Raw genomic sequence first — 72,089 nt, 5'->3', positions numbered from 1 at the left:
CATAAGAGACTAAAATACCCACCATGTATTTCTGAAGTGGCGGTGAGAAGAATTCCAGCCAAAGCGGCTACGAGGATCCATTGTAAAGCCATAGTCACCGCATACAAGGCATTCAATCCAATGGGGCAGAACTTAAATGCAGAATCTTTCTAGTTCAAAACTAATCGATTCTCAGATATCATTATTGATTTTCCGATGTTTCAGATAAACGACAACACTGGGCAAAGCCAGCCAGAAGAATGTTTGACTGGGCTGGAGAATAGTTCAGAAGTTGCACGTAAAGACAGCAGGTAGGAACGGGGACCCCCTCTCTCTCTAGCTCTCTCACTAACTCTGAAAAACGCTGCAGGTCTGGACTCCAGAGCGAAGGAATGCAGTCCCAACTGTTCGCGATCGGCGAAACTTCAAGACAAAAACGCAGGTGTCATCGACCGTATATTTAAAAGCTGTACAGCATGACGACGTATGAAAATCCGTTTCCAGTCCGTATAATTATAGACTAAAATCCGCTCGCTCACTTGCAATGGTCGCGCTGTGCAAGAACTGAGGCGACGCTATAAAGTGCCCTGCTATGCAGGGTTTCTTTTCCCTCTCTCTCCAAGCACACTCCAAACCGTAGGACGTCCCCCAGCACACCACCCGGACGATTGAATGCAGTCTAGGGATAGAAACGTATGATGTGCGGTCTGCTCTAAATGAATAAAATATAGGGCTTTGCTCTGCAACAACAGCTATGTGACATCTTTCTCATTCCTCTAATCATGCTTGAACAGGCCCAATATGCTACCAGGTTGTTATGCGTTCTGGGGCCAATATGCTACCAGGTTGTTATGCGTTCTGGGGCCAATATGCTACCAGGTTGTTATACGTTCTGGGGCCAATATTCTACCAGGTTGTTATGCGTTCTGGGGCCAATATGCTACCAGGTTGTTATGCGTTCTGGGGCCAATATGCTACCAGGTTGTTATGCGTTCTGGGGCCAATATGCTACCAGGTTGTTATGCGTTCTGGGGCCAATATGCTACCAGGTTGTTATGCGTTCTGGGGCCAATATGCTACCAGGTTGTTATGCGTTCTGGGGCCAATATGCTACCAGGTTGTTATGAGTTCCGTCTGAACGGTCCCAACAATATACTACCAGGTTGTTATGGGTTCTGTTTGAACGGTCCCAACAATATATTACCAGGTTGTTATGGGTTCTGTTTGAACAGGTTCAATATGCCCAATATGCTACCAGGTTGTTATGAATTCCGTCTGAACGGGCCCAACAATATTCTACCAGGTTGTTATGGGTTCTGTTTGAACAGGCTAAATAAGCTACCAGGTTGTTATGGGTTCTTTCTGAACGGGCCCAACAATATACTACCAGGTTGTTATGGGTTCTGTTTGAACGGTCCCAACAATATGCTACCAGGTTGTTATGGGTTCTGTCTGAACGGGCCCAACAATATACTACCAGGTTGTTATGGGTTCTGTTTGAACAGGCCCAATATGCTACCAGGTTGTTATGGGTTCTGTTTGAACGGTCCCAACAATATGCTACCAGGTTGTTATGGGTTCTGTCTGAACAGGCCCAATATGCTACCAGGTTGTTATGGGTTCTGTTTGAACGGTCCCAACAATATGCTACCAGGTTGTTATGGGTTCTGTCTGAACAGGCCCAATATGCTACCAGGTTGTTATGGGTTCTGTTTGAACAGGCTCAATATACCCAATATACTACCAGGTTGTTATGGGTTCTGTTTGAACAGGCCCAATATGCTACCAGGTTGTTATGAGTTCTGTTTGAACAGGCTCAATATACCCAATATACTACCAGGTTGTTATGGGTTCTGTTTGAACAGGCTCAATATACCCAATATACTACCAGGTTGTTATGGGTTCTGTTTGAACAGGCCCAATATGCTACCAGGTTGTTATGAGTTCTGTTTGAACAGGCCCAATATGCTACCAGGTTGTTATGGGTTCTGTTTGAACAGGCCCAATATACCCAATATGCTACCAGGTTGTTATGGGTTCTGTTTGAACAGGCCCAATATGCTACCAGGTTGTTGTGAGTTCTGTTTGAACAGGCCCAATATGCTACCAGGTTGTTATGAGTTCTGTTTGAACAGGCTCAATATACCCAATATGCTACCAGGTTGTTATGGGTTCTGTTTGAACGGGCCCAACAATATGCTACCAGGTTGTTATGGGTTCTGTTTGAACGGTCCCAATATACTACCAGGTTGTTATGGGTTCTGTTTGTACAGGCCCAATATGCTACCAGGTTGTTATGAGTTCTGTTTGAACAGGCCCAATATGCTACCAGGTTGTTATGAGTTCTGTTTGAACAGGCTCAATATACCCAATATGCTACCAGGTTGTTATGGGTTCTGTTTGAACGGTCCCAATATACTACCAGGTTGTTATGGGTTCTGTTTGTACAGGCCCAATATGCTACCAGGTTGTTATGAGTTCTGTTTGAACAGGCCCAATATGCTACCAGGTTGTTATGAGTTCTGTTTGAACAGGCCCAATATGCTACCAGGTTGTTATGAGTTCTGTTTGAACAGGCTCAATATACCCAATATGCTACCAGGTTGTTATGAGTTCTGTTTGTACAGGCCCAATATGCTACCAGGTTGTTATGAGTTCTGTTTGAACAGGCCCAATATGCTACCAGGTTGTTATGAGTTCTGTTTGAACAGGCCCAATATGCTACCAGGTTGTTATGAGTTCTGTTTGTACAGGCCCAATATGCTACCAGGTTGTTATGAGTTCTGTTTGAACAGGCCCAATATGCTACCAGGTTGTTATGAGTTCTGTTTGTACAGGCCCAATATGCTACCAGGTTGTTATGAGTTCTGTTTGAACAGTCCCAATATGCTACCAGGTTGTTATGAGTTCTGTTTGAACAGGCCCAATATGCTACCAGGTTGTTATGAGTTCTGTTTGTACAGGCCCAATATGCTACCAGGTTGTTATGAGTTCTGTTTGAACAGGCTCAATATACCCAATATGCTACCAGGTTGTTATGAGTTCTGTTTGTACAGGCCCAATATGCTACCAGGTTGTTATGAGTTCTGTTTGAACAGGCCCAATATGCTACCAGGTTGTTATGAGTTCTGTTTGAACAGGCCCAATATGCTACCAGGTTGTTATGAGTTCTGTTTGAACAGGCTCAATATACCCAATATGCTACCAGGTTGTTATGGGTTCTGTTTGAACGGTCCCAATATACTACCAGGTTGTTATGGGTTCTGTTTGAACAGGCCCAATATGCTACCAGGTTGTTATGAGTTCTGTTTGAACAGGCTCAATATACCCAATATGCTACCAGGTTGTTATGGGTTCTGTTTGAACGGGCCCAACAATATGCTACCAGGTTGTTATGGGTTCTGTTTGAACGGTCCCAATATGCTACCAGGTTGTTATGGGTTCTGTTTGAACGGGCCCAACAATATGCTACCAGGTTGTTATGGGTTCTGTTTGAACAGGCCCAATAAGCTACCAGGTTGTTATGGGTTCTGTTTGAACGGTCCCAATATGCTACCAGGTTGTTATGGGTTCTGTTTGAACAGGCCCAATAAGCTACCAGGTTGTTATGGGTTCTGTTTGAACGGTCCCAATATGCTACCAGGTTGTTATGGGTTCTGTTTGAACGGGCCCAACAATATGCTACCAGGTTGTTATGGGTTCTGTTTGAACGGTCCCAATATGCTACCAGGTTGTTATGGGTTCTGTTTGAACGGTCCCAATATGCTACCAGGTTGTTATGGGTTCTGTTTGAACAGGCCCAATATACCCAATATGCTACCAGGTTGTTATGGGTTCTGTTTGAACAGGCCCAATATACCCAATATGCTACCAGGTTGTAATGGGTTCTGTTTGAACGGGCCCAACAATATGCTACCAGGTTGTAATGGGTTCTGTTTGAACGGGCCCAACAATATGCTACCAGGTTGTAATGGGTTCTGTTTGAACGGGCCCAACAATATGCTACCAGGTTGTAATGGGTTCTGTTTGAACGGGCCCAACAATATGCTACCAGGTTGTAATGGGTTCTGTTTGAACGGTCCCAAGATGCTACCAGGTTGTTATGGGTTCTGTTTGAACGGTCCCAAGATGCTACCAGGTTGTTATGGGTTCTGTTTGAACAGGCCCAATATACTACCAGGTTGTTATGGGTTCTGTTTGAACAGGCCCAATATACTACCAGGTTGTTATGGGTTCTGTCTGAACGGTCCCAATATACTACCAGGTTGTTATGGGTTCTGTTTGAACGGGCCCAACAATATGCTACCAGGTTGTTATGGGTTCTGTTTGAACGGTCCCAATATGCTACCAGGTTGTTATGGGTTCTGTTTGAACGGTCCCAATATGCTACCAGGTTGTTATGGGTTCTGTTTGAACAGGCCCAATATACCCAATATGCTACCAGGTTGTTATGGGTTCTGTTTGAACAGGCCCAATATACCCAATATGCTACCAGGTTGTAATGGGTTCTGTTTGAACTATGCTACCAGGTTGTAATGGGTTCTGTTTGAACGGGCCCAACAATATGCTACCAGGTTGTAATGGGTTCTGTTTGAACGGGCCCAACAATATGCTACCAGGTTGTAATGGGTTCTGTTTGAACGGGCCCAACAATATGCTACCAGGTTGTAATGGGTTCTGTTTGAACGGTCCCAAGATGCTACCAGGTTGTTATGGGTTCTGTTTGAACAGGCCCAATATACTACCAGGTTGTTATGGGTTCTGTTTGAACGGTCCCAATATACTACCAGGTTGTTATGGGTTCTGTTTGAACGGTCCCAATATACTACCAGGTTGTTATGGGTTCTGTTTGAACGGTCCCAATATACTACCAGGTTGTTATGGGTTCTGTTTGAACGGTCCCAATATGCTACCAGGTTGTAATGGGTTCTGTTTGAACGGTCCCAAGATGCTACCAGGTTGTTATGGGTTCTGTTTGAACAGGCCCAATATACTACCAGGTTGTTATGGGTTCTGTTTGAACGGTCCCAATATACTACCAGGTTGTTATGGGTTCTGTTTGAACGGTCCCAATATGCTACCAGGTTGTTATGGGTTCTGTTTGTAGTAGCAATTGCATATTATAGTGTTATGAAACAATCCATTATTGCTGGCCTATAAACATACTCAAGTTTGGAAGAACTGACAATTAAATAAACAATTCATTCAGCAAGCACGTTGGAAGAAGAGCTGACATTCCTCTAGGTCACACAGGAGCAACCTAATCTTCAGTCAATGGCAAATGCTTTTGTCCCCGGCTGAGAAGAGCCATCAGACAGACTCCTGGCCTTTAGAAAACAACAGTTGCCACTGCTGTCCCACGCATGAGTGAGTTCCTCAGCTTTCCCGCCAAGTAGAGTTGGCTATGTGCAATGGACGTTTACAAAATAAATAAACAAGGTAGCAATTTAGATTGGGATAACCTACCATCCAAATATAATCACCCTAAAAAGCTATATTGTTTATAATGCGGTCATAGTGAATCCCCTGTTGTTGGCACCTGATTATTTATCCCCCTGTTTGTTTGTATGTTTATTCCCAATGGTGAAATGTGACTCCATAATTTACAGTAGTAAACGGGTTGAGGCCTCCAACTACAGAACATATTGACAAATCTTTGGCCCAGCGATACAGAATAAACACAACGTCTCAGTGATAACATCCAGATAGACAGTGGTTTTAATTGAACCTGTAACTCCTGGGAAAACAATAAGAATCGTTGTACATGTTGTTACTGCCATCTGGTGTTGAAGAGTGGAATAGCCCAGTGGACGGATCTTTCTCTGGCCTACTCAATATTGTATTAAATAGCAGCTACATGTACATTCTAGTTCTAACCAGTAGCTTCGGATCGACCATCCTTTTCTCGTGAGATCATACTCCATTTCTCTAAACATGGTCAGTCGGACTCACCAGGCGGCTTATTCAGAGCGACTTAACAGTCAATTCTAAATATGCTCAATGTTCACAAGACGAGTCAGTAAATCCATAATATCTTCATACTTTATTTTGATAAATTATTCACATTAACATATAAAATCACAAGCGTCATAAATCGTCCTTTTTCACTGTCACTTTCTGTACGAGTTCTTCCCTCTGACAGCTGACGATCGCTCGCTCTAATGACACGTCCTGTGGAGACAAGGGAAGAGGTGTCAGAGACATTGAAACAGTGCCAGGGTCTAGTCTAGTAGTAATGCTGCCGTCCCTAAACCAGAACCCTGGTGGCGTGGGTTCAATCCCTGTTCAGACCCCTATGCCTTACTTTACCGTTCTCCTCCTTTCCATTTCATCCCTCACAACATTCATCAGAAGTTAGTGAAGTATGGAACTCCACATGGACATTAGGACAGGAGAAGCAGGATGTTATGAAAGTACACACCTGAACAGAGTTACTCAGACACACGTCTGATGCGATATGACAAATCTACTGTTTTCTTTTCAGACCAATTGTCAAGAAGATTTCCGTTACATTCTAGAATCCTCTCCCCGAGGGTATTTGTGTTACCTGCCTGCCTCTCTCCCTCCCCCTGCCTGCCTCTCTCTCACTCTCCCCTGCCTGCCTCTCTCTCCCCCTGCCCGCCTCTCTCTCTCCCTGCCTGCCTGCCTCTCTCTCTCTCCCTGCCTGCCTCTCTCTCTCTCCCTGCCTGCCTGCCTCTCTCTCTCCACCCTGCCTGCCTCTCTCTCCCCCTGCCTGCCTCTCCCTCTCCCCCTGCCTGCCTCTCTCTCTTTCTCTCCCCCTGCCTGCCTGCCTCTCTCTCCCCCAGCCTGCCTCTCTCTCTCTCACCCCTGCCTGCCTCTCCCTTTTTCTCTCCCCCTGCCTGCCTGCCTGCCTGCCTCTCTCTCCCCCTGCCTGCCTGCCTCTCTCTCCCCCTGCCCGCCTCTCTCTCTCCCTGCCTGCCTGCCTCTCTCTCTCTCCCTGCCTGCCTCTCTCTCTCTCCCTGCCTGCCTGCCTCTCTCTCTCCACCCTGCCTGCCTCTCTCTCCCCCCTGCCTGCCTCTCCCTCTCCCCCTGCCTGCCTCTCTCTCTTTCTCTCCCCCTGCCTGCCTGCCTCTCTCTCCCCCAGCCTGCCTCTCTCTCTCTCACCCCTGCCTGCCTCTCCCTTTTTCTCTCCCCCTGCCTGCCTGCCTGCCTGCCTCTCTCTCCCCCTGCCTGCCTGCCTCTCTCCCCCCTGCCCGCCTCTCTCTCTCCCTGCCTGCCTGCCTCTCTCTCTCTCCCTGCCTGCCTCTCTCTCTCTCCCTGCCTGCCTGCCTCTCTCTCTCCACCCTGCCTGCCTCTCTCTCCCCCCTGCCTGCCTCTCCCTCTTCCCCCTGCCTGCCTCTCTCTCTTTCTCTCCCCCTGCCTGCCTGCCTCTCTCTCCCCCAGCCTGCCTCTCTCTCTCTCACCCCTGCCTGCCTCTCCCTTTTTCTCTCCCCCTGCCTGCCTGCCTGCCTGCCTCTCTCTCCCCCTGCCTGCCTGCCTCTCTCTCTCTCCCCCCTGCTTGCCTGCCTCTCTCTCTCTCCCCCAGCCTGCCTGCCTCTCTCTCCCCCTGCCTGCCTGCCTCACTCTCTCTCTCCCCCTACTTGCCTGCCTCTCTCACTCTCTCCCCCTGCCTGCCTCTCTCCCTCTCCCCCTGTCTGCCTCTATCTCTTTCTCTCCCCCTGCCTGCCTGCCTCTCTCTCCCCCAGCCTGCCTCTCTCTCTCTCACCCCTGCCTGCCTCTCTCTCTCTCCCCCTGCTTGCCTGCCTCTCTCTCTCTCCCCCTGCCTGCCTGCCTGCCTGCCTCTCTCTCTCTCCCCCTGCTTGCCTGCCTGCCTCTCTCTCTCCCCCCCTGCCTGCCTGCCTCTCTCTCTCTCTCCCCCCCTGCCTGCCTGCCTCTCTCTCTCCCCCCTGCCTGCCTCTCTCTCTCCCCCCCTGCTTGCCTGCCTGCCTCTCTCTCTCTCTCCCCCTGCCTGCCTCTCTCTCTCCCCCCTGCCTGCCTGCCTGCTCTCTCTCTCCCCCCTGCTTGCCTGCCTGCCTCTCTCTCTCTCCCCCTGCCTGCCTGCCTGCCTCTCTCTCTCTCCCCCTGCCTGCCTGCCTGCCTCTCTCTCCCCCTGCCTGCCTGCCTCTCTCTCTCTCCCCCCTGCCTGCCTGCCTGCCTCTCTCTCTCTCCCCCTGCCTGCCTGCCTCTCTCTCTCTCCCCTGCCTGCCTGCCTCTCTCTCTCTCCCCCTGCCTGCCTCTCTCTCTCTCCCCCTGCCTGCCTGCCTCTCTCTCTCTCTCCCCCTGCTTGCCTGCCTCTCTCTCTCTCCCCCTGCCTGCCTCTCTCCCTCTCCCCCTGCCTGCCTCTCTCTCTTTCTCTCCCCCTGCCTGCCTGCCTCTCTCTCCCCCAGCCTGCCTCTCTCTCTCTCACCCCTGCCTGCCTCTCTCTCTCTCTCTCCCCCTGCTTGCCTGCCTGCCTCTCTCTCTCTCCCCCTGCTTGCCTGCCTGTCTGCCTCTCTCTCCCCCTGCTTGCCTGCCTCTCTCTCTCTCCCCCTGCCTGCCTCTCTCTCTCTCCCCCTGCCTGCCTCTCTCTCCCCCTGCCTGCCTGCCTGCCTCTCTCTCTCTCCCCCTGCCTGCCTCTCTCTCTCTCTCTCTCTCTCCCCCCTGCCTGCCTCTCTCTCTCTCCCCCTGCCTGCCTCTCTCTCTCTCCCCCTGCCTGCCTCTCTCTCTCTCCCCCTGCTTGCCTGCCTCTCTCTCTCTCCCCCTGCCTGCCTGCCTGCCTCTCTCTCTCTCCCCTGCTTGCCTGCCTGCCTCTCTCTCTCTCCCCCTGCCTGCCTGCCTCTCTCTCTCTCTCCCCCTGCCTGCCTGCCTCTCTCTCTCCCCCTGCTTGCCTGCCTGCCTCTCTCTCTCTCTCCCCCTGCCTGCCTCTCTCTCCCCCCTGCCTGCCTGCCTCTCTCTCTCTCCCCCTGCTTGCCTGCCTGCCTCTCTCTCTCTCCCCCCTGCCTGCCTGCCTGCCTCTCTCTCTCCCCCTGCCTGCCTGCCTGCCTCTCTCTCCCCTGCCTGCCTGCCTCTCTCTCTCTCCCCCCTGCCTGCCTGCCTGCCTCTCTCTCTCTCCCCCTGCCTGCCTGCCTCTCTCTCTCTCCCCCTGCCTGCCTGCCTCTCTCTCTCTCCCCCTGCCTGCCTCTCTCTCTCTCCCCCTGCCTGCCTGCCTCTCTCTCTCTCTCCCCCTGCTTGCCTGCCTCTCTCTCTCCCCCTGCCTGCCTCTCTCCCTCTCCCCCTGCCTGCCTCTCTCTCTTTCTCTCCCCCTGCCTGCCTGCCTCTCTCTCCCCCAGCCTGCCTCTCTCTCTCACCCCTGCCTGCCTCTCTCTCTCTCTCTCCCCCTGCTTGCCTGCCTGCCTCTCTCTCTCTCCCCCCTGCTTGCCTGCCTGTCTGCCTCTCTCTCCCCCTGCTTGCCTGCCTCTCTCTCTCTCCCCCTGCCTGCCTCTCTCTCTCCCCCCTGCCTGCCTCTCTCTCCCCCTGCCTGCCTGCCTGCCTCTCTCTCTCTCCCCCCTGCCTCTCTCTCTCTCTCTCTCTCCCCCCTGCCTGCCTCTCTCTCTCTCCCCCTGCCTGCCTCTCTCTCTCTCCCCTGCCTGCCTCTCTCTCTCTCTCTCTCTCCCCCCCCCCGCCTGCCTCTCTCTCTCCCCTGCCTGCCTCTCTCTCTCTCTCTCTCCCCCCTGCCTGCCTCTCTCTCTCTCCCCCTGCCTGCCTCTCTCTCTCTCTCTCCCCCTGCCTGCCTCTCTCTCTCTCCCCCTGCCTGCCTCTCTCTCTCTCCCCCTGCCTGCCTCTCTCTCTCTCCCCCTGCCTGCCTCTCTCTCTCCCCCCTGCCTGCCTCTCTCTCTCTCTCTCCCCCTGCCTGCCTGCCTCTCTCTCCCCCTGCCTGCCTCTCTCTCTCCCCCTGCCTGCCTCTCTCTCTCCCCCCTGCCTGCCTGCCTGCCTCTCTCTCTCTCTCTCTCCCCCTGCCTGCCTGCCTGCCTCTCTCTCTCTCCCCCTGCTTGCCTGCCTGTCTCTCTCTCTCCCCCTGCCTGCCTCTCTCTCTCCCCCTGCCTGACTCTCTCTCTCCCCCCTGCTTGCCTGCCTGCCTCTCTCTCTCTCTCTCCCCCCCTGCCTGCCTCTCTCTCTCTCTCCCCCTGCTTGCCTGCCTGCCTCTCTCTCTCTCCCCCTGCTTGCCTGCCTCTCTCTCTCTCCCCCTGCCTGCCTGCCTGCCTCTCTCTCCCCCTGCCTGCCTGCCTCTCTCTCTCTCCCCCTGCCTGCCTCTCTCTCTTTCTCTCTCCCCCTGCCTGCCTGCCTGTCACTCTCTCCCCTGCCTGGCTCTCTCTCTCTCCCCCTGCTTGCCTGCCTGCCTCTCTCTCTCTCCCCCTGCCTGCCTCTCTCTCTCTCTCCCCCTGCCTGCCTGTCTGTCACTCTCTCCCCCTGCCTGCCTCTCTCCCTGACTCGCTTTCTCCCTGCCTGCCTGGGAGAGGCAAACCCCTGGCTTGGTTTTTGCTCTGAATTGCACTGGCAACTGTGGGACCTTATATAGACAGGCGTGTGCCTTTCCAAATCATGTCCAATCAATTTAATTTACCACAGGTTGACTCCAATCAAGTTGGAGAAACATCTCAAGGATGATCAATGGAAACAGGATGCACCTGAGCGCAATTGTCAAGGGGTCTGAATACTTTCCGAATGCACTAGTATGAGTTCTGGTCTTGTACTGTAGATCCTTTACTATAGTTATCCCTTGATACACACAAATCCCTATTGGTTTGCTTTGTTTGTAGGCAGAAATTACACACCTATCTAGCACACAATATTGCATTGGAAGGCTTGGTATTAAAGTCCATGGGATATGTAGTTCAATAGCTATAATGAGGAATCATGGAGTGGGATATGTAGTTCAATAACTAGAATGAGGAATCATGGAGTGGGATATGTAGTTCAATAATGAGGAATCATGGACTGGGATATGTAGTTCAATAGCTACAATGAGGAATCATGGAGTGGGATATGTAGTTCAATAGCTATAATGAGGAATCATGGAGTGGGATATGTAGTTCAATAGCTATAATGAGGAATCATGGAGTGGGATATGTAGTTCAATAACTAGAATGAGGAATCATGGAGTGGGATAAGTAGTTCAATAATGAGGAATCATGGAGTGGGATATGTAGTTCAATAATGAGGAATCATGGAGTGGGATATGTAGTTAAATAATGAGGAATCATGGAGTGGGATATGTAGTTCAATAATGAGGAATCATGGAGTGGGATATGTAGTTAAATAATGAGGAATCATGGAGTGGGATATGTAGTTCAATAACTAGAATGAGGAATCATGGAGTGGGATATGTAGTTCAATAACTAGAATGAGGAATCATGGAGTGGGATAAGTAGTTCAATAGCTATAATGAGGAATCATGGAGTGGGATATGTAGTTCAATAATGAGGAATCATGGAGTGGGATATGTAGTTCAATAATGAGGAATCATGGAGTGGGATATGTAGTTCAATAATGAGGAATCATGGAGTGGGATAAGTAGTTCAATAGCTATAATGAGGAATCATGGAGTGGGATAAGTAGTTCAATAGCTATAATGAGGAATCATTGAGTGGGATAAGTAGTTCAATAGCTATAATGAGGAATCATGGAGTGGGATATGTAGTTCAATAGCTATAATGAGGAATCATGGAGTGGGATATGTAGTTCAATAACTAGAATGAGGAATCATGGAGTGGGATATGTAGTTCAATAACTAGAATGAGGAATCATGGAGTGGGATATGTAGTTAAATAATGAGGAATCATGGAGTGGGATATGTAGTTCAATAACTATAATGAGGAATCATGGAGTGGGATATGTAGTTAAATAACTAGAATGAGGAATCATGGAGTGGGATATGTAGTTCAATAACTAGAATGAGAAATCACGGCGTGGCGCGTATGATAGCATGTAGCACTGCCTTGAAGTCTCACTGCCAAATAAGTCCCAGAGAGCCTTGGAACGGTCATGTTGTCAAGGAGGGGATCCAGGTATGTATTGTTGTAGTCACATGACCGAGGCTCCTCTATACGTGTGTTAACCCTCTAAAGCCCAATGTGACATACATGTCATATACACCGAGTGTACAAAACATTAAGAACACCTTCCCAATATTGAGTTGCACCTCCCTTTTGCCCTCAGAACAGCCTCAATTCATCGGGGCGTGGATTCTACAAGGTGTCCAAAGCGTTCCACAAGGACACTGGCCCATGTTGACTCCAATGTGTCACACGGTTGTGTCGAGGTGACTAAATGTCCTTTGGGTGGTGGACTGTTCTTGATACACGGGAAAACTGTTGAGTGTTAAAAACACAGCAGCGTTGCAGTTCTTGACACATTCAAACTGGTGCGCCCAGCACCTTCTACTAGCTGCTGTTTGGGCATGTCCAGCTGTGGGAAGGAAAACTGCATTGAACAGTTTCTTTAGTCTGTCAAGACTTGACTTTAATTTCAGACATAATAATATATAATAATATAATATATAATAATATAATAATATATGCCATTTAGCAGACGCTTTTATCCAAAGCGACTTACAGTCATGTGTGCATACATTCTACGTATGGGTGGTCCCGGGGATCGAACCCACTACCCTGGCGTTACAAGCGCCATGCTCTACCTACATACAGGGCATTCGGGAAGTATTCAGACCCCTTGACTTTTTCTACAGTTTGTTGTGTTACAGCCTTATTCTAAAATTGATCAAATACATTTTTTCCCTCATCAATCTACACACAACACCCCATAATGACATCACAATACCCCACAATGACATCACAATACCCCATAATGACATCACAATACCCCATAATGACATCTCAATACCCCATAATGGCATCACAATACCCCACAATGACATCACAACACCCCATAAAGAAAAACACAGACATTTTTTTAAAGCAAAAAATAAACTCATTTACATAAGTATTCAGACCTTTTGCTATGAGACTCGAAATTGAGCTCCGGTACATCCTGTTTCCATTGAGCTCCGGTACATCCTGTTTCCATTGAACTCCGGTACATCCTGTTTCCATTGAGCTCCGGTACATCCTGTTTCCATTGAGCTCCGTTATATCCTGTTTCCATTGAGCTCTGGTGCATCCTGTTTCCATTGATCGTTTCTACAACTTGGAGTCCACCTGTGGTAAATTCAATGAATTGGACATGATTTAGAAAGGCACACACCTGTCTATATAAGGTCACACAGTTGACAGTGCACGTCAGAGCTAAAACCAATCATGCAGTCAAAGGAATTGTCTGTAGAGCTCCGAGACAGGATTGTGTCGAGGCACAGATCTGTGGAAGGGAACCAAAAATATTTTGCAGCATTGAAGGTCCCCAAGAACACAGTGGCCTCCATCATTCATAAATGGGAGAAGTTTGGAACCAACAAGACTCTTCCTAGAGCTGTCCGCCCGGCCAAACTGAGCAATCATAGAAGGGCCTTGGTCAGGGAGGTGACCAAGAACCCTATGGTTACTCTGACATAGCTCCAGAGTTCCTCTGTGGAGATGAGAGAACCTTCCAGAAGGACAACCATCTCTGCCGCACTCCACCGATCAGGCCTTTATGGTAGAGTGGCCAGATGGTGGCTACACTTCAGTAAAAGGCACATGACAGTCCGCTTGGAGTTTGCCAAAAGGCACCTAGACTCTCAGACCATGAGAAACAAGATTCTCTGGTCTGATGAAACCAAGATTGAACTCTTTGTCACGTGTGGAGGATACCTGACATCATCCCTACGGTGAAGCATGGTGGTGGCAGCATCATGCTTTGGGGATGTTTTTCAGCGGCAGGGACTGGGAGACTAGTCATAAATACAACCCACATTTTAACGTCTGTGTTCTGATTTCAACGTGATATCGATATGAAAATAAAATAAAACTAGTGTTGCGCTTACCTTTCCGCATTGAAACAAAATGCAACAATCCAACATCTTCCCCAAGTTGTCTTGTACCAGTGATATTACATAGTACATATTATTATACATATTATTCCCAGTCTGGAACTTTGGTGTGACTCCGCCCCCTCTCGTTCTATTGATTTCAACATATGTATATATTATGGATCCCCATTAGTTCCTGCCAAGGCAGCAGCTACTCTTCCTGGGGTTTATTATGGATCCCCATTAGTTCCTGCCAAGGCAGCAGCTACTCTTGCTGGGGTTTATTATGGATCCCCATGAGTTCCTGCCAAGGCAGCAGCTACTCTTCCTGGGGTTTATTAAGGATCCCCATTAGTTCCTGCCAAGGCAGCAGCTACTCTTCCTGGGGTTTATTATGGATCCCCATGAGTTCCTGCCAAGGCAGCAACTACTCTTCCTGGGGTTTATTATGGATCCCCATGAGTTCCTGCCAAGGCAGCAACTACTCTTCCTGGGGTTTATTATGGATCCCCATTAGTTCCTGCCAAGGCAGCAACTACTCTTCCTGGGGTTTATTATGGATCCCCATTAGTTCCTGCCAAGGCAGCAGCTACTCTTCCTGGGGTTTATTATGGATCCCCATGAGTTCCTGCCAAGGCAGCACTACTCTTCCTGGGGTTTATTATGGATCCCCATTAGTTCCTGCCAAGGCAGCAACTACTCTTCCTGGGGTTTATTATGGATCCCCATTAGTTCCTGCCAAGGCAGCAACTACTCTTCCTGGGGTTTATTATGGATCCCCATTAGTTCCTGCCAAGGCAGCAGCTACTCTTCCTGGGGTTTATTATGGATCCCCATGAGTTCCTGCCAAGGCAGCACTACTCTTCCTGGGGTTTATTAAGGATCCCCATGAGTTCCTGCCAGGGCAGCACTACTCTTCCTGGGGTACAGCAAAATTAAGGCAGTTCTATAATTCTAAAAACATTACAACACATTCACCACAGAATTCACAACACATTAAGTGTGTGCCCTCAGGCTACTACTGTACTACCACATATCTACAATACAAAATACATGTGTTTGTATTTTGTATCTGTGTTTGAAGAAAATGAATGTGGATATGAGTGATGGACAAACAAGTGTTGTGTTTCTCTTTCCGTCTTGGCGAATCAAAACACATCACTCCACAATGTGACCGTACGCCACAAATCAAAACACATCACTCCACAATGTGACCCACTGTCTTCAGCGGGTTGTCCTCTGACCAGTGATGTGAACAGTTTATGTTTTCAATATATCACAAACTGTTTCTCTGCATATGAATGATTGATTTGGACACTTCAAAAAAATGGTGTTTTGACATCTGTCTATTTTGCAAAAAAAGTTATTGTCAACAGGAAGCAGCGACAGCATCATTTTCAACTCATGTTTTATGAATATAACATTAAATTACAACATTAAAATTGCCAATAGTATTCTACTAAAATGAGGTAAAAACTGCTGAATTAGTCCTGAAACGTGTTGTGATTGATGTACACCAGAAATCATCTGAAACAGGTTTGTCCTGCTTACGTACAGTTTCTCCAACTCCATAACTGCTGGCATAAAAATGTTAAATTATGCACGACTATTGTATTGGCGATTCCCTAATGAACTGCCATTGGCAGTTAGGAGAGAGGAGAGAGCTTTCCATAACACGGCCACAATAAATCAGCTTTCCAAACATCATTCTTTTTGAGTGAAGTTCCCATTTATTGCGCATATAAAATTAGCTCCAAAACACATATTCCTGTAGAAAAAGGTGCAGAGAGATGCATTCTATCAGCTGTATCTGTGATAAGGTAACAACTGTATGTCCTCTCCTCTCACCTGTGCTACACCCCCCCCCCCCCCCCAATCGCCCACACACACACACACACACACACACACACACACACACACACACACACACACACACACACACGTGAACAGTGACCCATGACCCCAACATATAGTGCCCTCTAGTGTACAAAACAAGTAGAGAAATAACCCTTGAAGGAGAACATTACCACAACTCATAAAACAGGCCAAAATGGCTCCTACAACTATGTTCTATTGCTACCATCAGTTCATAAATAAATTACACCGTAGTTACTCTAGTATAGGTACATGTCATGTTACGAACAACGATGCGCTGGGCGGTACTTGGATAATAAATATTTCAGATTTCAGATTCTTCAAATAGCCACCCTTTGCCTTGATGGCAGCTTTGCTCACTCTTGGCCTTCTCTTAACCTTGGATTCATTCTCTTAACGTTGGATAATCTGACAGACATTTGTGAGGATTACAAGTATGCTTTAACGTTGTGGTGATTATACTGTAGGTCGTTCCGTAATGCCTTCATACTTACCGTTGCTACCCTAGTGATGACAGCGTTCCTTCAGACTTACCGTTCCTACCCTAGTGATGACAGCGTTCCTTCAGACTTACCGTTCCTACCGTAGTGATGACAGCGTTCCTTCATACTTACCGTTTCTACCCTAGTGATGACAGCGTTCCTTCATACTTACCGTTCCTACCCTTGTGATGACAGCGTTCCTTCATACTTACCGTTCCTACCCTAGTGATGACAGCGTTCCTACCCTAGTGATGACAGCGTTCCTACCCTAGTGATGACAGCGTTCCTTCATACTTACCATTCCTACCCTAGTGATGACAGCGTTCCTTCAGACTTACCGTTCCTACCGTAGTGATGACAGCGTTCCTTCATACTTACCGTTCCTACCCTAGTGATGACAGCGTTCCTTCATACTTACCGTTCCTACCCTAGTGATGACAGCGTTCCTTCAGACTTACCGTTCCTACCCTTGTGATGACAGCGTTCCTTCATACTTACCGTTTCTACCCTAGTGATGACAGCGTTCCTTCATACTTACCGTTCCTACCCTAGTGATGACAGCGTTCCTACCCTAGTGATGACAGCGTTCCTACCCTAGTGATGACAGCGTTCCTTCATACTTACCGTTCCTACCCTAGTGATGACAGCGTTCCTACCCTAGTGATGACAGCGTTCCTACCCTAGTGATGACAGCGTTCCTTCATACTTACCATTCCTACCCTAGTGATGACAGCGTTCCTTCAGACTTACCGTTCCTACCGTAGTGATGACAGCGTTCCTTCATACTTACCGTTCCTACCCTAGTGATGACAGCGTTCCTTCATACTTACCGTTCCTACCCTAGTGATGACAGCGTTCCTTCAGACTTACCGTTCCTACCCTTGTGATGACAGCGTTCCTTCATACTTACCGTTTCTACCCTAGTGATGACAGCGTTCCTTCATACTTACCGTTCCTACCCTAGTGATGACAGCGTTCCTACCCTAGTGATGACAGCGTTCCTACCCTAGTGATGACAGCGTTCCTTCATACTTACCGTTCCTACCCTTGTGATGACAGCGTTCCTTCATACTTACCGTTTCTACCCTAGTGATGACAGCGTTCCTTCATACTTACCGTTCCTACCCTTGTGATGACAGCGTTCCTTCATACTTACCGTTCCTACCCTAGTGATGACAGCATTCCTTCTCCACTATATACTCATGGCCAGTCTGGAACAACTCCAGCATCTTGGGAATGTCGACTTTAACCGACCCTGAAACAGCCAGAGAGAAACACGGTTAGGTCATGAGTTTTCCCAACCAGGGTTTTAAAACTAACCTTTTCCACTGGTGGCACTGCGACTACTAATTTATTCAGTTGGTGATTTATTCACATGATTTGGTTGCACACATTTTTTTCTGACCCATGTCCCATAGTGTACCTGTCCTCCATCCAGAACCAGGCTAATAAATAAACTAGCCCTCTTTTAAATTAGCATGCCCTTGCAGAGTTTGACAGTCAGGTAAATTTGCCAGCGGCACACAACCGAAAACTACTGGCCTATAATGAAGAGAATACTGGCCTGGGAAAGCGGATGATGCATTATTTAAAATGTTACCTGTAATTTGCGGGTTAAGTATGTAGCCTATAATAACCTAGCCTCCATATACAAATAATTACATTTTTTCATTGATTGTTTTGGAGGGAGAAAATAAAACCTTTGTTCATTCTGAAAAAGGGTGTTATTGTTTTGGTCACTCTACAGTTGTAGGACCCTTTAAAATCAGTTCTCTTTTGGCAAATTTCAATTTCCCGGTTTTATTTTTTCCCGGTTTCAGAGTTTCCCCAAATTCACTCTCAAAAACCAGTTTTCAATTAGAAAAACTACACAAATTTGATGCTTTAAGCTTAAAAATCAAATCACAAGACCACTTTGGAGGTCTGGGAACAATTCTTTGGCAGGTGTAGTTGCCCTTCCATTAAATTGCACACCTGGCTAGTAGACCGCTGTGTTTGGCTAGCGGTGTGTTTGTCCTGTACAATGTACCAGGTTGGCTACATGTGATGGCAGAGTTAGAAACAAGAAAAAAAAAGCACCATGATCGATACAAATGATCAAGGTAAGCGTTGGGGCGGCAGGGTAACCTAGTGGTTAGAGTGTTGGACTAGTAACCGAAAGGTTGCAAGTTCAAATCCCCGAGCTGACAAGGTACAAATCTGTCGTTCTGCCCCTGAACAGGCAGTTAACTCCACTGTTCCTAGGCCGACATTGAAAATAAGAATTTGTTCTTAACTGACTTGCCTAGTTAAATAAAGGTCAAATAAAAATTCTGCCAAGTAGGCCTGCTTTGCAGTCAACCTTTAATTGGTAAGGTTTTTGGGGGAAGCCTTCAGAATGTTCCTTTAAACAATGCATGGGAGGATCCTCTCAAGGTTTTGTTCCTAGGTTTTTTTTTTTGGGGGGGGGGGGGGGGTCAAAAGCATTTTGACAAATGTAAAAAAAAAAGGACGATGTAAATTTGATTGATTGATAACGGGAGTGTTGCCCACCTCTCTTGTTCTTGGGGAACCTCTTTGCTTAGTTCGTTCTTCAGAGGCAGTAGTTTGGAGATGATATCTAGTGCCACAACGTAGAAGTGCACATCATCATCCAAGATCTACTGAGCTCCTTCTGTAGCTCAGTTGGTAGAGCATGGCGCTTGTAACGCCAGGGTAGTGGGTTCGATCCCCGGGACCACCCATACGTAGAATGTATGCACACATGACTGTAAGTCGCTTTGGATAAAAGCGTCTGCTAAATGGCATATATTATTATATTATATTATTATATTATTATATTATTATTATATTAAGATCTACATTACAAAGAACAGAGAACACAGGAAATATTAACAAAAAGTGTGTGAGTGATGTGTGTGGATGGGGGGGGGGGGGGGGGTGAGAGAGACAGAAACAGAAGGGGGAAAGATTGAATTTCCCTCAGAAAGAGAAAGAACTTTGTGACACTCACTCTCTGCACAAGGTCGGCTCCTCCCACAAACGCTGCTCCGTTCTCCTGGGCTACTTTGACTTGATCAGGATTCTGACAAGAACAGACAGTAGCTTTCATTTATATTTACTACAGTATGAACACAAGGCAGAGCAACATGGGACCTATCCTGACATGGGCTGCATTTACACAGGCAGCCCAATTCTGATCTTTAGCCCAACTATTGGCAAAAGTGTTGATCTGATTGACCAAAAGACCTATCGGAGGTAAAATAACAGAATAGGGCTGTGAACGTAACTCACAATGACATCAACTCCAGTCTTATGGTGTGGTACAGTGTAGTAGGTGTGTTTACTGGAACTAAGAATTCCCCGATTGCCAAATATAATATGCGCCACTTGGCTGAACCTTTGATTCAAAGCGGCATACAAAACAATATATGCACTCACTGTAATGTAAAGTGTATTGTGTTTGATCCCTACAGGAACTGAACCACGCGACCTCGATGTCTCTTGCTAACTGGGGCAATAACAGAACGATGTTCATATACAGATGATATATATATATATACTTACAATATACAGTACCAGTCAAAAGTTTGGACAAACCTACTAATTCAAGGGATTTTTAAAAAACATTTTAAAACAATTTTCTACATTGTAGAATAATAGTAAAGACATCAACACTATGAAATAACACATATGGAATCATGTAGCAACCAAAAAAGTGTTAAAACATTTTTTTTCTCTAAATACATTTTATATTTGAGATTCTACAAATAGCTACCCTTGGCCTTAATGACAGCTTTGCACACCCGTGGCATTCTCTCAGCATTCTCTCAACCAGCTTCATGAGTTAGTCACTACTTTTCTACAATGTAAATAATTGTAAAATAAAAACCCTTGAATGAGTAGGTTTGTCCAAACTTTTGACTGGTACTGTACATCACTGCCAGTTCTAGTTGCCATACAGATTATACACAGTGCATTCGGAAAGTATTCAGACCCCTTGACTAATATTTTGTTACATTACAGCCTTATTCTTAAATTAAAAATACATAAAAAATTAAACTCAATCTACCCCATAATAACAAAGACAAATATTGTTGCAAACGTATAAATACAAAAAAACAGAAATATCACATTTACATAAGCATTTACATAAGTATTCAGTGATGACAGCGTTCCTTTACTCAGTACTTTGTTGAAGCACCTTTGGCAGTGATTACAGGCTTGAGTCTTCTTGGGTATGGCGCTACAAGCTTGGCACACCTGTATTTTGGGAGTTTCTCCCATTCTCCTCTACAGATCCTCTCAAGCTGTCAGGTTGGATGGGGAGCGTCGCTGCACAGCTATTTTCAAGTCTCTCCAGAGATGTTAGATCGGGCTCTAGCTGGGCTTCTCAAGGACATTCAGAGACTTGACCATTCTACCATGTAGGCCTGATTGGTAGAGTGCTGCAGAGAAGGTTGTCCTTCTGGAAGGTTCTCCCATCTCCACAGAGGAACTCTAGAGCTCTGTCAGAGTGACCATCAGGTTCTTGGTCACCTCCCTGACCAAGGCCCTTCTCCCTCGATTGATCAGTTTGGCCCGGGCACCATAGCTCTAGGAAGAGTCTTGGTGGTTCCAAACTTCTTCCATTTAAGAATGATAGAGGCCACTGTGTTCTTGGAGACCTTCAATGCTGCAGAATGATAGAGGCCACTGTGTTCTTGGAGACCTTCAATGCTGCAGAATGATAAGAGGCCACTGTGTTCTTGGGGACCTTCAATGCTGCAGAATGATGGAGGCCACTGTGTTCTTGGGGACCTTCAATGCTGCAGACATGTTTTGGTACCATTCCCCGGATCTGTGCCTCGACACAATCCTGTCTCTGAGCTCTACAGACAATTCCTTCCATCTCATGGCTTGGATTTTTTCTCTGACATGCACTGTCAACTCTGGGACCTTATATAGACAGGTGTGTGTCTTTCAAAATCTTGTCCAATAAATTGAATTTATCACAGATGGACTCCAAACAAGTTGAAGTTGAATTAACAATGGAAACAGGATGCACCTGAGCTCAATTTCGAGTCTCATAGTAAAGGTTCTGAATACTAGTGGTTAGAGAGTTGGGCCAGCAACCAAAAGGTTACTGGATCAAATCCCCGAGCTGACAAGGTAAACATCTTTCGTTCTGCCCCCTGACCAAGGCAGTTAACCCACTGTTACCGGGGCGCCGAAGACGTGGATGTTGATTATGACAGCCCCCTGCACCTCTCTGATTCAGAGGGGAAGACGTGGATGTTGATTATGACAGCCCCCAGCACCTCTCTGATTCAGAGGGGAAGACGTGGATGTTGATTATGACAGCCCCCAGCACCTCTCTGATTCAGAGGGGAAGACGTGGATGTTGATTAAGGCAGCCCCCTGCACCTCTTTGATTCAGAGGGGAAGACGTGGATGTTGATTCAGAGGGGAAGACGTGGATGTTGATTATGACAGCCCCCAGCACCTCTCTGATTCAGAGGGGAAGACGTGGATGTTGATTAAGGCAGCCCCCTGCACCTCTCTGATTCAGAGGGGAAGACGTGGATGTTGATTAAGGCAGCCCCCAGCACCTCTCTGATTCAGAGGGGAAGACGTGGATGTTGATTATGACAGCCCCCTGCACCTCTTTGATTCAGAGGGGAGGACGTGGATGTTGATTCAGAGGGGAAGACGTGGATGTTGATTCAGAGGGGAAGACGTGGATGTTGATTATGACAGCCCCCAGCACCTCTCTGATTCAGAGGGGAAGACGTGGATGTTGATTATATCAGCCCCCAGCACCTCTCTGATTCAGAGGGGAAGACGTGGATGTTGATTCAGAGGGGAAGACGTGGATGTTGATTATGACAGCCCCCTGCACCTCTCTGATTCAGAGGGGAAGACGTGGATGTTGATTCAGAGGGGAAGACGTGGATGTTGATTATATCAGCCCCCTGCACCTCTCTGATTCAGAGGGGAAGACGTGGATGTTGATTATGACAGCCCCCAGCACCTCTCTGATTCAGAGGGGAAGACGTGGATGTTGATTATGACAGCCCCCAGCACCTCTCTGATTCAGAGGGGTTTGGTTAAATGCGGAAGACATTTCAGTTGAATGCATTCCGTTGTACAACTGACTAGGTATCACCCCTTTCCCCTTTTGTAAATAAGGTAATTCAGTTTTATACTTATTTTGCAAACATTTCTAAAAGCCTGTTTTCGCTTTGTCATTATGGGGTGTTGTGTGTAGATTGATGAGGGAAAAAGTTGATTTAATCAATTTTAGAGTAAGGCTGTAACGTAAGAAAAATGTGGAAAAAGTCAAGAGGTCTGAATCATTTCCAAATGTACTGTATTTCCATGTACACATCACTGTCAGATCAACAAGGGATTTCAATAGAATGACTGATTAACATGTAAATGACTTAAGGACTCGGTCCATCAAGAAAGACATTACATAAATCAAACAAATAAATTAGCTATTGATGTTGGAAACAGCACACAGGAGATTTTGGGCAGTGTGACACAGTTACACAGGCAGCATAATTCTGATATTTTTTTTCTCACTATTTGTTCTTTTGACCAATCCGATCTGTGAAAGATCTGATCACAGATCGGATTGGTCAAAAGAACAATTAGTGAAAAAAAAATATCAGAATTATGCTGCCTGTGTAACACTGGCCAACATTACTGGACAGGTAAGCTTCATTAACAAGATATCTAGCTAGAGAATTGCCTGGAAACCCGATGTTGCATTGAATTGTATGTCAGGCAGAAATGAGCATTTGAATCAGTAAAGTTTCCTCTAACGACCTCTACAAGTCAGAATGTTGAAAACAATTCTATTTTAAAGTACTGTACTGGTTGTCTGTGCGGTTGGTCCTTTTGGTGGTAGGAATGTGAGACAATATATCCACAGGAAAGTAGAATTACAAGAACCTTTCAAAGCACTGGTAGAGCGTTCAGGTTTCCATCACCTGAAGCATGCGGACAAGATAAGAACACATGTAAACCTGCCGAGCAGCTGCATGTGTTTACATGGTTCTGGGCGAGTTGTGAACTTCAACAACTACGCAGAGGGTAATCCAATAGTATTAGCAGAACGCCACCCAGGACACAAACACTTTGGTGGAAAGTGCTTTGAAAGGCTGGTCATGGCTCACAACACCACTGTCCCAGAGACCCTAGACCCACTTCAATTTGCATACAACCCCAAAGGATCCACAGATGATGCAATCTCTATTAGAGGTCGACCGATTAATCGTAATGGCCGATTAATTCGGGCCGATTTCAAGTTTTCACAACAATCGGAAATCATTATTTTGCAGATTTCTTTTTTTTTACACCTTTAATTAATCTTTATTTAACCAGGCAAGTCAGTTAAGAACACATTCTTATTTTCAATGAGGGCCTAGGAACAGTGGGTTAACTGCCTCGTTCCGGGGCAGAACGACAGATTTTCACCTTTTCAGCTCAGGGGATCCAATCTTGCAACCTTGGTTATCTAGTCTAACGCTCTAACCAACTGATTACATTGCACTCCACGAGGAGCCTGCCTGTTACGTGAATGCAGTAAGAACCCAAGGTAAGTTGCTAGCGAGCGTTAAACTCATCTTATAAAAAACAATCAATCAACGACTGCCGTTGCTCCAATGTGTACTTAAACAGTTTGGGCCGTCTGGCTCTTTGTGAACTAATTTGCCAGAATTTTACGTAATTAGGACATAACATTGAAGGTTGTGCAATGTAACAGGAATATTTAGACTCACGGATGCCACCCGTTAGATAAAATACGGAACGGAATAAACGTTTTGTTTTCGAGGTGATAGTTTCCGGATTTGACCTAAGGCTCATATTTCTGTGTGTTTATTATAGATAAGTCTATGAGTTGATATTTGATAGAGCAGTCTGACTGAGGGGTGGTAGGCAGCAGCAGGCTCGTAATAGTTAAAGGTATATGGTTTAGAGAAATAGTCACCGCGTTTTAATTCCTATAATAACTTGCGGCTGAACTTGAAAGGGGTTCCTTCTCCTTATTTTACCGTTCATGTCTTCCATAGAGAATGTCTTGATCTACTTCAAATAAGGTCTGTGTTTCGTTCAGGCTTAAACCTCCTGCGTTTTGGTACCTGTGTAAATCTCACTAGGATAAGGTAACATTTGTCAAAAAAAGTGATCTTCGCTTATATTTAGCCAATATTGATCAGAGTTACCTTGTCCTATGGATAGCTACACAGTTATAAAATTGGCAAGGTGGTGTAAGCCTACAAGAAACACAGACCTTATTTTAAGTGAATCTAAAAATATCCTATGGAATAAATGAATGAAGGAACTGCTTTTCAGATTTTGCTAGAAGGTGTCATGGGAATTATGACTCGCACTTCGGTAGTCAATTCTTACCATGCCCATTATTAAAATAGGATTTCCTGCATATAGAAATGACAGTTTTTGTTTTCAACATTCATCATTCATGTTATTTGAGATTAAATTGATTTCATTTATGTATTATATTAAGTCAAAATAAAAGTGTTCATTGAGTATTGTTGCAATTGTCAATATTACAAAAATGTATGTGTGTGTGTATGTGTACACACACACACACACACACACACACACACACACACACACACACACACACACACACACACACACACACACACACACACACACACACACACACACACACACACACACACACACACACACACACACAAAAAAAAAAAAAATCATAGTCGGTCGACCTCTAATCTCTATTGCACTCAGCACCCTTTCCCACCTGGACAAAAGAAACTCCTATGTGAGAACGCTATTCGATGACTACAGCTCAGCGTCCAACACCATAGTGCCCTCAACACTCATCACTAAACTAAGGACGCTGGGACTGAACACCTCCCTCTGCAACTGGATCCTGAACTTCCTGACGGGCCGCCCCCAGGTGGTAAGGGTAGGTAACAACACATCCGCCACGCTGATCCTCAACACAGTGGCCCCTCAGGGGTGCGTGCTCAGTCCCCTCCTGTACTCCCTGTTCACTCATGACTGCAAGGCCAGGCACGACTCCAACACCATCATTAAGTTTGCCGATGACACAACAGCGGTAGGCCTGATCACCGACAACGATAACACAGCCTGTAGTAGAGAATGGCCAATTTCAAGTTTTCATAACAATTGGTAATCAGAATTATTGGACACCGATCATGGCCGATTACATTGCACTCCACGAGGAGACTGGCTGACTACCTGTTAAGTGAGTGCAGCAATGAGCCAAGGTAAGGTGCTAGCTAGCATTAAACATATCTTATAAAAAACAATCAATCTTAACATAATCACTAGTTAAACTAGTAATATTATCAACCATGTGTAGTTATCTAGTGTGTCCTGTGTTGCATATAATCAATGTGGTGCCTGTTCATTTATCATTGAATCATAGCCTATTTCGCCAAACGGGTGATTTAACAAGCGCATTTGCGAAAAAAGCACTGTTGTTGCACCAATGTGTACCTAACCATAAATAATCAACACCATTCTTAAAATCAATACACAAGTATATATTTTTAAACCTGCATATTTAGTTAAAAGAAATCCAGGTTGGCAGGGAATATTAAACTAGGGAAATTGTGTCACTTCTCTTGCGTTCTGTGCAACAGAGTCAGGGTATATGCAGCAGTTTGGGCCACCTGGCTCGTTGCGAACTGTGTGAAGACCATTTCTTCCTAACAAAGACAGCCAACTTCGCCAAACGGGGGTACCAAAACATTCAAAGGCCATTTTCTCAAAAGTGAGTTTACAAGTTGATCAACTTTCAAAGCAGAATTACTTTCCCATTGTTCCTGAGCTGTAGTGTATGATATATCATTTTGTAGCTCTGAGTCTCTACTTTTATCCAATGTAAAAAAACACAATTTCAAACTTTGATACATAAGACCTAATCCAGGTGGTCAGTCATCATAGTGGTCTCTGACATCATAGTGGTCCCTGACATCATAGTGGTCCCTGACATCATAGTGGTCTCTGACATCATAGTGGTCTCTGACATCATAGTGGTCTCTGACATCATAGTGGTCTCTGACATCATAGTGGTCTCTGACATCATAGTGGTCTCTGACATCATAGTGGTCTCTGACATCATAGTGGTCAGAATCTCTCTGGTGGAACAAACTTAAACTTGCTGCTTTTTTCAATACTGAATGTCATTGAGAAAACAAAGAGGTGTCAAAAAAAACACATTTGCAAACATCCTTTCTGAATTTAAAAGTAATCATTGAAATAATCATGTCGTTTTTCTAAAGTATCTAATCTGATTACAATACTTTTGCTGGTCATCTAACCCTGGTAGTAAGTAAGGGCTCCCGAGTGGCGCCGCGTTCTAAGGCACTGCATCTCAGTGCTAAAGGCGTCACTATAGACCTGGTTCGATTTCAGGCTGTATCACAACCGGCCGTGATTGGGAGTCCCATTGAGCAGCGCACAATTGGCCCAGCGTCGTCCGTGTTAGGGCTTGGCCTTCATTGTAAATAATCATTTGTTCTTAATTAACTGACTTGCCTAGTTAAATAATACACTTTTTTTAAATGAGTTGAAAAGGATCTAATTAGCCAAAAAATGGTATGTGATGAGATTTAAACTCACAACCTTTGGGTTGCTAGACGTTCTTGTTATACGCACAACTTTTGTTTTTGCCTTAAGTAACCACCAGTCTTATGTAACCATGCCAAACGTAACATATCACACTAATTTAAGTATCCTATGTTACGTCTAGTGTAAGAGACCACGCTGAGTTATTGAAGTTATTGAATCCTACTAGTTAGCATCAGTAGTTAGAACATTAGTTTGCCAGCTACATGAGTGACAAAGGCTGCTAGATAGATACTTTTGCTAACGTCAGCTACTGGCCCGAGTTTGTTGGAGTCGACAGCAAGGAACAGTATGCAACATAAAATGCATTGCCTATGCATCATCATATGGACAGTTTATTCTAAACACTGAACTGCAATTGAATTTAAGATAAAAAAAAAAAAATAGTTTGTAGAACTGACCTTTTTCAATCCTCGTCCAGGTTGCCATGTTTAAATATATATATATATTTTACACCAGTGCACCTTGCCTTATGTTAAATTGGTCACGTGTAGAAACAACGCAGGCAACTTTGCATGCCGGTGGGGGGCAGACGGATGGGGCAGACGGAGCGAGCTGGAAGCCATGTTTGTTGTTCCTCCTTCTGCCACTTCGGAGTTCGGTACGTTCAGGGTCTGAACGTTCAAGAACTCCGTCTGCATGTCTTTATTATCAACAATATCACCACTAAATATTCTCTACCACCCTCCGAATGCAGGTAATACATGTTTCTATTTATTTATTGTTCATAGTTGCAGTGATACAATTTGTATCGCCGAATGTCTCTCTGCATTTCTCCGTCCGGTTTTTGTCTCACCTCTTCCCAAGGTCCAAGTACCAGAGCTTAGGTAGCTTTCTGGCGCAGGAAAGGCTGTGCTCTCAGACCGCCTGGCAATTTACTCAACACCCATGCTTCAATGCCTTTGGTCTATTTACTGTCGAAAGTAACGGGAACGTTCAGTTGTGTGTTCAAGTTGTTAAAACTGCTGAGGTGTATTTGTAGCTCGGTGCTGTTGTTGCTCATACAAATGTGTCATGCATATGCAATTGACTGGTTTTGACAGCTGGCAAGTAAACTTCTCTTGCAAAGCAGGCCCAGGGTTTAGTTGCATAGCTGTTGCTACTTTTGACATTTGGCAATACTGTCAACACGCAATTGTCACTGCATTTTTACAATCGTCGGTAGTTTTAATAATGGCAAATTAGCTAGGTAACGTTATTGAAATGTAGCTAGTTTGGTTGGTTGCTAAAGTGTTGTAGTTACTGTGTCATTATCAAAGACCCAGCTGTCAATGGACCTCGAAAAGATATTCTCGGATGACAGCCCCGGTGTTTATTTCTTATACCCAGCCAAAGAACGAACCATATTAAATACCTATTCATACTGTGGTGGTGTTGTTGCCACTATCACTGGTACAGGACGTGTGGCCGACTTGTGTTTAGACAGAAACAGATTATGTAACTACTAAGCCAGCCCTGAACGTCTTCCCTGCTAGCTACACTTCAACTTTGACATTCTAAGGTATTTGTGTTACTCATTGTTACTAACTCTATAGCTGCACGCTTTCAATACATTGTCACTGACACCAGAATGATTTCTCAATGAGACATCTGCACAATATAACTAAAATATCAATGTGGACCCCCCGCCGCCCCCACAATTTAACGATATTAAAGTTGGACACCTCCTACAGACAGGAGGCACCCCAGGAGACCATGTGTAATTCAAACCCTGGTGAATCAACATGTCTTGTGTAATAATCTGCCTTGTTGGTGTGTGTCTACTAGGCGTTTGACCTGGCTCGTTGGTGTGTGTTCCTTAGATTAACAGGTATGCCAAAGGAAAAATATGATTCCCCGGATCCTCGCCGATTATACACCATCATGTCAGCTGAGGAGGCAGCCAACGGGAAGAAGTCGCACTGGGCCGAGCTGGAGATATCAGGTCAGTTAGCTTCCCTAGTTAACTGGAGATATCAGGTCAGTTAGCTTCCCTAGTTAACTGGAGATATCAGGTCAGTTAGCTTCCCTAGTTAACTGGAGATATCAGGTCAGTTAGCTTCCCTAGTTAACTGGAGATATCAGGTCAGTTAGCTTCCCTAGTTAACTGGAGATATCAGGTCAGTTAGCTTCCCTAGTTAACTGGAGATATCAGGTCAGTTAGTGACAGTCAATTGGTCAGTTAGCTGGATATATCAGGTCAGTTAGCTTCCCTAGTTAACTGGAGATATCAGGTCTGTTAGCTTCCCTAGTTAACTGGAGATATCAGGTCAGTTAGCTTCCCTAGTTAACTGGAGATATCAGGTCAGTTAGCTTCCCTAGTTAACTGGAAATATCAGGTCAGTTAGTGACAGTCAATCGGTCAGTTAGCTGGATATATCAGGTCAGTTAGCTTCCCTAGTTAACTGGAAATATCAGGTCAGTTAGTGACAGTCAATCGGTCAGTTAGCTGGATATATCAGGTCAGTTAGCTTCCCTAGTTAACTGGAAATATCAGGTCAGTTAGTGACAGTCAATCGGTCAGTTAGCTGGAGATATCAGGTCAGTTAGCTTCCCTAGTTAACTGGAGATATCAGGTCAGTTAGCTTCCCTAGTTAACTGGAGATATCAGGTCAGTTAGCTTCCCTAGTTAACTGGAAATATCAGGTCAGTTAGTGACAGTCAATCGGTCAGTTAGCTGGATATATCAGGTCAGTTACCTTCCCTAGTTAGCTGGAGATATCAGGTCAGTTAGTGACAGTCAATCGGTCAGTTAGCTGGATATATCAGGTCAGTTACCTTACATTTACATTACATTTAAGTCATTTAGCAGACGCTCTTATCCAGAGCGACTTACAAGTTGGTGCATTCACCTTATGACATCCAGTGGGACAGTCACTTAGCAATAGTGCATCTAAAACTTAGGGGGGTGGGGTGAGAGGGATTACTTAACCTATCCTAGGTATTCCTTAAAGAGGTGGGGTTTCAGGTGTCTCCGGAAGGTGGTGATTGACTCCGCTGTCCTGGCGTCGTGAGGGAGTTTGTTCCACCATTGGGGGGCCAGGGCAGCGAACAGTTTTGACTGGGCTGAGCGGGAGCTGTACTTCCTCAGTGGTAGGGAGGCGAGCAGGCCAGAGGTGGATGAACGCAGTGCCCTTGTTTGGGTGTAGGGCCTGATCAGAGCCTGGAGGTACTGAGGTGCCGTTCCCCTCACAGCTCCGTAGGCAAGCACCATGGTCTTGTAGCGGATGCGAGCTTCAACTGGAAGCCAGTGGAGAGAACGGAGGAGCGGGGTGACGTGAGAGAACTTGGGAAGGTTGAACACCAGACGGGCTGCGGCGTTCTGGATGAGTTGAAGGGGTTTAATGGCACAGGCAGGGAGCCCAGCCAACAGCGAGTTGCAGTAATCCAGACGGGAGATGACAAGTGCCTGGATTAGGACCTGCGCCGCTTCCTGTGTGAGGCAGGGTCGTACTCTGCGGATGTTGTAGAGCATGAACCTACAGGAACGGGCCACCGCCTTGATGTTAGTTGAGAACGACAGGGTGTTGTCCAGGATCACGCCAAGGTTCTTGGCGCTCTGGGAGGAGGACACAATGGAGTTGTCGACCGTGATGGCGAGATCATGGAACGGGCAGTCCTTCCCCGGGAGGAAGAGCAGCTCCGTCTTGCCGAGGTTCAGCTTGAGGTGGTGATCCGTCATCCACACTGATATGTCTGCCAGACATGCAGAGATGCGATTCGCCACCTGGTCATCAGAAGGGGGAAAGGAGAAGATTAATTGTGTGTCGTCTGCATAGCAATGATAAGAGAGACCATGTGAGGTTATGACAGAGCCAAGTGACTTGGTGTATAGCGAGAATAGGAGAGGGCCAAGAACAGAGCCCTGGGGGACACCAGTGGTGAGAGCGCGTGGTGAGGAGACAGATTCTCGCCACGCCACCTGGTAGGAGCGACCTGTCAGGTAGGACGCAATCCAGCGTGGGCCGCGCCGGAGATGCCCAACTCGGAGAGGGTGGAGAGGAGGATCTGATGGTTCACAGTATCGAAGGCAGCCGATAGATCTAGAAGGATGAGAGCAGAGGAGAGAGAGTTAGCTTTAGCAGTGCGGAGCGCCTCCGTGATACAGAGGAGAGCAGTCTCAGTTGAATGACTAGTCTTGAAACCTGACTGATTTGGATCAAGAAGGTCATTCAGAGAGAGATAGCGGGAGAGCTGGCCAAGGACGGCACGTTCAAGAGTTTTGGAGAGAAAAGAAAGAAGGGATACTGGTCTGTAATTGTTGACATCGGAGGGATCGAGTGTAGGTTTTTTTCAGAAGGGGTGCAACTCTCGCTCTCTTGAAGACGGAAGGGACGTAGCCAACGGTCAGGGATGAGTTGATGAGCGAGGTGAGGTAAGGGAGAAGGTCTCCGGAAATGGTCTGGAGAAGAGAGGAGGGGATAGGGTCAAGCGGGCAGGTTGTTGGGCGGCCGGCCGTCACAAGACGCGAGATTTCATCTGGAGAGAGAGGGGAGAAAGAGGTCAGAGCACAGGGTAGGGCAGTGTGAGCAGAACCAGCGGTGTCGTTTGACTTAGCAAACGAGGATCGGATGTCGTCGACCTTCTTTTCAAAATGGTTGACGAAGTCATCTGCAGAGAGGGAGGAGGGGGGAGGGGGCGGAGGATTCAGGAGGGAGGAGAAGGTGGCAAAGAGCTTCCTAGGGTTAGAGGCAGATGCTTGGAATTTAGCGTGGTAGAAAGTGGCTTTAGCAGCAGAGACAGAGGAGGAAAATGTAGAGAGGAGGGAGTGAAAGGATGCCAGGTCCGCAGGGAGGCGAGTTTTCCTCCATTTCCGCTCGGCTGCCCGGAGCCCTGTTCTGTGAGCTCGCAATGAGTCATCGAGCCACGGAGCGGGAGGGGAGGACCGAGCCGGCCTGGAGGATAGGGGACATAGAGAGTCAAGGGATGCAGAGAGGGAGGAGAGGAGGGTTGAGGAGGCAGAATCAGGAGATAGGTGGGAGAAGGTTTGAGCGGAGGGAAGAGATGATAGGATGGAAGAGGAGAGAGTAGCGGGGGAGAGAGAGCGAAGGTTGGGACGGCGCGATACCATCCGAGTAGGGGCAGTGTGGGAGGTGTTGGATGAGAGCGAGAGGGAAAAGGATACAAGGCAGTGGTCGGAGACTTGGAGGGGAGTTGCAGTGAGGTTAGTGGAAGAACAGCATCTAGTAAAGATGAGGTCGAGCGTATTGCCTGCCTTGTGAGTAGGGGGAAGGTGAGAGGGTGAGGTCAAAAGAGGAGAGGAGTGGAAAGAAGGAGGCAGAGAGGAAAGAGTCAAAGGTAGACGTGGGGAGGTTAAAGTCGCCCAGAACTGTGAGAGGTGAGCCGTCCTCACGAAAGGAGCTTATCAAGGCATCAAGCTCATTGATGAACTCTCCGAGGGAACCTGGAGGGCGATAAATGATAAGGATGTTAAGCTTGAAAGGGCTAGTAACTGTGACAGCATGGAATTCAAAGGAGGCGATAGACAGATGGGTAAGGGGAGAAAGAGAGAATGACCACTTGGGAGAGATGAGGATCCCGGTGCCACCACCCCGCTGACCAGATGCTCTCGGGGTGTGCGAGAACACGTGGGCGGACGAAGAGAGAGCAGTAGGAGTAGCAGTGTTGTCTGTGGTGATCCATGTTTCCGTCAGTGCCAAGAAGTCGAGGGACTGGAGGGAGGCATAGGCTGAGATGAACTCTGCCTTGTTGACCGCAGATTGGCAGTTCCAGAGGCTACCGGAGACCTGGAACTCCACGTGGGTCGTGCGCGCTGGGACCACCAGAGTAGGGTGGCCGCGGCCACGCGGTGAGGAGCGTTTGTATGGTAGTTAGCTGGAGATATCAGGTCAGTTAGTGACAGTCAATCGGTCAGTTAGCTGGATATATCAGGTCAGTTACCTTCCCTAGTTAGCTGGAGATATCAGGTCAGTTACCTTCCCTAGTTAGCTGGAGATATCAGGTCAGTTACCTTCCCTAGTTAGCTGGAGATATCAGGTAAGTTACCTTCCCTAGTTAACTGGAGATATCAGGTCAGTTACCTTCCCTAGTTAGCTGGAGATATCAGGTCGGTTACCTTCCCTAGTTAGCTGGATATATCAGGTAAGTTAGCTGGATATATCAGGTCAGTTACCTTCCCTAGTTAGCTGGAGATATCAGGTCAGTTAGTTAGCTGGAGATATCAGGTCAGTTACCTTCCCTAGTTAGCTGGATATATCAGGTCAGTTACCTTCCCTAGTTAGCTGGAGATATCAGGTCAGTTAGTTAGCTGGAGATATCAGGTCAGTTAGTTAGCTGGAGATATCAGGTCAGTTAGTTAGCTGGATATATCAGGTCAGTTAGTTAGCTGGATATATCAGGTCAGTTACCTTCGTCTAGTTAGCTGGAGATATCAGGTCAGTTAGTTAGCTGGAGATATCAGGTCAGTTAGCTGGATATATCAGGTCAGCTGGAGATATCAGGTCAGTTAGTTAGCTGGAGATATCAGGTCAGTTAGTTAGCTGGAGATATCGGGTCAGTTAGTTAGCTGGAGATATCAGGTCAGTTAGCTGGAGATATCAGGTCGGTTAGCTGGATATATCAGGTCAGTTGGTTAGCTGGAGATATCAGGTCAGTTGGTTAGCTGGAGATATCAGGTCAGTTGGTTAGCTGGAGATATCGGGTCAGTCGGTTAGCTGGAGATATCGGGTCAGTTGGTTAGCTGGAGATATCGGGTCAGTTGGTTAGCTGGAGATATCGGGTCAGTTGGTTAGCTGGAGATATCGGGTCAGTTGGTTAGCTGGAGATATCGGGTCAGTAGGTTAGCTGGAGATATCAGGTTAGCTGGAGATATCAGGTTAGCTGGAGATATCAGGTTAGCTGGAGATATCAGGTTAGCTGGAGATATCAGGTTAGCTGGAGATATCAGGTTAGCTGGTTAGCTGGAGATATCAGGTCAGTTGGTTAGCTGGAGATATCAGGTCAGTTGGTTAGCTGGAGATATCAGGTCAGTTGGTTAGCTGGAGATATCAGGTCAGTTGGTTAGCTGGAGATATCAGGTCAGTTGGTTAGCTGGAGATATCAGGTCAGTTGGTTAGCTGGAGATATCAGGTCAGTTGGTTAGCTGGAGATATCAGGTCAGTTGGTTAGCTGGAGATATCAGGTCAGTTGGTTAGCTGGAGATATCAGGTCAGTTGGTTAGCTGGAGATATCAGGTCAGTTGGTTAGCTGGAGATATCAGGTCAGTTGGCTAGCTGGAGATATCAGGTCAGTTGGCTAGCTGGAGATATCAGGTCAGTTGGCTAGCTGGAGATATCAGGTCAGTTAGCTAGCTGGAGATATCAGGTCAGTTAGCTAGCTGGAGATATCAGGTCAGTTAGCTAGCTGGAGATATCAGGTCAGTTAGCTAGCTGGAGATATCAGGTCAGTTAGCTAGCTGGAAATATCAGGTCAGTTACCTTCCCTAGTTAGCTGGAGATATCAGGTCAGTTAGCTGGAAATATCAGGTCAGTCAGTTAGCTGGAGATATCAGTTCAGTTAGCTAGCTGGAGATATCAGGTCAGTTACCTTCCCTAGTTAGCTGGAGATATCAGGTCAGTTACCTTCCCTAGTTAGCTGGAGATATCAGGTCAGTTAGCTGGAAATATCAAGTCAGTCAGTTAGCTGGAAATATCAAGTCAGTCAGTTAGCTGGAAATATCAAGCCAGTCAGTTAGCTGGAGATATCAGGTCAGTTAGCTGGAGATATCAGGTCAGTTAGCTGGAGATATCAGGTCAGTTAGCTGGAGATATCAGGTCAGTTAGCTGGAGATATCAGGTCAGTTAGCTGGAGATATCAGGTCAGTTAGCTGGAGATATCAGGTCAGTCAGTTAGCTGGAGATATCAGGTCAGTTAGCTGGAGATATCAGGTCAGTTAGCTGGAGATATCAGGTCAGTTACCTTCCCTAGTTAACTGGAGATATCAGGTCGGTTACCTTATAATAATAATATAATAATATATGCCATTTAGCAGACTCTTTTATCCAAAGCGACTTACAGTCATGTGTGCATACATTCTACGTATGGGTGGTCCCGGGGATTGAACCTTCCCTAGTTAGCTGGAGATATCAGGTCAGTTACCTTCCCTAGTTAACTGGAGATATCAGGTCAGTTACCTTCCCTAGTTAGCTGGAGATATCAGGTCAGTTAGTGACAGTCAATCGGTCAGTTAGCTGGAGATATCAGGTCGGTTACCTTCCCTAGTTAACTGGAGATATCAGGTCAGTTACCTTCCCTAGTTAACTGGAGATATCAGGTCAGTTACCTTCCCTAGTTAACTGGAGATATCAGGTCAGTTACCTTCCCTAGTTAGCTGGAGATATCAGGTCAGTTACCTTCCCTAGTTAGCTGGAGATATCAGGTCAGTTAGCTGGAGATATCAGGTCAGATATCAGGTCAGTTAGCTGGAGATATCAGGTCAGTTAGCTAGAGACATCAGGTCAGTTAGCTAGAGACATCAGGTCAGTTAGTTAGCTGGAGATATCAGGTCAGTCAGTTAGCTGGAGATATCAGGTCAGTTAGTTTGTCAGTCAGTTAGCTGGAGATATCAGGTCAGTTGGTTAGCTGGAGATATCAGGTCAGTTGGTTAGCTGGAGATATCAGGTCAGTTGGTTAGCTGGAGATATCAGGTCAGTTGGTTAGCTGGAGATATCAGGTCAGTTGGTTAGCTGGAGATATCAGGTCAGTTGGTTAGCTGGAGATATCAGGTCAGTTGGTTAGCTGGAGATATCAGGTCAGTTGGTTAGCTGGAGATATCAGGTCAGTTGGTTAGCTGGAGATATCAGGTCAGTTGGTTAGCTGGAGATATCAGGTCAGTTGGTTAGCTGGAGATATCAGGTCAGTTGGTTAGCTGGAGATATCAGGTCAGTTGGTTAGCTGGAGATATCAGGTCAGTTGGTTAGCTGGAGATATCAGGTCAGTTGGTTAGCTGGAGATATCAGGTCAGTTGGTTAGCTGGAGATATCAGGTCAGTTGGTTAGCTGGAGATATCAGGTCAGTTGGTTAGCTGGAGATATCAGGTCAGTTACCTTCCCTAGTTAGCTGGAGATATCAGGTCAGTTAGCTGGAAATATCAGGTCAGTCAGTTAGCTGGAGATATCAGTTCAGTTAGCTAGCTGGAGATATCAGGTCAGTTACCTTCCCTAGTTAGCTGGAGATATCAGGTCAGTTAGCTGGAGATATCAGGTCAGTTAGCTGGAGATATCAGGTCAGTTAGCTGGAGATATCAGGTCAGTCAGTTAGCTGGAGATATCAGGTCAGTTAGCTGGAGATATCAGGTCAGTTAGCTGGAGATATCAGGTCAGTTAGTTAGCTAGAGACATCAGGTCAGTTAGCTAGAGACATCAGGTCAGTTAGTTAGCTGGAGATATCAGGTCAGTCAGTTAGCTGGAGATATCAGGTCAGTTAGTTTGTCAGTCAGTTAGCTGGAGATATCAGGTCAAACAGTTAGCTGGAGATATCAGGTCAGTTAGTTTGTCAGTCAGTTAGCTGGAGATATCAGGTCAGTCAGTTAGCTGGAGATATCAGGTCAGTCAGTTAGCTGGAGATATCAGGTCAGTCAGTTAGCTGGAGAAATCAGGTCAGTTAGCTGGAGATATCAGGTCAGTTAGCTGGAGATATCAGGTCAGTTACCTTCCCTAGTTAACTGGAGATATCAGGTCGGTTACCTTCCCTAGTTAGCTGGAGATATCAGGTCAGTTAGTGACAGTCAATCGGTCAGTTAGCTGGAGATATCAGGTCGGTTACCTTCCCTAGTTAACTGGAGATATCAGGTCAGTTACCTTCCCTAGTTAACTGGAGATATCAGGTCGGTTACCTTCCCTAGTTAGCTGGAGATATCAGGTCAGTTAGTGACAGTCAATCGGTCAGTTAGCTGGAGATATCAGGTCGGTTACCTTCCCTAGTTAACTGGAGATATCAGGTCAGTTACCTTCCCTAGTTAACTGGAGATATCAGGTCAGTTACCTTCCCTAGTTAGCTGGAGATATCAGGTCAGTTACCTTCCCTAGTTAGCTGGAGATATCAGGTCAGTTAGCTGGAGATATCAGGTCAGTTAGCTGGAGATATCAGGTCAGTTAGCTGGAGATATCAGGTCAGTTAGTTAGCTAGAGACATCAGGTCAGTTAGTTAGCTGGAGATATCAGGTCAGTCAGTTAGCTGGAGATATCAGGTCAGTTAGTTTGTCAGTCAGTTAGCTGGAGATATCAGGTCAAACAGTTAGCTGGAGATATCAGGTCAGTTAGTTTGTCAGTCAGTTAGCTGGAGATATCAGGTCAGTTAATTAGCTGGAAATATCAGGTCAGTTAGTTAGCTGGAGATATCAGGTCAGTTAGTTAGCTGGAAATATCAGGTCAGTCAGTTAGCTGGAGATATCAGGTCAGTCAGTTAGCTGGAGATATCAGGTCAGTCAGTTAGCTGGAGATATCAGGTCAGTTAATTAGCTGGAAATATCAGGTCAGTTAGTTAGCTGGAGATATCAGGTCAGTTAGTTTGTCAGTCAGTTAGCTGGAGATATCAGGTCAGTTAGTTAGCTGGAGATATCAGGTCAGTTAGTTTGTCAGTCAGTTAGCTAGCTGGAAATATCAGGTCAGTTAATTAGCTGGAAATATCAGGTCAGTTAGTTAGCTGGAGATATCAGGTCAGTTAGCTGGAGATATCAGGTCAGTTAGCTGGAGATATCAGGTCAGTTAGCTGGAGATATCAGGTCAGTTAGTTAGCTGGAGATCTCAGGTCAGTTAGTTAGCTGGAGATATCAGGTCAGTTAGTTAGCTGGAGATATCAGGTCAGTTAGTTAGCTGGAGATATCAGGTCTGTTAGCTGGAGATATCAGGTCAGTTAGCTGGAGATATCAGGTCTAAGGTTTAAACTGAGTTTTTCACAATTCCTGACATTTATTTCAGCTTTTATTTCTTTCATCACATTCCCAGTGGGTCAGAAGTTTACATGCACCCAATTAGTATTTGGTATCATTGCCTTTTAAATTGTTTAAATTGGGTCATACATTTCGGGTAGCCTTCCACAAGCTTCCCACGATAAATTAGGTGAATTTTGGCCCATTTCTCCTGACAGAGCTGGTGTAACTGAGTCAGGTTTGTAGGCCTCCTCGCAAACACTTTTTCAGTTCTGCCAATACATTTTCTATAGAATTGAGGTCAGGGCTTTGTGATGGCCACTCCAATACCTTGACTGTGTTGTCCTTAAGCCATTTTGCCGCAACTTTGGAAGTATGCTTGGGGTCATTGTCCAGTTGGAAGACCCATTTGCGACCAAGCTTTAACTTCCTGACTGATGTCTTGAGAGGTTGTTTCATTACATCCACATAATTTTCTTCCCTCATGATGTCATCTATTTTCTGAAGTGCACCAGTCCATCCTGCAGCAAAGCACCCCCACAACATGATGCTGCCACCCCAGTGCTGCAGGGTTGGACTGGTGTTCTTCAGCTTGCAAACCTCCCCCTTTCTCCTCCAAACATAACGATGGTCATTATGGCCAAACAGTTCCCTTCCCCAGATCTGTGCCTCGACACAACCCTGTCTCGAGCTCTACAGACAGTTATTTTGATATCGTGGCTTGGTTTTTGCGCTGACATGCACTGCCAGCTGTGGGACCTTGTATAGACAGGTGTGTGCCTTTCAAAATCATGTCCAATCAATATAATTTACCACAGGTGGACGCCAATCAAGTTGTAGACACATCCCAAGGATGACCAATGGAAACATAATTCAAACAGAATGCACCGGAGCTCAATTTCGAGTCTCATAGCAAAGGGTCTGAATACTTATGTAAATACGTTTTTTTGTTTTTAATAAATAAATAAAAACCTGTTTTCGCTTTCTTATTTTGTGTACATTGATGAGGGGGGAAAACTATTTAATCCATTTTAGATTAAAGGGGGGGGGGGGTCTGAATGCTTTCCGAAGGCACTGTATATGGGGCGGCAGGGTAGCCTAGTGGTTAGAGTGTTGGACTAGTAACCGAAAGCTTGCAAGTTCGAATCCCCGAGCTGACAAGGTACAAATCTCTCATTCTGCCCCTGAACAGGCAGTTAACCCACTGTTCCTAGGCCGTCATTGAAAATAAGAATTTGTTCTTAACTGACTTGCCTAGTAAAATAAAGGTTAAATTAAATATGATTTAGTAATTAGGATTCGTTATCTGTTATGATAAATTAAACATTGTTGTTCTCTGTTGGCATATAGTTAAATGAGCACATATTTTTTTCCAGTACTTGTTTAAAAAAAAGTACTCAAGTATTTGAATAAAAATCACACGAGGACTCGAAACAGTCAAAGATCCCATCCCTACTGTGAAGAATGTAATATTGGAAGCCTTATCTGTAGCATTTAGCTCTTAACATTTCTCTCCTCTGTCTCCTCTCCAGGTCGGGTCAGAAGTCTGAGCAGTTCTCTGTGGACTCTCACCCACCTGACGGCTCTACACATCAACGACAACAACCTGAGTCGCATCCCGCCCGACATCGCCAAGCTGCCACACCTGGCCTACCTTAACCTGTCGTCCAATAAGCTCCGCAGCTTGCCCGCCCAACTCGGAAACATGGTGTCTCTCAGGTAAGAGCTCCTGTGTGGTTGTGTATTCTTGAAGTGGTGCTGGCAACTCTTAAGGTTGTGGGTTCAATTTCCGGTTGGGATCGCATACACTTACTGAAAATGTATGCACTCACTGTACTGTAAGTGTCTGTTCATAGAAGCGTTTGCAAAGTGGCGTAAGACGCCACCAGGATGGTGGAGGTTTTCCACTTCCTACAGACTTTCTTTCTTCCTGCTGTGTTCCCTATCACCCCCCCCCTCCCCCAGGGAGTTGCTTTTAAACAACAATCTTTTGCGAGTTCTACCTTATGAACTCGGGCGGCTGTTCCAGTTACAAACCCTGGGGCTAAAAGGTATGTCTTAGTTTGGTAACGCTTTACTTTATAGGATTATACAAAAGGTAACCTTAAAGGGTTTATAATGATTCATTATTAATGACACATTTTATTGACACAGTTAAGTGTGCAGGTAACCAACCACAGTGTTAGATTATTATTAACATTAAGGCTTATTGTATCTCTGTGCAGGTAACCCTTTGTCCCAAGACATCCTCAACCTGTACCAGGAATCAGATGGAACCAGAAACCTGTTGAACTACATGCTTGACAATCTAGCAGGTGAATATGGTTCAACTATACATACATGCTTGACAATCTAGCAGGTGAATATGGTTCAACTATACATGCTAGACAATCTAGCAGGTGAATATGGTTCAACTATACATGCTAGACAATCTAGCAGGTGAATATGGTTCAACTATACATGCTAGACAATCTAGCAGGTGAATATGGTTCAACTATACATGCTAGACAATCTAGCAGGTGAATATGGTTCAACTATACATGCTAGACAATCTAGCAGGTGAATATGGTTCAACTATACATGCTAGACAATCTAGCAGGGAATATGGTTCAACTATACATGCTAGACAATCTAGCAGGTGAATATGGTTCAACTATACATGCTAGACAATCTAGCAGGTGAATATGGTTCAACTATACATACATGCTTGACAATCTAGCAGGTAATATGATTCAACTATACATGCTAGACAATCTAGCAGGTGAATATGGTTCAACTATACATGCTAGACAATCTAGCAGGTGAATATGTTCAACTATACATGCTAGACAATCTAGCAGGTGAATATGGTTCAACTATACATACATGCTTGACAATCTAGCAGGTGAATATGGTTCAACTATACATGCTAGACAATCTAGCAGGTGAATATGGTTCAACTATACATGCTAGACAATCTAGCAGGTGAATATGGTTCAACTATACATGCTAGACAATCTATCAGGTGAATATGGTTCAACTATACATACATGCTTGACAATCTAGCAGGTGAATATGGTTCAACTATACATGCTAGACAATCTAGCAGGTGAATATGGTTCAACTATACATGCTAGACAATCTAGCAGGTGAATATGGTTCAACTATACATGCTAGACAATCTAGCAGGTGAATATGGTTCAACTATACATGCTAGACAATCTAGCAGGTGAATATGGTTCAACTATACATGCTAGACAATCTAGCAGGTGAATATGGTTCAACTATACATGCTAGACAATCTATCAGGTGAATATGGTTCAACTATACATGCTAGACAATCTAGCAGGTGAATATGGTTCAACTATACATGCTAGACAATCTATCAGGTGAATATGGTTCAACTATACATGCTAGACAATCTATCAGGTGAATATGGTTCAACTATACATGCTAGACAATCTAGCAGGTGAATATGGTTCAACTATACATGCTAGACAATCTAGCAGGTGAATATGGTTCAAGTATACATGCTAGACAATCTAGCAGGTATATATGGTTCAACTATACATGCTTGACAGTCTAGCAGGTGAATATGGTTCAACTATACATGTTTGACAATCTAGCAGGTAAATAAGTCAAGCGATTCACTTTACAACAAAACAAGATGCATATTGAGTCTCAACCTGACCGGAGCACCTGAATTGTCATATTTTCTTCTCCTGAACCAAATATCATTAAAGTCCTGTTTCCCTTTCTAATTAATCAATTAGTTAATTTCTTTATTCATTTTGTTTTATCGTGTCCTTTCTTTGTTTAGTGCACCCAGAACAGCTCCCCCAGAGACCTTGGATCACCTTGAAGGAGCGGGACCCAATGATCCCTACAGGTACCTTGGGATAACTCTCAGTGTGGGCTACAGGTACTTTGGGATAACTCTCAGTGGGGGCTACAGGTACTTTGGGATAAGTCTCAGTGGGAGCTACAGGTACCTTGGGATAACTCTCAGTGGGGGCTACAGGTACTTTGGGATAACTCTCAGTGGGGGCTACAGGTACTTTGGGATAACTCTCAGTGTGGGCTACAGGTACTTTGGGATAAGTCTCAGTGTGGGCTACAGGTACTTTGGGATAACTCTCAGTGTGGGCTACAGGTACCTTGGGATAACTCTCAGTGGGGGCTACAGGTACCTTGGGATAACTCTGTGGGAGCTACAGGTACCTTGGGATAACTCTCAGTGGGGGCTACAGGTACTTTGGGATAACTCTCAGTGTGGGCTACAGGTACTTTGGGATAAGTCTCAGTGGGAGCTACAGGTACCTTGGGATAACTCTCAGTGGGAGCTACAGGTACTTTGGGATAACTCTCAGTGGGGGCTACAGGTACTTTGGGATAACTCTCAGTGGGGGCTACAGGTACCTTGGGATAACTATCAGTGGGAGCTACAGGTACCTTGGGATAACTCTCAGTGGGAGCTACAGGTACCTTGGGATAACTCTCAGTGGGAGCTACAGGTACCTTGGGATAACTCTGTGGGAGCTACAGGTACTTTGGGATACTAGTAGTAGCAGCAGTAGTATTAGAGTTATTATTAGTAGTATTGGAAGTATTATTATTATTAGTAGTAGTACCTGTAGTATTATAATTATTCTTATTATTAATAATAGTAGAAGTATTATTTATAGTAGGAGCAGTAGTAGTAGTCTTAATAGCACTACTACATACAGTACCAGTTAAAAGTTTGGACACACCTACTCATTCCAGGGTTTTTCTTTATTTTGACAATTTTCTACATCGTAGAATAATAGTGAAGACATCAAAGCTTTGAAATAACACATATGGAATCATGTCGTAACCAAAAAAGTGTTAAACAAATCAAAATACATTTTATATTGGAGATTCTTCAAAGTGCCACCCTTTGCCTTGATGACATTTTTGCACACTCTTGGCATTCTCTTAACCAGCTTCATGAGGAAGTCACCTGGAATGCATTTCAAATAACAGGTGTGACTTGTTAAGTTAATTTGTGGAATTTCTTTCCTTAATGCGTTTGAGCCAATCAGTTGTGTGTCGACAAGGTAGGGGTGGTATACAGAAGATGTCCCTATTTGGTAAGACCTACTCAAATAAGCAAAGAGACACGACAGTTCATCATTACTTTAAGACATGAAGGTCAGTCAATCTGGGAAAATGTCAAGAACTTTGAATGTTTCTTCAAGTGCAGTCGCAAAAACCATCAAGTGCTATGATGAAACTGGCTCTCATGGGGACCGCCACAGGAAAAAAATACCCAAAGTTACCTCTGCTGCAGAGGATAAGTTCATTAGAGTTACCAGCCTCAGAAATTGCAGCCCTAATAAATGATTCACAGAGTTCAGGTAACAGACACATCTCAACATCAACTGTTCTGAGGAGACTGCGTGAATCAGGCCTTCATGGTCGAATTGCTGCAATGAAACCACTACTAAAGGACACCAATAAGCAGAAGAGACTTGCTTTGGCCAAGAAACACAGGCCGTAGACATTAGACCTGTGGAAATCTGTCCTTTGGACTTATTTGAGATTTGGTTCCAACTACCGTGTCTTTGTGAGATGCGGAGTAGGTGAACGGATGATCTCTGCATGTGTGGTTCCCACAGTGAAGCATGGAGGAGGAGGTGTGATGGTGCTTTGCTGGTGACACTGTCAGTGATTTATTTAGAATTCAAGGCACACTTTACCCGTATGGCTACCACAACATTCTGCAGCGATATGCCATCCCATCTGGTTTGCGCTTAGTGGGACTATCATTTGTTTTTCAACAGGACAATGACCCAATACACCTCCAGGCTGTGTAAGGGCTATTTGACCAAGGAGGAGAGTGATGGAGTGCTGCATCAGGTGACCTGGTCTCCACAATCACCCGACCTCAACCCAGATGAGATGTTTTTTTGATGAGTTGGACTGAAGGAAAAGCAGCCAACAAGTGTTCGTCATATGTGTGAACTCCTTCAAGACTGTTGGAAAAGCATTTCAGGTGAAGCTGGTTGAGAGAATTCCAAGAGTGTGCAAAGCTGTCATCAGGGCAAAGGGTGGCTACTTTGAAGTGTCTAAAATATATTTGGATTTGTTTAACACTTTTTTGGTTACTACATGACTCCATATGTGTTATTTCATAGTTTTGATGTTTTCACTATTATTCTACAATGTAGAAAATAGTCAAATGAAGAAAAACCCTTGAAATGAGAAGGCGTGTCCAACCTTTTAGACTGGTACTGTATGTCATTGAGTTGTTGATGGTGTATTGAATATCCTCCCTCCCTCTCCCAGCCATGTTCACAGTGATGTGTTACAACGTGCTGTGCGATAAGTACGCCACTCGTCAGCTGTACGGCTACTGTCCCTCCTGGGCCCTCAACTGGGAGTACAGGAAGAGGGGCATCATGGAGGAGATCACACACTGTGACGCTGACATCATCAGTCTGCAGGTAGGGTCTGACGTCGTCGGTCTGCAGGTAGGGTCTGACGTCGTCGGTCTGACGTCGTCTGTCTGCAGGTAGGGTCTGACGTTGTCGGTCTACAGGTAGGGTCTGACGTCGTCGGTCTACAGGTAGGGTCTGACGTCGTCGGTCTACAGGTAGGGTCTGACGTCGTCGGTCTACAGGTAGGGTCTGACGTCGTCGGTCTACAGGTAGGGTCTGACGTCGTCGGTCTACAGGTAGGGTCTGACGTCGTCGGTCTACAGGTAGGGTCTGACGTCGTCGGTCTACAGGTAGGGTCTGACGTCGTCGGTCTACAGGTAGGGTCTGACGTCGTCGGTCTACAGGTAGGGTCTGACGTCGTCGGTCTACAGGCAGGGTCTGACATCATCAGTGTGTGATGACATGTTTGTGAACCCCAGGAAGAGTATCTGATGGGATTACACCAGTTAATCAGTATACAATAAAACCAGTAAACCTCCACACATCAAGAGGTCATTTTAGCCAGTGTGTTTTGATGTGTTCCGTAGAACCCATTCAGACCCAGGCTTTTGTGTCTTTTACACCGGAACAAAGTAAACATCCACTAAAACTATTCTAACATGACGGCCATCTTGGTCGTGTGTCCTCAGGAGGTGGAGACGGAGCAGTACCACGCCCTCTTCCTGGAGACTCTAAAGGACCATGGGTACGAGGGGTACTTCTGCCCAAAGTCTCGTGCCAAACTGGTCTCAGAACAGGAGAGGAAGCACGTGGACGGATGTGCTGTGTTCTTCAAGACTGAGAAGTGAGTAAATTTAATCAATTACATTTATTTTATAAAGCTCATTTTACGTTAGCATTGCTTTACTGCGAAGTGCTTTACAGATACCCAGCCTAAAAGTGAATAATTCCTACTAATTTACCTGTGCTTGATTGAACTTGCCTCTTGCAATGGGAACCTATAAAAAAAAGTGCAAACCCCGCCCACAATTGATTCACTCCAGGCGGGCTTAAATCAAATGCTCAAAGGATTTAAAATAATTTAGATAGTGTTTGAACCCATGTCTGGTTATGTTTCAGATTTACTCTGGTGCAGAAACACACGGTGGAGTTCAACCAGGTTGCCATGGCAAACTCTGAGGGTTCAGAGGTCATGTTGAACAGGGTCATGACCAAGGACAACATCGGGGTCGCTGTCCTACTGGAGGTCAACAAGGACATGTTCTCTGGTGGTGAGGAACCTGTTAATCAGTCATCAATCAGCCAATCAATCAATAAATATAATGCACTTTTAGTGTAAGAGCTGTTTGAAAAGACCGGCTGAAATTTCCTCCTGTTTTGGTTGCATGGAGTTTTGGCCTGCCTGGTGACATCACCAGGTAGTCAATTAGTTCATAGACCAATAAGAGAGTTCCAAACCTCTGTGAGAATAAAGCTAGTTTTCACCTCCACAATCAGACCACTTCCAGACAGTCCTAGCAAAATTGTTGCTTGAGAAATTTGCTCTTAACAGCATCTGCTAAATGATGAAAATCTAAAATGGGACTTCAGTGGTATTCTTTCCCTGTCCTAGAGATCACCATCTTTTGTCTTTCCTTTTTCATGTGCATGTTTTTTACCAGTACCTAACTCTACCAGTAGATGGCAGTCCCTGCTTCTCCAAAGTCTTAAACGTTTACATGATACAACTTTAGTTTGATTTAATTTGGCCTGGTATAATGCAAACAAGCCCACTACTTTTTAAGTTTCAAGGTCACCTGAAAATACCGTCAAATACTTGAAAAGTTCTTGATATAACCTATTTGGTCAAGGTTAACTAACTCTTACCACTGTTCTGTGGACTGAAAGGAGAATGGACAATAAATGATTTGTCTTCTGTTTGTCAGGCATGAAGCCTCTGCAGGAGACACAGTTCCTTCTGGTGGCTAACGCCCACATGCACTGGGACCCAGAGTTCTGTGACGTCAAGCTGATTCAGACCATGATGTTCCTGTCTGAGCTGAAGAGCATCACCGAGAGGGCGCTGAGCTCCGTGGCAACAGGCTCCCCGACCTCCGACCCCTCCTCCATCCCTATCGTCCTCTGTGCTGACCTCAACTCCCTGCCAGACTCTGGTAAGGATCTGACCTTTGACCTGGCTCAGAACTAACCCTTTCCACTGAAGCAAATCTGTGTTCCATATGTTATGTTATTCAGGTACTCAAATACATGAGAAAACAGAGGTTAACTGTTTCAATGCCCCTTCGTTCCCCATCCAGTATTAACTGCCTCCATGGCCCCCCCCTCCCACCAGGTGTAGTGCAGTACCTGAGTAATGGTGGTGTACTGTTTTAATGTCCCCCCCTACCTACACCATATCAACTGTTTTAATGTCCCCCCCTACCTACACCATATCAACTGTTATAATGCCCCCCTACCTACACCATATTAACTGTTTTAATGTCCCCCCTACCTACACCATATTAACTGTTATAATGCCCCCCCCCTACACCATATTAACTGTTATAATGCCCCCCTACCTACACCATATTAACTGTTATAATGTCCCCCTACCTACACCATATTAACTGTTTTAATGTCCCCCCTACCTACACCATATCAACTGTTATAATGCCCCCCTACCTACACCATATTAACTGTTATAATGTCCCCCTACCTACACCATATTAACTGTTTTAATGTCCCCCTACCTACACCATATCAACTGTTATAATGCCCCCCTACCTACACCATATTAACTGTTATAATGTCCCCCCTACCTACACCATATCAACTGTTATAATGCCCCCCACCTACACCATATCAACTGTTATAATGCCCCCCTACCTACACCATATCAACTGTTATAATGCCCCCCTACCTACACCATATTAACTGTTATAATGCCCCCCTACCTACACCATATTAACTGTTATAATGTCCCCCCTACCTACACCATATTAACTGTTATACTGCCCCCCCCAACACCATATTAACTGTTATACTGCCCCCCCTACATACACCATATTAACTGTTATACTGCCCCCCCCCCTACATACACCATATTAACTGTTATACTGCCCCCCTACCTACACCATATTAACTGTTATACTGCCCCCCTACCTACACCATATTAACTGTTATAATGTCCCCCCTACCTACACCATATTAACTGTTATACTGCCCCCCTACATACACCATATTAACTGTTATACTGCCCCCCTACCTACACCATATTAACTGTTATAATGTCCCCCCCCTACCTACACCATATTAACTGTTATACTGCCCCCCCCCACATACACCATATTAACTGTTATAATGTCCCCCTACCTACACCATATTAACTGTTATACTGCCCCCCCTACATACACCATATTAACTGTTATACTGCCCCCCCTACATACACCATATTAACTGTTATACTGCCCCCCTACCTACACCATATTAACTGTTATACTGCCCCCCTACCTACACCATATTAACTGTTATACTGCCCCCCTACCTACACCATATTAACTGTTATAATATCCCCCTACCTACACCATATTAACTGTTATAATGCCCCCCTACCTACACCATATTAACTGTTATACTGCCCCCCCTACATACACCATATTAACTGTTTTAATGTCCCCCCTACCTACACCATATCAACTGTTATAATGCCCCCCTACCTACACCATATCAACTGTTATAATGCCCCCCTACCTACACCATATCAACTGTTATAATGCCCCCCTACCTACACCATATCAACTGTTTTAATGTCCCTACCTACACCATATTAACTGTTATAATGTCCCCCCTACCTACACCATATTAACTGTTATACTGCCCCCCTACATACACCATATTAACTGTTATACTGCCCCCCTACCTACACCATATTAACTGTTATAATGCCCCCCTACCTACACCATATTAACTGTTATAATGTCCCCCCTACCTACACCATATTAACTGTTTTAATGTCCCCCCTACCTACACCATATCAACTGTTATAATGCCCCCCTACCTACACCATATTAACTGTTATAATGTCCCCCCCTACCTACACTATATTAACTGTTATAATATCCCCCTACCTACACCATATCAACTGTTTTAATGTCCCTACCTACACCATATTAACTGTTATATTGTCCCCCCTACCTACACCATATTAACTGTTATACTGCCCCCCTACCTACACCATATTAACTGTTATAATGTCCCCCCTACCTACACCATATTAACTGTTATAATGCCCCCCATCTACACCATATTAACTGTTATAATGTCCCCCCTACCTACACCATATCAACTGTTTTAATGTCCCTACCTACACCATATTAACTGTTATAATGCCCCCCTACCTACACCATATCAACTGTTTTAATGTCCCTACCTACACCATATTAACTGTTATAATGTCCCCCCTACCTACACCATATTAACTGTTATAATGTCCCCCCCTACCTACACCATATCAACTGTTTTAATGTCCCTACCTACACCATATTAACTGTTATAATGTCCCCCCTACCTACACCATATTAACTGTTATAATGTCCCCCCTACCTACACCATATTAACTGTTATAATGCCCCCCATCTACACCATATTAACTGTTATACTGCCCCCTACCTACACCATATTAACTGTTATACTGCCCCCTACCTACACCATATTAACTGTTATACTGCCCCCTACCTACACCATAATAACTGTTATACTGCCCCCTACCTACACCATATTAACTGTTATACTGCCCCCCTACATACACCATATTAACTGTTATACTGCCCCCCTACCTACACCATATTAACTGTTATACTGCCCCCCTACCTACACCATATTAACTGTTATACTGCCCCCCCCCCTACATACACCATATTAACTGTTATAATGCCCCCTACCTACACCATATTAACTGTTATAATGCCCCCCTACCTACACCATATTAACTGTTATAATGTCCCCCCCTACACCATATTAACTGTTATAATGTCCCCCCTACACCATATTAACTGTTATACTGCCCCCCTACCTACACCATATTAACTGTTATACTGCCCCCCTACATACACCATATTAACTGTTATAATGCCCCCTACCTACACCATATTAACTGTTATAATGCCCCCTACCTACACCATATTAACTGTTATAATGTCCCCCCTACACCATATTAACTGTTATAATGTCCCCCCTACACCATATTAACTGTTATACTGCCCCCCCTACCTACACCATATTAACTGTTATACTGCCCCCCCAGGTGTTGTGGAGTACTTAACTAACGGTGGTGTAGCAGAGAACCATAAGGACTTCAGAGAGCTGCGCTACAACGAGGCTCTCAGCAACTTCAGCTGCCAGGGGAAGAACGGCCAATCAGACGGCAGCATCACTCACAGCTTCCAGCTGAAGAGCGCCTACCAGGGCAGCCTCATGTCTTACACCAACTATACCTATGACTTTAAGGTAGGTTACACCTCTATATACTAACCCTACCAGGGCAGCCTCATGTCTTACACCAACTATACCTCTATATACTAACCCTACCCCTACCAGGGCAGCCTCATGTCTTACACCAACTATACCTCTATATACTAACCCTAACCCTACCAGGGCAGCCTCATGTCTTACACCAACTATACCTCTATATACTAACCCTACCCCTACCAGGGCAGCCTCATGTCTTACACCAACTATACCTATGACTTTAAGGTAGGTTACACCTCTATATACTACCCCTACCAGGGCAGCCTCATGTCTTACACCAACTACACCTATGACTTTAAGGTAGGTTACACCTCTATATACTAACCCTACCCCTACCAGGGCAGCCTCATGTCTTATACCAACTATACCTCTATATACTAACCCTACCCCTACCAGGGCAGCCTCGTGTCTTACACCAACTATACCTATGACTTTAAGGTAGGTTACACCTCTATATACTAACCCTACCCCTACCAGGGCAGCCTCATGTCTTACACCAACTACACCTATGACTTTAAGGTAGGTTACACCTCTATATACTAACCCTACCCCTACCAGGGCAGCCTCATGTCTTACACCAACTACACCTATGACTTTAAGGTAGGTTACACCTCTATATACTAACCCTACCCCTACCAGGGCAGCCTCATGTCTTACACCAACTATACCTATGACTTTAAGGTAGGTTACACCTCTATATACTAACCCTAACCCTACCAGGGCAGCCTCATGTCTTACACCAACTATACCTATGACTTCAAGGTAGGTTACACCTCTATATACTAACCCTAACCCTACCAGGGCAGCCTCATGTCTTACACCAACTACACCTATGACTTTAAGGTAGGTTACACCTCTATATACTAACCCTAACCCTACCAGGGCAGCCTCATGTCTTACACCAACTATACCTATGACTTCAAGGTAGGTTACACCTCTATATACTAACCCTACCAGGGCAGCCTCATGTCTTACACCAACTATACCTATGACTTCAAGGTAGGTTACACCTCTATATACTAACCCTACCAGGGCAGCCTCATGTCTTACACCAACTACACCTATGACTTTAAGGTAGGTTACACCTCTATATACTAACCCTACCAGGGCAGCCTCATGTCTTACACCAACTATACCTATGACTTTAAGGTAGGTTACACCTCTATATACTAACCCTACCAGGGCAGCCTCATGTCTTACACCAACTATACCTCTATATACTAACCCTACCCCTACCAGGGCAGCCTCATGTCTTACACCAACTATACCTCTATATACTAACCCTACCCCTACCAGGGCAGCCTCATGTCTTATACCAACTATACCTCTATATACTAACCCTACCCCTACCAGGGCAGCCTCATGTCTTACACCAACTATACCTATGACTTTAAGGTAGGTTACACCTCTATATACTAACCCTACCAGGGCAGCCTCATGTCTTACACCAACTATACCTATGACTTTAAGGTAGGTTACACCTCTATATACTAACCCTACCAGGGCAGCCTCATGTCTTACACCAACTATACCTATGACTTTAAGGTAGGTTACACCTCTATATACTAACCCTACCCCTACCAGGGCAGCCTCATGTCTTACACCAACTATACCTATGACTTTAAGGTAGGTTACACCTCTATATTCTAACCCTAACCCTACCAGGGCAGCCTCATGTCTTACACCAACTATACCTATGGCTTTAAGGTAGGCTACACCTCTATATACTAACCCTACCCCTACCAGGGCAGCCTCATGTCTTACACCAACTATACCTATGACTTTAAGGTAGGTTACACCTCTATATACTAACCCTACCCCTACCAGGGCAGCCTCATGTCTTACACCAACTATACCTATGACTTCAAGGTAGGTTACACCTGTTAGGTACTCAAATGAACCGAGTTAAATCGATTGGACTACTAGGAAAAGCTTTTAACGAAGTTTATTCACCCATTGGGTCAAACAGGTCTACAGACAACGACATATTCCCATCAGCACAAGTGTAGGAACAGTTGAATTCGGAAGTTTGGAAGTTTGGAGTCATTAAAACTCGTTAAACCACTCCACACATTTCTTGTTAACAAACTATAGTTTTGCAAGTCGGTTAGGACATCTACTTTGTGAATGACACAAGTCATTTTTCCAACAATTGTTTACAGACAGATTATATCACAATTCCAGTGTGTCAGAAGTTTACATACACTAAGTTGACTGTGCCTTTAAACAGCTTGGAAAATTCCAGAAAATGATGTCATGGCTTTAGAAGCTTCTGATAGGCTATTTGACATCATTTGAGTCAATTGGAGGTGGACCTGTGGATGTATTTCAAGGCCTCCCTTCAAACTCAGTGCCTCTTTGCTTGACATCATGGGAAAATAAATAGAAATCAGACAAGACCTCAGAATATTTTTTTGTGGACCTCCACAAGTCTGGTTCATCCTTGGGAGCAATTTCCAAACGCCTGAAGTTACCACGTTCGTCTGTACAAACAATAGTACGCAAGTATAAACACCATGGGACCACACAGCCGTCATACCACTCAGGAAGGAGACGTGTTCTGTCTCCTAGAGATGAACGTACTTTGGTGTGAAAAGTGCAAATCAATCCCAGAACAGCAGAAAAGGACCTTGTGAAGATGCTGGAGGAAACGGGTACAAAAGTATCTACATCCACAGTAAAACCAGTCCTATATCAACATAACCTGAAAGGCCACTCAGTTAGGAAGAAGCCACTGCTCCAAAACCGCCATAAAAAAAGCCAGACTACAGTTTGCAACTGCACATACTTTTTGGAGAAATGAAAGATCATACTTTTTGGAGAAATGTCCTCTGGTCTGATGAAACAAAAATAGAACTGTTTGGCCATAAATACCATAGTTTTGTTTTTGAGGAAAAAGGGGGATGCTTGCAAGCCGAAGAGCACCATCCCAACCGTGAAGCACGGGGGTGGCAGCATCATGTTGTGGAGGTACTTTGCTGCAGGAGGGACTGGTGCACTTTACAAAATAGATGGTGTCATGAGGTAGCAAAATTATTTGGATATAATGAAGCAACATCTTGGTCGCAAATGGGTCTTCCAAATGGACAGTGACTCCAAGCATACTTCCAAATTTGTGGCAAAATGGCTTTAGGACAACAAAGTCAAGGTATTGGAGTGGTCATAACAAAGCCCTGACCTCAATCCTATAGAACATTTTTTGGGCAGAACTGAAAAAGCGTGTGCGAGGAGACCTACAAACCTGACTCAGTTACACCAGCTCTGTCAGGAGGAATGGGCCAAAGTTCACCCAACTTATTGTGGGAAGCTTGTGGAAGGCTACCCAAAACATTTGACCCAAGTTAGATCATTTAAAGGCAATGCTACCAAATACTAATTGAGTGTATATAAACTTCTGACCCACTGGGAATGTGATGAAAGAAATAAAAGATGAAATAAATCTCTACTATTATTCTGACATTTCACATTCTTAAAATAAACCTCCCTAAGACAGGGAATGTTTACTAGGATTAAATATCAGGAATTGTGAAAACTCTAGTTTAAATTTATTTGGCTAAGGTGTATGTACAACTTCCAACTTCAACTGTATATACCCCACTTTAGGTGGGGGGTCACTTTAGGTGGGGGTTCACTTTAGGTGGGGGTTCACTTTAGGTGGGGGGTCACTTTAGGTGGGGGGTCACTTTAGGTGGGGGTCACTTTAGGTGGGGGTCACTTTAGGTGGGGGTCACTTTAGGTGGGGGTCACTTTAGGTGGGGGTCACTTTAGGTGGGGGTTCACTTTAGGTGGGGGGTCACTTTAGGTGGGGGGTCACTTTAGGTGAAGTCTCGTTTTCTCTGAACATGACGTCTTTATTGCTAGGCAGGAAGTTTAGTGATGTGAGTAATGAACTGTTCCTTCTCCTTTACTGTGACCTGACCTCAGCCCCCATCACATCTAAAAATCCACAGCTTTCCACACTCATCAGTGACCACAACCATGTGATTACCTTTCCCGTACTCCGTAACATTCCCAAGAACCCGTATCCAACCTTAATTGACCCCCACCATATACATTGCTGCTATCGATAACCATTCACTTCTGCTGTAGCAAGTTTGTTTCAAAATTACAATCCAACAACTGAAGCCAGACTATGGGTCTTCTCCTTTTCCATAGGATACCTCATGTCAATCAATAACATGTTCTGACAGAATGTAACTGTTCTGTTCTGTTCTGCATTCCCCTCTCTCCCTCAGTACCATGAGCAAGGATATTTCATAGTTCAAGTTTATGAATTAAGAACCCATCACACCTTAATACCACCAACTATATACGTATGACTTCAAGGTTAAACTGGGCTGCTCTGGAGTAGGATCTGTCCTCAGTTGAGTGCTCACAGTTTGTCATGTTCTCGGCCCAGTTCGATAAGAAGGTTATGTGTTTCATATTTTTTACGTGTAACAATAGTAAAGAAAATCTCTCTTTCATTCTCTCCGTTTCACCTTCTCTTCCCGTCTCTCCTTCCGCAGGGCGTGATCGACTACATCTTCTTCTCCAAGACTCACATGTCTGTAGCCGGTTTGCTCGGTCCCCTGGAGTCTCGGTGGTTAACGGACAACAACATCACCGGCTGTCCCCACCCCCACATCCCCTCTGACCACTTCTCTCTGCTCACCCAGCTGGAGCTCCACCCGCCCGTCACCTCCTCCCTCAACGGCCTGCACCTGCCCGTCCACAGGTAGTGAGGCACCAACCTCTCACCTATGATCCTTGACCTTTGAACCCCTAATGCCCTGCCCCCATCTCTGCCGAACAAACAAACCCAGACAGGCCATCCCCCCCCGACGGAGTATTCACCCCTTCTGCTCCTCTTTTAACCTCCATTTTGCTTGGATTTCTGTTTTTGTTTGTTGTCTTTCTTTGTCTACATGAACGGCTTGATACCAAATTAGGGTTGGGTTTTGTGTTGTTTTCTGGTCACATTACATACCGCTGCTCTTCTCCTTGGACGCAAAAGTGCGTATGAAATGGCACCCTATTCCCTATATAGTGCACTACTTTTGACCAGGGCCCTATGTGGGACTTGGTCTAAAGTAGTGCACGATATGGGGAATAGGGTTCCGTTTGGGAGGGAGCCCCAAGTTCAGGTCATCCTGATCTGGTGTCAGTGTTTTTTTTGCCTTAAACCTGGTTTGGATGGTGGTGACTTTTTGTCACATAACATTCTACAGTAACAATGACAACCGACATCTGAATTCTCACCGTTCGATTTTGAGGTACCCAGTCCTCAAGACAACTACTTAACATATTTTACAAATATGACATCCAAAGTTCTACTGAATTGTATTTTATGATCATGTTAAGTGCTATAATTTCAACATAAATGTTACCCCAAACACGTTTTTCTTTCTTCTCCTAAATCACAAAGAATGGGTTGTGGGACTTTTCAGTATTGCTCGATTTGGTGTAATGTATGGTAAGAGGACAAGATGTGGTTTTTATCACGTCAGTATATCAGTCGAAGATTAAATGTAGATTTCAATATGGATATCAAAATGTCGCTTCTATGGAGACCTATAGGAACGATCGTTGAACAGGATTCCAGCCCTACTAACTCCAATCCCAGCATCCCTGTCAGCTTCTATGGAGACCTATAGGAACGATCGTTGAACAGGATTCCAGCCCTACTAACTCCAATCCCAGCATCCCTGTCAGCTTCTATGGAGACCTATAGGAACGATCGTTGAACAGGATTCCAGCCCTACTAACTCCAATCCCAGCATCCCTGTCAACTTACGTTGCTTTCACCTCACGTTGCTATTTATGTTGACACTACGCACTGATGTCCCCTTGTCCGTTTGAGTTGCTTGCGAGTGTGGTGTGTTCCCCTGATCCAAACCAAAATTAACTTATGGATTGCCGTCATTTTAGATAAGTCTTTGACCAATTTATCTTGTTTCGTTCATTATGATTTGGTCTTTAACTTTTAAACTGCAGTGCATTTAACACCTTTAAAGTCATACGTCTTAAGCCCAACTTCCCCGAGTCTCGTAGCCAAGAGTCCTCATCAATCCATCAATGTTTGATTGATAGATTCATTGAAGAATCCTCCCAAAACCAATCGCATCTGCTTGCCATGTGTTGCGTTATCTATGTATTAAGAGGCGTGAGAAAGGATTGGTGTGTTTCCAAGCCAGATGTCATTAAGGAAGTGGTCATGTCCTATCATTGATTAATGCTGAGCTGACTGTATTTCTAATCGAAACGCTCACAACAACCGCAGTGGTTTTCAGCTCAATTCTACATAGCAATAGTTTCCAAACCATTGGATGTGTGTGTGTGTGTGTGTGTGTGTGTGTGTGTGTGTGTGTGTGTGTGTGTGTGTGTGTGTGTGTGTGTGTGTGTGTGTGTGTTAGGTAAAAAAATAATAGTTTATGTCCCAAGTGACACCCTATTCCCAATATAGTGCACTACTTTAGACCAGAGCCCAATATAGTGCACTACTTTAGACCAGAGCCCAATATAGTGCACTACTTTAGACCAGAGCCCAATATAGTGCACTACTTTAGACCAGAGCCCAATATAGTGCACTACTTTAGACCAGAGCCCAATATAGTGCACTACTTTAGACCAGAGCCCAATATAGTGCACTACTTTAGACCAGAGCCCTATATAGTGCACTACTTTAGACCAGAGCCCTATATAGTGCACTACTTTAGACCAGAGCCCAATATAGTGCACTACTTTAGACCAAAGCCCTATATAGTGCACTACTTTAGACCAAAGCCCTATATAGTGCACTACTTTAGACCAGAGCCCTATATAGTGCACTACTTTAGACCAGAGCCCTATATAGTGCACTACTTTAGACCAGAGCCCTATATAGTGCACTACTTTAGACCAGAGCCCTATATAGTGCACTATTTTAGACCAGAGCCCAATATAGTGCACTACTGTTGACCAGAGCCCTATACAGTGCACTACTTTAGACCTGGGTCAAATGGTTCTGGTCAACAGTAGAGCATCATGTCTGTGATTACACAGGCAGCTCAACTCTGATCTTTTTTCCACTAATTGGTATTTTGACCAATCACATCAGACATTTCACATTACATATTTTTTTAGAGCTGGTCTGATTTTTGTCAAAAGACCAATTAGTGCAAAAAATAATATCAGCATTGGGCTGCCTGTGTAAACACAGCCTTGGTGTAGGGTATGGGGAGAAATTTGGGACATAAGCCAAACTCAATGTGATGTCCGGCTTACTGCGGTGGAACCCAGGGGTGTACTGTGCATTATAAAATACCTCTTCTGTTCATGACCAAGACTCTCGACTCAAGACTCTAAGAAGCTGTTGTTTTGTGAAGACTTTCATATCCCTAGGTCCGTACCAATGACTTTAGATAAGTTACACACACACTAATGTTCAGTACAGGCTATAGGCTATATAGCTGACACAGGGTTGTCTGACAGAGTTTGGGGGTAGGTTATTACTGAGTAATTGAGTAACACCATTTTTACCATGTAATTTCTTAAGAAGTACCTAGTTATAGAAATGACTATCTAAAGTGATAGAGTTGAGGGGTTGTAGAAGTGATCAAACCTAGCGTTTGTTCCCAGAGGTATTTGAATGATAGAAGCCATATATTTATGGGGATTTAAAAGGTTGAAAGATGTTGTTAACTTTCTCAAAACTCAGTTTTTTTCCCAGAAATCCTTGTTAGAACATTCCCCTGAATCAAGAGAGGAATAAGAAGGAAATCCATGAATCCTCCTGTGGATTTTGGAAAAAGTTAGACTATTTGCAACCCTAACGGGGATACGATAACACCATGGCAACACTGTGTGTGCAGGTTGAAGCTGCGTCGACGTAACGTAATAACATGTTTTTTTTGTGTTTTTTTTATTTAACCTTTATTTAACCAGGCAAGTCAGTTAAGAACATATTCTTATTTTCAATGACGGCCTAGGAACAGTGGGGTTAACTGCCTGTTCAGGGGCAGAATGACAGATTTGTACCTTGTCAGCTCGGGGGTTTGAACTCGCAACCTTCCGGTTACTAGTCCAACGCTCTAACCACTAGGCTACGCTGCCGCCCCAAACATGTCTCGACAACATTTGGCTCTGCTTTATTTGGACATGTTTGCCTCCAATTTCAATGACTTCTGTGAAACCAGCCTGAGAGAGTGAAAACGGACGGACGGACGGACGGGGGCATTTCTGGGCCCATACTTCACTCCCCCCAGATCTTCATTTAGTGGGGTACGACTATTTTTCTGGCAGTTGTATATTCAACCAGATATTAACGTCTTTGGTGACCGTCTGATCAACACAACTGCTTTACATCCGTTGGGGGTAATGTACAATTTTCCTAGCCTGGTCTCAGATACACTGTAAATATATACAAAAGTATGTGGAACCCTTCAAATCTGTGGAGTCAGCTATTTCAGCCACACGTATTGCTGACAGTTATATAAAATCGAGCACACAGCCATGCAATCTCCATAGACAATCATTGGCAGTAGAATGGCCTTACTGAAGTTTTCCCCGGTCAACTGAAAGTGCTGTTATGTGAAGTGGAAACGTCTAGGAACAACAACGGCTCAGCCGTGACATGATAGGCCCACACAAGCTCACAGAACGGGACCCCCGGGTGCTGAGGCACGGACTCTGGAGCAGTGGAAAAGTGTTCTCTAGAGTGATGAGTCATGCTATACCATCTGGCAGTTCGACGGACGAATCTGTGTTTGGCTGGTGCCCGGGGGGGACGCTGCCTGCCCCGATGCGTGGTGCCGACTGTAAAGTTTGGTGGATGAGGAATAATGATATTGGGCTGTTTTTCATGGTTCGGGCTAGGACCATTGGTTCCAGTGAAATCTAAATCTTAACACTACAGCATACAATGACACTCTAGTTGATTCTGTGCATCCAACTTTGTGGCAACAGTTTGGGTAAGGGCCCTTTGCTGTTTTCAGCAGGACAATGCCCCCGCGCACAAATCTAGATCCATACAGAAATGTTTTGTTGTGATTGGTGTGGGAGAACTTGACTTTGCCTTCACAGAGCCCAGACCGCATTGAACAGCTTAGGGATGAATGGGACCGCCGACTGCAAGCCAGAGGCCTAATCAGCCCAACATCAGTGCCCGACCTCACTGATGCTCTTGTGGCTGAATAGAAGCAAGTCACAGCAGCAATATTCCAACATCTAGTGGAAAGCCTTCCCAGACAAGTGGAGGCTGTTATAGCAGCAATGTTCCAACATCTAGTGGAAAGCCTTCCCAGAAGAGTGGAGGCTGTTATAGCAGCAATGTTCCAACATCTAGTGGAAAGCCTTCCTAGAAGAGTGGAGGCTGTTATAGCAGCAATGTTCCAACATCTAGTGGAAAGCCTTCCCAGACAAGTGGAGGCTGTTATAGCAGCAAAACGGGGACCAACTCCATATTAATTTCCATGATTTTTGTATTGAGATATTGGACCAGTGGTGTCCACATACTTTTGGTCATGTAGTGGACGTTTGTTCCGTCTTGCCAACTCTTATGGTCATTTTGTTTTTGCGACAAAGCAAACTGATCTGGGGCCAGGCTACAATTTTCTTACAAGAATGGTTATTTCGATTTTGACACAAGTCCAAAGTTTGTCAATCTTATGTGTATGCCCAGTCAGTGTGCCACCATTTTGTGTGTGAAATAACCCCCAACTCAACACAGTACAGACAGAAGTATATGTACCAACGCTTCAATTCGAAGCTTGTTTTTAAACTATGGGCATTTTTGTCTGTGATCTAAATGCAGTCTCTAAATTGGTACTTTGTGTGAAAACCGTAATTACAAGTTTTTGAAAAAGACATTTGTCCTTAATGGGTTTTATTAAGACTGAAATGTTTTATGTGGAATCAATCTAAATGATCAAATGATGGTTGACTCTTTCTAAATCCATTTTTTTCTTTTTTTGTCCCTTTTTCAGCTGATGATCTCCTAGTCTTCCGTAGGACTTTATGTTTGAACAAGGTCTCCCACTCCCAAACACTAATTATTTCCCCAACTTCCGCTGTACACCCCCACCTCCCTCCAGCCCCCTTCCCCTGCACCCCCATCCACATATCTAATTTAATATCACAGCCTTTTTTCTCTCTCTCTCTCTCTCTCTCTCTCTCTCTCTCTCTCTCTCTCTCTCTCTCTCTCTCTCTCTCTCTCTCTCTCTCTCTCTCTCTCATGAACACATCCACTCTTACTTTACATTTGTATCAAAGTTAGTTTTGTAGAGCACACCTCCATTTTCTTACTTACAACAAAAACAACGTGCCTCGTTTGTACAGTGTACAATCTCTCCAACAGCAGCACTGCCTAGGAAAATCATTTGCGTTTACACAGGCAGACCAAATCTGATCTTTTGCCACTAACTTTTGACCAATCAGATCAGAATTTTTTTTGCCAATAATTGGTCAAAAGATCAGAATGTGCTGCCTGTTTTTAAACCCAGCCTGAGTAGCTCAGACTAACCATGCGCCAACATCTATCCATCCATTCCTCCATCCCTCCCTCCATTCATCCCTCCATTCATTCATCCCTCCCTCCATCCATCCCATCATCCATCTCTCCATCTCTCCATCATCTATCCCTCCATCCATCCCTTCATCATCCATCTCTCCATCCCTCCATCCATCCCTTCATCATCCATCTCTCCATCTCTCCATCCATCTCTCCATCTATCCATCCATTCCTCCATCCCTCCCTCCATTCATCCCTCCATTCATTCATCCCTCCCTCCATCCCTTCATCATCCATCCCATCATCCATCTCTCCATCCCTCCATCTCTCCATCCATCTATCCCTCCCTTCATCCATCTCTCCATCCCATCATCCATCTCTCCATCCCTCCATCATCTCTCCATCATCTATCCCTCCCTCCATCCATCCCTTCATCATCCATCTCTCCATCCATCTATCCCTCCATCCATCCATCCCTTCATCATCCATCTCTCCATCCCATCATCCATCTCTCCATTCATCTCTCCATCCCTCCATCTCTCCATCATCTATCCCTCCCTCCATCCATCCCTTCATCATCCATCTCTCCATCCCTCCATCATCTCTCCATCCATCTATCCCTCCATCCCTCCATCCTTTTTCTCTTCTATCATGCCCTGTTCCATCCTCAGAAGGTATATGAAGTTAAACGTAGATGAGGTACAGGGATGACCGTGTCACCAAAACCCTCTCATTTCATACCACTCGGGTTGCCCTTCTGTTGCAATTCACATCAAAGTTAACTGAAACTGAAAAAATGGCATCTATTTGCAATGTTTTTCTCAATAAACTGAAGCTATTTATTTGAAAAGTTTATTTTATTTTTAATGTAAGAATTATTTTTCCTGTTTTGAGATGTTTTTTGACAGGTGGTGCAGGATTATGTTGCCTAATTTAGCTATGCCTCTGCTTGTAAATGCCAACATGTTGGTAGGCTATTTGTTAGTCAACTATAATTAGATACTTGCTCACCAGAATAATGTGATCGACTCAATAGAATGAATGCTTCAGTGTAGTTGACATCAGTAAACTTTTCTCTGTCATCTCTGCTTCTTTCGTGGAGCGAAGACGTTCAGGGACCGGGGATAAAATGCAATAACTGGAGATCTAAACAAATTTAAACAGGAAACTGATTCTGTGCAGAATTTCCAAATCACGTCCGTTTGACCAGTTGAAAGGAAATGGAAATGTGTGTGAAAACAAACCAACATGTTTCTGATAAGATTTTAGTTCTGCTTGGGTGCACATTTGATGTGGTTGAAATACTATTCGTTTTTGTGAAGCTGATAAAGATGGCCGCTCTACAGATTGTATCTAAATGAGCATTCGCATTCTGTCAAGATGCTGAAATAAATCATATTTCTCCACTCCTGTTCCAGAGTAAAAATGTTGCATACATTTGGTTAATCATTTTACTGCTAGATATGCTTGTTCCCCCCCCCCCCAGGAGTTCATATTAAGGCCCATGTGAGAGGTTATAGATCTACAGTCGGTGTCCAGATTTCACTTTCCATTCAACCCATCCGAACAGTAGGCTACAGTTCCATTGACGTGACTGTCACATTTTTATATAGCTTCTCACAATCATCACACGTAACTTAGCCACCGCTTCTGCTATCATCCTCTTTTTAACACTTCACCAAACGTTACATTTCTGGACCTCACTTTGCTTTTTAACAACTCTTTTTATTTCGCAGCTCTTCTGTCATTGAATTAAAACTCTGACATTTTGTCTTTTTTTTCCCCTCCTTGGATCGACAGGAACTTTTTTCTGCCCATTCCCAAAAGCATCTGGTGATTGGCTGTAGGCTATTTGGCCCGCTTGAGCCTTAAAGTTTAGGCTTTATGCACTAATGCCAGATAGTGACTCAGTGTAGCATATACATATAAATTGAGCAAGAATTTATATATAGATTTTCTTCTTTCTCAAGCCAGCCCACACCCTTTATCCACTCAATATTCCGAGACCCTAAACCGCCTCCACCCCACTGATATAACCGGATGGACTGCAGCTTATGAGTCAACCCGTGCGTCACTAGTAGGAAACGATCATTGTGGCTTGTCGGCCATATGGAGAATGCCCACTGGTAGCCCCTCGGAGACCATTCTAAACCCATAGATGGTTTCATGTCTACAGCTAGACCGGAGCATCCAACAACTGCTACCCAGCTGCACACGTTCCGTTTGGTTTCTGAATGTAGAAGGTTTTTATTTGATTTCAATTTAAGTTTTTTTTTTGTTCATTCAGGTCATAATTAGGTAGACTTGGCACAGAGTGACTGAATTGCTCGAGGTTTTGTTAGCAGACATCTTTTGAATAGTGAACTCTAGACTTTGGTGAATATCACTTGTTCTTTTCAGACCTAAGACACTTTTTTAGATGAGAAATGTTAGCATCTATAGTATGTTAATTCAGGTTTAAAGCTGATTTGCCATTGCAAGGTCATCATTTTAGTGTGATTTTTTTTTAAAGAAAGCACTTTTTAAATGTGTTTGTCTTAGTTTATCTGACCCTTATGCATCTATCCTAGCCTTCCATCCTACATGGTGTACCTAAAACTGGTGGATTTCAAGGTTTTACCTACAATTATAAAACAGATTTGACACAGAGTGTGGACAGAGGGATTGTGGTCAATGTGGTCGTGTCAATACGTTCATACTAACCATGTGATCAAGGACAAGGAAGTAGACTCTGTAGTGTTTGGGCAAGAAACAACGCCTAAACTATGACCATTGAAGTTTGAGAATGACCTATGCTCCCCAAAGAGGAAAGGGTTTAAGTTGAGTAAACTACGACCACCCCAGTCCCACCTCCTCCTGGGAGTGTAATCTGTCAACCAATCAGAGGTGGAGGTGCTAACTTTTTGTATTACTCTGAAAACAGTGTTTTAGTTTTATGGATTTATTGGGGTAATAATGTTCACATAAAAATAAAATATACACGCTCATCAGCAATTGTATAATAGTCCCTCTTCTTCCTCAGGCAATAAAATTGTCATTTTAAAAAAAGTATGTTTTGTCCACTTTATTTCTCTGGGTTGGAGATGATACATTATAAGGACATGAAATAACACGTACAGAGATAATTTCAGAGAAATTAAATAATTTGGTATTACAATATTACAATTGAATGCATTGGTATTGCGTAAACTCGTGTTGTGTTCATTCCATTTTGCTCCAGATTGAATGATGTGATGATGTTGACCGTTTACTGTAGCTGTTCCACTATCATGTTGATGCCATCTGTCATGGTTGAGATGGGGACACCTGCACTTCCCTTGTTGTTACTGTTGACAGATGGTGTTGACAGAGAGGTTGTTACTGTTGACAGATGTTGTTACTGTTGACAGATGGTGTTACTGTTGACAGATGGTGTTGGTGTTGCCAGATAGTGTTACTGTTGACAGAGATGGTGTTGGTGTTGACAGAGATGGTGTTACTGTTGACAGATCTGGTGACAGAGATGGTGTTACTGTTGACAGAGATGTTGACAGAGATGGTGTTACTGGTGACAGAGATGGCGTTGACAGAGATGGTGTTACTGTTGACAGAGATGGTGTTACTGGTGACAGAGATGGTGTTGACAGAGATGGTGTTACTGTTGACAGAGATGGTGTTACTGTTGACAGAGATGGTGTTACTGGTGACAGAGATGGTGTTACTGGTGACAGAGATGTTGTTGACAGAGATGGTGTTACTGTTGACAGAGATGGTGTTGGTGTTGACAGAGATGGTGTTACTGGTGACAGAGATGTTGTTGACAGAGATGGTGTTACTGTTGACAGAGATGGTGTTACTGGTGACAGATGTTGTTGACAGAGATGGTGTTGGTGTTGATGGTGTTACTGGTGACAGAGATGTTGTTGACAGAGATGGTGTTACTGGTGACAGATGTTGTTGACAGAGATGGTGTTACTGTTGACAGAGATGGCGTTACTGTTGACAGAGATGGTGTTGACAGAGATGGTGTTACTGTTGACAGAGATGGTGTTACTGTTGACAGAGATGGTGTTACTGTTGACAGAGATGGTGTTAATGTTGACAGAGATGGTGTTACTGTTGACAGAAATGGTGTTACTGCTGACAGAGATATTGTTGACAGAGATGGTGTTAATGTTGACAGAGATGGTGTTACTGTTGACAGAAATGGTGTTACTGCTGACAAAGAGATATTGTTGACAGAGATGGTGTTACTGTTGACAGAGATACTGTTGACAGAGATATTGTTGACAGAGATGGTGTTACTGTTGACAGAGATATTGTTGACAGAGATGGTGTTACTGTTGACAGAGATGGTGTTACTGTTGACAGAGATACTGTTGACAGAGATATTGTTGACAGAGATGGTGTTACTGTTGACAGAGATGGTGTTACTGTTGACAGAGATGGTGTTGACAGAGATGGTGTTACTGTTGACAGAGATGGCGTTACTGTTGACAGAAAGTGTGTGGTATATACCTTTGTAACCGGGCAATGACTTTTTTGATCCATTTTGCCTCTGGATTCACACAGATGATGGTCTTGTCCTTCTTGGTAACGCTGATGAATGGAGGGGATACATTACTAGCCAAGGAGAAGTCAAACTACCATGGAAATAATCAAATATAACTATCTGAGCTTTGCCATGAAAATGGCATAATTTATTGTAGCCTGTTGTGTGAAATGGGAGACTTGAACTCTTCAGTGACTTCTAATGGGTTTGGATGTAAGACAGTAATGTGACACTTTTCTTCTTCTTCCTTCCACTACTTCCTGTCTCCCATACTTTTCATACATGCATTTTTGAGTGACTCCGTGGTTTCATTATAATATGTTGAAATGGTGACATTCTGTTGACTCACATCATCTCCATGCGACTACAGTGGGCTCCTGCAGGTAAGATCTCCAACTTGTGAAACCTGGTGGGAGAGATGAAGGCAGGGGACGTCCGGATGCAACGACATGTCACACGTGGAGCGAAGCCGCCCATAGGAAACGCTGCAGGGAGGAAGAGGAAGACCATCACAGGTCAAGTAAATGCAGGTCACGTCAAATCCTTAAACAACTGATAGATTACCTTTAAAGGGAACAGTTTGTTATGAAAAACATTCATATGCTACGTTTTAGGTCCTATTGCAATAAATAAACAAAAAATGACAGCACATTATTTGAGCAGCTTTTTAACAGATCTGTATCTCACCGTGAAGAGCAGCAACGCAGCAGAGAGTCAGTACGACCAACAAGTAGTGTGGCTTGAAGGGCATCTTGAGTCTGGGTCGGCTGTGGTTGGCTGTGGTTAAAGATCAAGATCGAAGTGCTCAGAGTGAGTGATGGAATTCATGTGCATTCTGGGTTTATATTGCTGCAAATAAGGAAGTGTGTTGGGGAATCCCTCATCAGAAAAATCACGGATTCATAGATTTACCGACATCAATCTATTTGAGTCGGTGTTGGTGGGTATACCTAATATTGTAGATGTAAGCTTCTTTTTTTTTTTACACTGCAAAAACATGAATGTTACCTAGATATGTAATCTTGTATTGACATGCTTAAATTAAATGTACTTGTTTTTGAGTTAATTTAGTTTACCCATTTCTTTGTTTTAAGGCTGATTACACTTGATTGCACGTGCAGAAAATGCTTTAAGATCTGCAGTCGTTTTATCAAAGTTTTGCATTTTTGGCAGTGTAATTAAAGTACCATTTCAAATACATTTAGATTTTTTGCAGTAAATTAAATTCTACTTTCCTCCAATTCTACTGTAACCTAATGAAACTAAACAGAAGCTGTCTTCATATCAGAAACATCTAGATAAAATGAGTCATACACAGAGCAACAAAGAGAGATATAGTTATATCCTCTCCCCCCCCTTCTTGCTCTTTCTCTCCCTCTCTTATCTCTTTCTGTTTTATATATTAATTATTAGTCTTTAACAGGGCTGTAAAGGTTACACCGTCATTTAAATCAAATCAAATGTATTTATATAGCCCTTCGTACATCAGCTGATATCTCAAAGTGCTGTACAGGAACCCAGCCTAAAACCCCAAACGGCAAGCAATGCAGGTGTAGAAGCACGTTGGCTAGGAAAACCTCTCTAGAAAGGCCAAAACCTAGGAAGAAACCTAGAGAGGAACCAGGCTATGTGGGGTGGCCAATCCTCTTCTGGCTGTGCCGGGTGGAGATTATAACAGAACATGGCCAAGACCTAGGAAGAAACCTAGAGAGGAACCAGGCTATGTGGGGTGGCCAGTCCTCTTCTGGCTGTGCATTTAAGCAGCAGTTGAGGCAGATTGATGTTTATGTCACTACGTTTCCAAATGGAATGTACTGACTCTCTGTTGGCCACTCTACATAAAGTAGAAATGAGCTTCAGCCGTCGTTGTCATTGCAGATAAAGCTAAATACTGGAGGAGGGGAGACAACAGTAGCTAGATGGGTGAAGAGATAACAGCATTCTATCATGATAAAGTTGACCTTTTTGTGATGCATTGATATACCGTTAACATTGAGACTAATCCTTTATTGATAAAGATATGTGAGATTAACATTTGAAGATTATAGTGTAAAATATAGCAGGCAGCTTGTATCATACTAACAGACCGTCTGGAGATTATCTATGGAGAGTAATCCATGCAGCAAACATTTCTGGAGCATTGAAGGTCCCCAAGAACTCAGTGGCCTCCATCATTCTTAATAGGAAGAAGTTTGGAACCACTGAGAGTCTTCCTAGAGTTGTCCGGGCAAACTGAGCAATCGGGCGAGAAGAGCCTTGGTCAGGGAGTTGACCAAGAACCAGATGGTCACTCTGACAGAGCTCTAGAGTCCCTCTGTGGAGATGGGAGCACCTTCCAGAAGGACAACTATCTCTGCAGCATTACACCAATCAGGCCTTTATGGTAGAGTGGCCAGACGGAAGCCACTCCTCAGTAAAAGGCACATGACAGCCTGCTTGGAGTTCACCAAAAGGCACCTAAAGGTTCTCAGACCATGAAACAAGATTCTCTGGTCTGATGAAACCAAGATTGAACTCTTTGGCCTGAATGCCAAGCGGCACATCTGGAAGAAACCTGGCACTATCCCTACGGTGAAGCATGGTGGTGGTAGCATCATGCTGTGGGGATGTTTTTCAGTGGCAGGGACTGGGAGACTAGTCAGGATCGAGGCAAAGATGAACAGAAAAAAATACAGAGAGATCCTTGATGAAAACCTGCTCCAGAGTGTTCAGGACCTCAGACTGGGGCGAAGGTTCACCTTCCAACAGGACAACACAGGAGTGGCTTCGGGACAAGTCTATGAATGTCCTTGAGTGGCCCAGCCAGAGCCTGGACTTGAACCTGATAGAACATCTTTTTTTATTTTTTTTATTTCACCTTTATTTAACCAGGTAGGCTAGTTGAGAACAGGTTCTCATTTGCAACTGCGACCTGGCCAAGATAAAGCATAGCAGTGTGAACAGACAACACAGAGTTACACATGGAGTAAACAATTAACAAGTCAATAACACAGAGAAGAAAAGGGGAGTCTATATACAATGTGTGCAAAAGGCATGAGGAGGTAGGCGAATAATTACAATATTGCAGATTAACACTGGAGTGATAAATGATCATGTACAGGTAGAGATATTGGTGTACAAAAGAGCAGAAAAGTAAATAAATAAAAACTGTGGGGATGAGGTAGGTGAAAATGGGTGTGCTATTTACCAATAGATTATGTACAGCTGCAGCGATCGGTTAGCTGCTCAGCTAGCTGATGTTTGAAGTTGGTGAGGGAGATAAAAGTCTACAACTTCAGCGATTTTTGCAATTCATTCCAGTCACAGGCAGCAGAGTACTGGAACGAAAGGCGGCCGAATGAGGTGTTGGCTTTAGGGATGATCAATTAGATACACCTGCTGGAGCGCGTGCTACGGATGGGTGTTGCCAAAGTGACCAGTGAGCTGAGATAAGGCGGAGCTTTGCCTAGCATGGCCTTGTAGATGACCTGAAGCCAGTGGGTCTGGCGACGAATATGTAGCGAGGGCCAGCCAACTAGAGCATACAAGTCGCAGTGGTGGGTAGTATAAGGTGCTTTAGTGACAAAACGGATGGCACTGTGATAAACTGCATCCAGTTTGCTGAGTAGAGTGTTGGAAGCAATTTTGTAGATGACGTCGCCGAAGTCAAGGATCGGTAGGATAGTCAGTTTTACTAGGGTAAGCTTGGCAGCGTGAGTGAAGGAGGCTTTGTTTTGCGGAATAGAAAGCCGATTCTTGATTTGATTTTCAATTGGAGATGTTTGATATGGGTCTGGAAGGAGAGTTTGCAGTTTAGCCAGACACCTAGGTACTTATAGGTGTCCACATATTCAAGGTCTGAGCCATCCAGTGTGGTGATGCTAGTCGGGAATGCGGGTGCAGGCAGCGATCGGTTGAAAAGCATGCATTTGGTTTTACTAGCGTTTAAGAGCAGTTGGAGGCCACGGAAGGAGTGTTGTATGGCATTGAAGCTCGATTGGAGGTTAGATAGCACAGTGTCCAATGACGGGCCGAAAGTGTATACAATGGTGTCGTCTGCGTAGAGGTGGATCAGGGAATCGCCCGCAGCAAGAGCAGCATCATTGATATATACAGAGAAAAGAGTCGGCCCGAGAATTGAACCCTGTGGCACCCCCATAGAGACTGCCAGAGGACCGGACAACATGCCCTCCGATTTGACACACTGAACTCTGTCTGCAAAGTAATTGGTGAACCAGGCAAGGCAGTCATCCGAAAACCGAGGCTACTGAGTCTGCCGATAAGAATATGGTGATTGACAGAGTCGAAAGCCTTGGCAAGGTCGATGAAGACGGCTGCACAGTACTGTCTTTTATCGATGGCGGTTATGATGTCGTTTAGTACCTTGAGTGTGGCTGAGGTGCACCCGTGACCGGCTCGGAAACCGGATTGCATAGCGGAGAAGGTACGGTGGGATTCGAGATGGTCAGTCACATGTTTGTTGACTTGGCTTTCGAAGACCTTAGATAGGCAGGGCAGGATGGATATAGGTCTGTAACAGTTTGGGTCCAGGGTGTCACCCCCTTTGAAGAGGGGGATGACTGCGGCAACTTTCCAGTCCTTGGGGATCTCAGACGATATGAAAGAGAGGTTGAACAGGCTGGTAATAGGGGTTGCGACAATGGCGGTGGATAGTTTCAGAAATAGAGGGTCCAGATTGTAAAGCCCAGCTGATTTATACGGGTCCAGGTTTTGCAGCTCTTTCAGAACATCTGCTATCTGGATTTGGGCAAAGGAGAACCTGGAGAGGCTTGGGCGAGGAGCTGCGGGGGGGCCGGGGCTGTTGGCCGAGGTAGGAGTAGCCAGGCGGAAGGCATGGCCAGCCGTTGAGAAATGCTTGTTGAAGTTTTCGATAATCATGGATTTGTCGGTGGTGACCGTGTTCCCTAGCCTCAGTGCAGTGGGCAGCTGGGAGGAGGTGCTCTTGTTCTCCATGGACTTCACAGTGTCCCAGAACCTTTTGGAGTTGGAGCTACAGGATGCAAACTTCTGCCTGAAGAAGCTGGCATTAGCTTTCCTGACTGACTGCGTATATTGGTTCCTGACTTCCCTGAACAGTTGCATATCGCGGGGACTGTTCGATGCTATTGCAGTCCGCCACAGGATGTTTTTGTGCTGGTCGAGGGCAGTCAGGTCTGGAGTGAACCAAGGGCTGTATCTGTTCTTAGTTCTGCATTTTTTGAACGGAGCATGCTTATCTAAAATGGTGAGGAAGTTACTCTTAAAGAATGACCAGGCATCCTCAACTGACGGGATGAGGTCAATGTCCTTCAAGGATACCCGGGCCAGGTCGATTAGAAAGGCCTGCTCACAGAAGTGTTTTAGGAAGCGTTTGACAGTGATGAGGGGTGGTCGTTTGACTGCGGCACCATAGCGGATACAGGCAATGAGGCAGTGGTCACTGAGATCCTGGTTGAAGACAGCGGAGGTGTATTTGGAGGGCCAGTTGGTCAGGATGACGTCTATGAGGGTGCCCTTGCTTACAGAGTTAGGGTTGTACCTGGTGGGTTCTTTGATGATTTGTGTGAGATTGAGGGCATCTAGGTTAGATTGTAGGACTGCCGGGGTGTTAAGCATATCCCAGTTTAGGTCACCTAGCAGAACAAACTCTGAAGCTAGATGGGGGGCAATCAATTCACAAATGGTGTCCAGGGCACAGCTGGGAGCTGAGGGGGGTCGGTAGCAGGCGGAAACAGTGAGAGACTTATTTCTGGAGAGAGTGATTTTCAGAATTAGTAGTTCGAACTGTTTGGGTATGGACCTGGAAAGTATGACATTACTTTGCAGGCTATCTCTGCAGTAGACTGCAACTCCTCCCCCTTTAGCAGTTCTATCTTGACGGAAGATGTTATATTTGGGTATGGAAATCTCTGAATTTTTGGTGGCCTTCCTGAGCCAGGATTCAGACACGGCAAGGACATCAGGGTTAGCAGAGTGTGCTAAAGCAGTGAGTAAAACAAACTTAGGGAGGCTTCTGATGTTGACATGCATGAAACCAAGGCTTTTTCGATCACAGAAGTCAACAAATGAGGGTGCCTGGGGACATGCAGGGCCAGGGTTTACCTCCACATCACCCGCGGAACAGAGAAGGAGTAGTATGAGGGTGCGGCTAAGGGTTATCAAAACTGGTCGCCTAGAGCGTTGGGGACAGAGAATTAGAGGAGCAGGTTTCTGGGCATGGTAGAATATATTCAGGGCATAATGCGCAGACAGGGGTATGGTGGGGTGCGGGTAAGGCGGAGGTAAGCCCAGGCACTGGGTGATGATGATGAGAGGTTTTATCTCTGGACATGCTGGTGGTAATGGGTGAGGTCACCGCATATGTTGGAGGAGGGACAAAGGAGGTATCAGGGGTATGGAGAGACCTGAGAATAGCTGTGCAGCAACGCTCCCCATCCAACCTACAGAGCTTGAGAGGATCTGTAGAGAAGAATGGGAGAACCTACCCAAATACAGGTGTGCCAAGCTTGTAGCGTCGTACCCAAGAAGACTCTCGGCTGTAATCACTGCCAAAGGTGCTTCAATAAAGTACTGAGTACAGGGTCTGAATGTAAATTTGATATTTCAGTTTATTTTTTATTTTTTGTAAATTAGCAAAAACATCTAAAAACATGGATTTGCTTAGGTATTGTGTGTAGATTGATGAATAAATAAAACCATTTGATTAATTTTAGAAGAAGGCTGTAACCTAACAAAATGTGGAAGAAGTCAAGGGGTTTGAATACTGAAGGCGGTATAGGTGCACAGTTTGAGTGAAATTTGAGTAATCAAGGTGACAGACATTGCCACATTCAATACTGCCATGCACAATCTTGCATCTAGCTGAGCTAGGGTATAATCATTAGTCCAACAGTTGCAAATGAGAGTTTCTATTGGACAAATTCAGGTATGTTTATTCCATTTGCTTCCGTTTATGAAAAGTTTTCCAACAGAATGGGCGGAATGAATACACCCCTGATCGCACGCAAACACAGTTCACTTTCAAAGCAGCCACATGGAAACAGAATGATCATTTTGATCGTTGGATAATTCCTTCTTGCATCAGACTTGCTGTCTCCTCCTTTCACCTTTTCCCTTCGCTTGTGGACTTCAGGGCACAACATATCAGCTGTCTGTGACCAGGCCAAACCTTTGTATCATAACCACTAAACTCTAGACACAGCCCACATCGTGGTCACCATATTAGCTAATGTCAAGTCAACATGGCTAATAGAATTAATGTGTTAGTAAACCAGCTACAATCATGCAGTACATTGTACAGTTAGCAAGCAGTTTAGCAGTTACACTGATGGGCTCCAGTGGCAATAGACCTTCATTGCAAGACGGTGTGTTTTAATCAATTATTTGGTGACGTGGATATATTTGTTATATCTAAATCTTTTTTTAAATTTTACTCCCCAAATGAGACTGTCTTGTCTCATCGCTACAACTCCCTTACGGGCTCGGGAGAGACGAAAGTTGAGAATCATGCGT

The 72,089-nt window shown here is 44.9% G+C and overlaps 2 protein-coding genes and 1 long non-coding RNA gene across 4 annotated transcripts; 1 reads left to right on the top strand and 2 right to left on the bottom strand.

Moving 5' to 3' along the window:
• Positions 1–15,791: 15,791 nt before the first annotated feature.
• On the bottom strand, positions 15,792–27,394 carry LOC124036645. Its single transcript, XR_006838938.1, has 3 exons — positions 27,270–27,394; positions 19,247–19,318; positions 15,792–17,509 (listed from the first exon to the last, which is right to left on the bottom strand). It is a non-coding gene; the product is annotated as an uncharacterized LOC124036645 (long non-coding RNA).
• On the top strand, positions 27,387–54,976 carry cnot6l (CCR4-NOT transcription complex, subunit 6-like). Its single transcript, XM_046351467.1, has 12 exons — positions 27,387–27,565; positions 28,671–28,792; positions 39,247–39,433; positions 39,680–39,765; positions 39,940–40,029; positions 41,514–41,582; positions 44,003–44,160; positions 44,784–44,938; positions 45,214–45,365; positions 46,020–46,247; positions 49,376–49,578; positions 54,108–54,976. The coding sequence occupies exons 1-12, from the start codon at positions 27,405–27,407 to the stop codon at positions 54,318–54,320; spliced, it is 1,824 nt and encodes a 607-aa protein (XP_046207423.1). The 5' UTR covers positions 27,387–27,404; the 3' UTR covers positions 54,321–54,976.
• An 8,016-nt stretch (positions 54,977–62,992) lies between these two features.
• LOC124035316 (C-X-C motif chemokine 13-like) lies at positions 62,993–65,438 on the bottom strand. Of its 2 annotated transcripts, none has more exons than XM_046348780.1 (4): positions 65,286–65,438; positions 64,948–65,083; positions 64,565–64,645; positions 62,993–63,393 (listed from the first exon to the last, which is right to left on the bottom strand). In XM_046348780.1, exons 1-4 carry the CDS (start codon positions 65,347–65,349, stop codon positions 63,315–63,317), a joined length of 360 nt encoding a protein of 119 aa, XP_046204736.1. In that variant the 5' UTR covers positions 65,350–65,438; the 3' UTR covers positions 62,993–63,314. The 2 variants fall into 2 exon arrangements, with proteins under 2 accessions (XP_046204736.1, XP_046204737.1); XM_046348781.1 differs by having other exon boundaries at positions 63,381–63,503.
• Between the last annotated feature and the right edge of the window lie 6,651 nt (positions 65,439–72,089).

Source organism: Oncorhynchus gorbuscha, linkage group LG05 (assembly GCF_021184085.1).
Source record: "Oncorhynchus gorbuscha isolate QuinsamMale2020 ecotype Even-year linkage group LG05, OgorEven_v1.0, whole genome shotgun sequence".
Classification (NCBI taxonomy): Eukaryota; Metazoa; Chordata; class Actinopteri; order Salmoniformes; family Salmonidae; genus Oncorhynchus; species Oncorhynchus gorbuscha.
This window is presented reverse-complemented; position numbering and strand designations above follow the sequence as displayed.

Excerpts from the sequence above, each read along its gene's own strand:
- LOC124035316 (XM_046348780.1), bottom strand. The coding sequence starts at position 65,349 with ATGCCCTTCAAGCCACACTACTTGTTGGTCGTACTGACTCTCTGCTGC. Across the intron at positions 65,084-65,285 it reads CTGCGTTGCTGCTCTTCACG|CGTTTCCTATGGGCGGCTTC; the intron begins GTGAGATACAGA and ends TCCTCCCTGCAG. Across the intron at positions 63,394-64,564 it reads GTCATTGCCCGGTTACAAAG|TAACAACAAGGGAAGTGCAG; the intron begins GTATATACCACA and ends ATCTGTCAACAG.
- cnot6l (XM_046351467.1), top strand. The coding sequence starts at position 27,405 with ATGGGGCAGACGGAGCGAGCTGGAAGCCATGTTTGTTGTTCCTCCTTC. Across the intron at positions 41,583-44,002 it reads GGACCCAATGATCCCTACAG|CCATGTTCACAGTGATGTGT; the intron begins GTACCTTGGGAT and ends TCCCTCTCCCAG. Across the intron at positions 46,248-49,375 it reads CAACTCCCTGCCAGACTCTG|GTGTTGTGGAGTACTTAACT; the intron begins GTAAGGATCTGA and ends CTGCCCCCCCAG.